The sequence below is a fragment of the Heteronotia binoei genome, chromosome 2 (genome assembly GCF_032191835.1).
Source record: "Heteronotia binoei isolate CCM8104 ecotype False Entrance Well chromosome 2, APGP_CSIRO_Hbin_v1, whole genome shotgun sequence".
Taxonomy (NCBI): domain Eukaryota; kingdom Metazoa; phylum Chordata; class Lepidosauria; order Squamata; family Gekkonidae; genus Heteronotia; species Heteronotia binoei.
Genome location: NC_083224.1, coordinates 43,901,873 through 43,973,961, shown reverse-complemented (window position 1 = coordinate 43,973,961; position 72,089 = coordinate 43,901,873). Strand labels below are relative to the sequence as shown.

Below are 72,089 nucleotides of genomic sequence, written 5' to 3'. Positions count from 1 at the left end.
GGGGTTTGGAAACTGTCAGCAAATAGCTAAACCTTTTCTTTGGTTAGAAAAAGAACTGTGAATCTCTTAAGCTACTTCAAGATGTTGGTGCAAAAACATATCCCTACCATGGGAACAGCAGCTGAAGCAAGTGATATGGGAAGGGGCAGAAATAATGTCCATTTGCTCCATTCCATGCCACTTTCTTAGCTTCTAGAGTTTCCAACTTCCAGGTGGCACCTGGAGATCTTCCACTATAACAATTAATCTCCAGATGACCAAAATCAGTAGGAGAAAATGGCTATTTGGAAGGTGGACACTATGGCATTATACCTTGCCAAGGTCCCTCCCCTCCTCAAACTGCCCTCTCCAGGTTCCAGCCCCCAAATCTCCAGGCATTTCCCAAATCCCCAGATCCCAGCGGGGGTTCTCCCGCTTTCCCAGGTTTCTTCCAGCTCCCAGTCAGCTGGCCATGGGAGTCGCCATGGGAGTCGCCGCCCCCACAGCTACCATGTGACTTTCCACCTCCGGAGGCTTCATACTCCACTTGGAAAGGCTTCCTCTTGGGATGGTGTGTCTGTGTCTTTAAGGCTGAATGTGGGCAGAACAACATGGCTGCTCCCAGTGGTTGTGAAAGCAGCTCAGACCCTCCGTTGGTTGCACAACCTTTTCAGAGGTCGTTTGCATAGGAAAGATAAACTTGAACCTTTGGTTGCTCTGTGTTACTTTGAAGAAGCTGGAAGTTCAGCAACTCATGAGTAGAGATGCCAATCCCCTGGTGGGAGCAGGCCCTTCCCTGCTTCAGAGTAATAAGAAAAGGGGGGGGAGGGAAATATCTGCTGGGCACTTCATTATTCCCTATGGAGATCGATTCCTATAGGGTATAATGGAGAATTGATCTGGGGGCATCTGGGGCTCTGGAGGGGCTGTTTTATGAGGTAGAGGCATCAAAAATTCAGCATAGCATTTGATGACTCTCCTTAAAATGCTCACCAAGTTTCAGGGGGTCCAATTCTATGAGCCCCAAAAGAAGGTGCCCCTATTCTTCATTATTTCTAATGTAGGGAAGGCATTTAAAAGGTGTGCATTTAAATGTGATGGTCAGAACTCCCTTTGGAGTTCAATTGTGCTTGTCACAACTTTGCTTACAGCTCCACCCCCAAAGTCTCCTGGCTCCACCCCAAAGTCTCCTGGCTCCACCCCAAAAGTCCCCAGATATTTCTTGAATTGGACTTGGCAACCCTATTCCCAAACCAGAGCTGGCAACCCTATCTGTCCCCACCCCACACCCATTCCTGTTGCATCTGTGCATTGCGCTGGATTCTGACAGCCAACAACTCCTTTTAGGCCTGAAAGGTCTGTATCATAACAAAATGAAAAGCCTTTTAAGGGTTCATAGTGGGGGAGGAATGCAAAGCTTAGATCTGTCATTTTGAAGGGGAAACTTATATCTGCCCAAATGGTGGCTCCAGTGGAGAAATGAGGTTTATATTTTCTCTGGAATAAAAAAGGGGAAAGACAAGAGCCAGATGGCATAATGTCCTCTGGATGATCCCCTTTACTGTGAAGACTTCCTATTTTCCATGCAGTGAAAAATCCCAAATCATCTCAGGAGGAAAACCAGATTTTAAACTGCCTTGATGTCCCTTTGGCTCATATAGCCCATATTGCCTCCTCAGATTAGCAGTAGTTCTTCAAAGTTTCAGACATGGTCAGAGGTTTGCTGAGGCTCCGTCCCAATCCCTTATAACTGGGGAGCCAGGGACTGAACCTGAGAGTTTATTCATGAGTTCTACCATGGAGCAACAACTTCTGTCTATAACAACAGAGATAAAACTGCAAGAGGCAAAAAGAAAGTGCTCAAGAAGACTCAAACATTCACACATTTCTGAAAAGGTGTACTCTGTATGATTCTAAGAGTTTCGTTCATTGCAGGACAAATATTTGCAGCCACCAAATCACAGGGGAAGGGACATAACTCCTGCGGACTGTTTGCAAACCTTGTCATCGCATGACCTTAGAGTGCAAATACACTGAGCAATGGACATGTCATTTCTGTGTCTGGCACAGTCCTTAGCAAACTGTTGGCATCAAATCAATCTTGAATAGTAGTCGTAAGAGGTAAAAAAGTTAACGAGTTGTTTAGACTTTCTAGATGTCAGAGAAATTTCCAATTACATAAAGTGTGAGATGAGAAGTTGAGAACCACAGCAGGGAAAGTTTAAACTCAGAACCAATCTATTTTCATTTTCATTTTCTTTAAAGATCAGATAAAACTTGTGTTCCAGTTAGACTGTCAAAAGCGCAAACCCTATCTATGTAAATTACAGCTATTTTATTTTAAGGCTTCCGGTTATGTGTTTTAATAGTATATTAGGGCTTCCTCTCATTTTGCATTATATAGATTACTTCTGTGGGTTTCTAGAAAGGTGGTTAACAAAAAATAAAATAGCTCCAAAGAAGTTGCATTTTAAAAATTTGTACCCATTTGCAAATGCACATGTTACTGAAGTATACATGTGGTATTCTAGTGGCAAATGTTTGCTTCGAAGAGAGAGAAGCTATGGTAGGGGTTGCCAACCACCTGAAGAAAAAAGAAGTCCTGTTCCTTTAACAGAGGCTTAATTGACTGTTATTGACCAGGCGATGTTATTTATCTCCATGCCATGAAAAGATTTAGCTGCCCATATTAAGCCTCTGTTAAAGGGGCAGGATGTTTTTCTCTAGACCAGCTGTCCCTAACCTTTTTGGCACCGGGGACCGCTTTTGTGGAAGACAATTTTTCCATGGACTGGGAGCTGGGGGGCCGTGATGGTTTCAAGATGCACTTTATTTTGGTGTAGTAGCTGAGTGTGCGGAATCTTATCTGGGAGAACCGGGTTGATTCCCCACTCCTTCACTTGCAGCTGCCTTGAGTCAGCCATAGCTCTCACAGCTATGGCCTTGAGTCAGCCATAGCTCTCACAGCTATGGCCTTGAGTCAGCCATAGCTCTCACAGAGTTGTCCTTGAAAGGGCAGCTTCTGGGAGAGCTCTCTCAGCCCCACCCGCCCCACCCGCCTCACAGGGTGTCTGTTGTGGGGGAGGAAGATAAAGGAGATTGTGAGCCACTGAGATTCTGAGTGGAGGGCAGGATATAAACCCAGTGTCGTCATCTTCTCCTTCTTCTCCTCCTCCTTCTCCATCATCATCATCATCATCATCATCATCATCATCATCATCATCATCATCATCACATTGTAATATATAATGAAATAATTATACAACTCACGGACTGGTTGCTAACAGCCCATGGACTTGGGGACTCCTGCTCTAGAGCTGTTGGCAATCCTAGGCTGCTGGTGGACTGGATTAACTGCTTCTTCCTGTTAAGGTTCTCCTTCCAAATCCTGCTGTCTTTGCCCTGTCTGCAGAGGTTAGGTGGATGGTAGCCAGAGATGGGTTTTTCCCCCCCAGGGGAGGCACATTGCTTTTGGAACACTCTTCCACCGGAGGTCTCACTTGGTGGCGACTCTACTGTGCTTTGGGCACCAGACCAAAACAGACCTTCTCCAGGGTTTTGTCAGAAGGGTTCCTTCTTTTTAAGCTGTTGTTATGTTCTTCTTCTAGCCAGAGAAGCTGCTTAATGTTTTATGCTGGTTTTGTACCCTAGCAATAGTTCTATGTGCATTTTTTTAAAAAAGATTTTATTGTATTGTTTTTGGTTAATGAACCACCTCAACCAAGTCTCTAGTGTGATGGCACATATATTTTCTAAATTAATTAATCAATAAAGTAAAGGTAAAGGTAATCCCCTGTGCAAGCACCAGTCATTTCCAACTCTGGGGAGACATTGCTTTCACAACATTTTCATGGCAGACTTTTTATGGGCCGTAGCAGGCTGGGCATTGGAGTACCCAAGGCTAATGATCCTTGGCAACTTCGATGTCCATGCTGATGATGCGACCTCCAGTCAGGTGCTGGACCTAGTGTCATCCATAGTGACACTGGGACTCTTCCAATTTGACTCAGCATGACATTTGCAGAAACAACATCACTATTACTAAGATGGAGTCAGTGAGCCATTTTAGGACTGATTTCCAACACAGAACACAGCGATCAAGCTATTATTGGGGCTTCCTATGTGGGAGCACATAAAGCCGGGGCTGCGGGAACTGCACTGGCTGCCAATAGTGTACCGGATTCATTACAAAGTGCTATTACCTTTAAAGCCCTATATGGTCGAGGACCTGCCTACCTTAGGGAGCGTCTCTCCCCAAATATTCCCCAGAGGGTTCTTCGATCTGGTTCTCAAAACCTATTGGTAATCCCCGGGCTGAAGGAGGCCAAACTGAAAGTCACCAGGGAAAGGGCCTTTTCGATCGCTGCCCCCCACTGGTGGAACCAACTGCCAGAGGAAGTGCGGGCCTTGTGGAATCTTGGCCGGTTCCACAGGGCCTGCAAAACCATCCTCTTCCAGCTGGCTTTTAATTAACATGGAGCCTACATCGTAGATGGAATGCCGTCGCACTGAAAAATGAAATAAGATACAATACCTAGATCGTAGCACCAAATGAAATGAAATGCTGATTTTAATTACCGGTACTGAATGTATAATTTTATAGAATGTACTATTTAATAGATGTATTGTTTTACTATTGTGGTGTTTTTATGTTGTGAGCCACCCTGAGCCTGCTTCGGCGGGGAGGGTGGGATATAAATAAAATAAAATAAATAAATAAATACGGGGTGGTTTGCCATTGCCTTTCCCAGTCATTTATACTTTACCCCCAGCAAGCTGGGTACTCATTTTACTGACCTCAGAAGGATGGAAGGCTGTGTCAACCTTGAGCCAGTTCCTTGAATTCAGCTTCCGCCAGGATCGAACTCAGGTCATGAACAGAGCTTGGACTGCAGTACTACAGCTTACCACTCTGCACCATGGGGCTCTTAATTAATCAATAACTCTGGCCTATCTCCCATTAAGGTTGCTGACCTCTTGGAGGGGCTTAGAGATATCCTGGAATTTACAAATGATCCCCAGACCCCAGATGACAGAGATCAGTTCCTTTGGAGAATATGGCTGGTTTGAGGGTGGACTATGACATTATGGCCCCTCCTCTTCACAAATCCTGCCCTCTCCAGGCTCTGCTTTAGGGCTGCTAGTTCTAGGTTGAGAAATACCTGGAGATAGCCTTGTGTCCCAACTCCCACAACAAAAACCTCTCAACTAGTCTTGGAACATAGGGTGGGCATGGGGCATAGCGTTGCCAGGTTCTGTCTTGGAAAGTCCTGTAGATTTGGAAGCAGAGTAGGGTTACCAGCCTCCAGCTGGAGATATCCTGGGATTACAACTGATCTCCAAGTGACAAAGATCAGTTCACTTGATGAAAATGGTCACTCCGGAAGGTAGACTCGACTCTATGGCATTACATTCCACTGAATCCCTCCTCTCCCCTCCCCTTTTAAAACCATGCCTTCCTCAGTCTCTACCAGAGGTCATTTTGTAGAAAAATAGGTGGTGGAGCTCATCCAGGGATTGTTATGCAGCTGTACCTACTATTCAGTGGGCAAGGTAGGTAGGTGGGGAGGAGGAGGGGGAAACCCTCAGAATGGTTCAGGAGCTGTGCTCCTATGAGCTCCTGCTGAATTCAAGGCCTGGTCTCTACCCACCTGGAAGTGACATCATCATGCTGGGCACATTGTGCAGGGGATGCTCTAGCGTTCAGGTAAAACCTCTATGGTACCATAGAGTTTTTACCAAAATCCTAGAGCGTCCCTGGCATGACATCCCTGGCATCACTTCTGGGTAGGGTTGCCAATCCCCAGGTGGGGGCAGGGGATCCCCAGGTTTGGAGGCCCTTCCCCCATTTCAGGGTCATCAGAAAGCGGGGGGAGGGGAGGGAAATGTCTTCTGGGAACTCTATTATTCCCTATGGAGATTTATTCCCATAGGAAATCATGGAGAATTGATCCGCGGGTATCTGGGGCTCTGGGGGGGCTGTTTTTTGGGTTAGAGGCACCAAATTTTCAGTATGGCATCTAGTTCCTCTCCCCAAAATACCCCCCAAGTTTCAAAAAGATTGGACCAGGGGTTCCAATTCTATGAGCCCCAAAAGAAGGTGCCCCTCTCCTTCATTATTTCCTATGGAAGGAAGGAATTGAAAAGGTGTGCCGTCCCTTTAAACGTGACAGCCAGAACTCCCTTTGGAGTTCAATTATGCTTGTCACAGCCTTGATCTTGGCTCCATCCCTAATGTCCCCTGGCTCCACCCCCAAAGTCCCCAGATATTTCTTGAATTTGACTTGGCAACCCTACTTCTGGGTGACATCATTGCTCTGTGTGCACAAAGCGTATGCAAGAATAATCCCCCACCGAAGCCAAGGTAGGACTTAGCAACCCTACTCCAGGAGGTAGAGCAAGATAGGTAGTTGTGTTAGCCTGTCTGTAAAAACAGCAAGAGTCCAGTAGCATCTTAAAGTATCTGAAGAAGTGAGCAGTGACTCATGAAAGCTTATACTAGGGTTGCCAAGTCCAATTAAAGAAAAATCTGGGGACTTTGGGGGCGGAGCCAGGAGACTTTGGGGGTGGAGCCAGGAGACATTGGGGGTGGAGCCAAGAACAAGGATGTGACAAGCATAATTGAATTCCAAGGGAGTTCTGGCCATCACATTTAAAAGGACAGCACACTTTTTAAAATGCCTTCCATCCATAGGAAATAATGAAGGATAGGGGCACCATCTTTTGGGGCTCATAGAATTGGACCATCTGGTCCAATCATTTTGAAACTTGGGGGGTATGGAAATCGTTCTCCATAGGGAATAATAGAGTGCCCAGTAGACATTTCCCTCCCCCCCACGCTTTCTAAAGGGGGGGAGGGCCTCCAAACCAGGGAATCCCCTGCCCCCTCCCTCTGACACACACACAAATACTTACCAGATCTTCTTCCGGAGAACTCTTGCTGTGAAAACGAAAGCAAAAGAAAGGGAGGGGCCGTTCTCCCAAGCCCTTCCTGCTTCCTGCCCAGCCTTAAAGGGGCATACATTTTACAAACGGCTCAGGAGCTCTATAATAACATGAAGCCTACAGGTATGTTCTCCCACCCCCCCGCTTCACGATCTTTGAAGAGCGGGAGATGAGGCTGCGAACCCAGGGGTCTCCCGCCAGAGCGGGAGGGTTGGGAAGCCTAGCTCATACCCTGCCACAAATTTCATTAGTTTTTAAGATGATACCGGACTCTTGCTCTTTTCTATTTATCCAAGATATTTGCATAGTTATCTTCTTCTACCAGAGGCAACTGAAAACTTATTTCTTCCAAAAGGCCTTGAAGGAAAACTGAGATTTTATTCCCTGGTTTTATGATTTGGCAATTGATAATTGGGTAGTTTTATTGATTTTCATAGTTTGTTAGATTTCATGGTGGTTTCCATTATATTTCATGTTTTATTTGTGGCCCACATTGGGCTTGGAATAGTGACATATGTCAAATAAAGAAAAATAAATTATGATCTCAGCACAAAAACAGTAGTTTAGTTATGAACATGAAACGTGAGGTTTTAAAGAATCCTCTAATTTCATTAGTCAACAACTCTGGCATTAATTAGTCATCGTGAATAGTCCATGTGAGGACAAGAGCGTACAAGACAAAACTAAGAGTTTTTAGGGAGCCATCTGCTTTGTGTTTGCTGTTTTTCTTCTTAGTCCTTCTTCCTTGAACCTCCCATTGTGAGCAGCCCTTTTCATTTCCTTACAAACTCTTTGTCAACGTATGAACACCAGCTCTCCCTTTTAGCAATAATCAGCTGTTATTTGTTTACAGGAAACAAATTGCAAAGTACACACAAACACTGACAACCTCCTAAGCAGACACATTCACAGAATGAAAAACGGAGTCCTGTGGAAGTTAAGAGGAAAGGATATAGCATTGGAAAAGGTACAGAACAGGGCAACACAAATGTTTAAGGGGTGGAACACCTTTCGTATGAAGAAAGGTTAAAGAAGTTAGGGATCTTTAGCAACAGTTAAAAGGAAGTACTTCACTCAAAGATTAATTAACACATGGAATTCACTGCCACAGGAAGTGGTGGTGGCTGCCTACAAGCATAAACAGCTTCAAGAGGGGAATGGATAAAAATATGGAGCAGAGGTCCATCAGAAGCCATTAGCCACAAGATATGGAACACTATTTCTGGGGCAGTGATGCTCTGAATTCTTAGTTCTTGGGGGGCAACACTGGGAGGTCTTCTGGAGTTCTGGCCCCACTGGTGGACCTCCTGATGGCACCTGGTTTTGGCCACTGTGTGACACAGAGTTGTGGACTGGATAGGCTATTGGCCGGATCCAACATGGCTCCTCTTCTGTTCTTATGATACAGAACGTCAGGTCCTTTGTGTGCAATCACTGGGTACATTCACACGCTAAACAATGCACTTTGCAATAGGATTTTTACTGTGTAAGAATAGCAAACAATCACCATGTGAAAGCAGCCATTGTGAGCATTTGCTGTTCATCTGAAGAATAGCAACGTGCATCTTCCCTTGAGGCTCTGCTTCTGAGGATATTGTGTTTTCCATGGACCATATTCTGTACCAGTTTATTTTTCTTTTCCATTTGCCACTAAGCAATTTTAAATTTAATGCACTTTCATAGTGCGCTGCCTCATTACTGGTCTAATAGGTCCTCTATACCTATTAGACCAATTGTGCTGCTACATGATGGCTTTTTCCTCATCCCACTGCATGTTCTAGTCCCCCACAGAAGCCATACACCATGTACCATGCTGCCAGGGGCAAATGGTTGCCAGCCTCCAGGTGAGGCATGAAGTTTCCCCAGAACTACAATTGGCCTCCAGACTACAGAGATACATTCCTTGGAGTAAATGGCAACTTAGGATTCAGAGGGTCGACTCTATAGCATCACATCCCTGGTCTCTTGTGCTCCTTCCCCCTCTCTAAGTTCTGTCCTCTCCTAGCACCCTTCCTCAATACCCCCTCTAAACTGTGGAGTCTTGAGAACAAAAATTCATGAGCTACTGGTATTACAGTTGTGAGCTACTGTAAAAATTAATTTGCTGTGGGGCCATTTTTCCTGCGCTAAGACAAAAATGTGCAAGTTAGAGGCTAAAAAACTGTGAGTTAGCTCACACTAACTCAATTTAGAGGAACACTGCTCCCAGAACTCTGGGAATTACTAATCTCCAAGTGAGATTAGTAAAAGGGAACACAGGCTGTGGCAAATCAAATGCAAGACTGTGATCAGGCAGGCAAAAAGGGACTATGAGGAGCATATTGCAAAAAACATAAAGACCAACAATAAAACTTTCTTCAAATATATTAGAAGTAGGAAACCAGCCAGGGAGGCAGTGGGGCCCTTGGATGACCATGGGGTAAAAGGATTACTGAAGGAGGATAGGGAAATGGCTGAGAAGCTAAATGAATTTTTTGCCTCAGTCTTCACTGTGGAAGATGAGAACTTTTTGCCCGCCCCAGAACCACTAATTTTGGAAGGGGTATTGAAAGACCTGAGTCAGATTGAGGTGACAAAAGAGGAGGTCCTACAACTGATAGACAAATTAAAAACTAATAAGTCACCGGGTCCGGATGGCATACATCCGAGAGTTCTGAAAGAACTCAAAGTTGAACTTGTGGATCTTCTAACAAAAATCTGTAATCTTTCATTGAAATCTGCCTCCGTTCCTGAGGACTGGAAGGTAGCAAATGTCACCCCCATCTTTAAAAAAGGTTCCAGAGGAGACCCGGGAAATTACAGGCCAGTCAGTCTGACTTCAATACCGGGAAAGTTGGTAGAAACCATTATCAAGGACAGAATGAGTAGGCACATTGATGAACACGGGTTATTGAGGAAGACTCAGCATGGGTTCTGCAAGGGAAGATCTTGCCTCACTAACCTGTTACATTTCTTTGAGGGGGTGAACAAACATGTGGACAAAGGAGACCCAATAGATGTTGTTTACCTTGACTTCCAGAAAGCTTTTGATAAAGTTCCTCATCAAAGGCTCCTTAGAAAGCTTGAGAGTCATGGAGTAAAAGGACAGGTCCTCTTGTGGATCAAAAACTGGCTGAGTAATAGGAAGCAGAGAGTGAGTATAAATGGGCAGTCTTCGCAGTGGAGGACGGTAAGCAGTGGGGTGCCGCAGGACTCGGTACTGGGTCCCATGCTCTTTAACTTGTTCATAAATGATTTAGAGTTGGGAGTGAGCAGTGAAGTGGCCAAGTTTGCCTGATGACACTAAATTGTTCAGGGTGGTGAGAACCAGAGAGGATTGTGAGGAACTCCAAAGGGATCTGTTGAGGCTGGGTGAGTGGGCGTCAACGTGGCAGATGCGGTTCAATGTGGCCAAGTGCAAAGTAATGCACATTAGGGCTAAGAATCCCAGCTACAAATACAAGTTGATGGGGTGTGAACTGGCAGAGACTGACCAAGAGAGAGATCTTGGGGTCGTGGTAGATAACTCACTGAAAATGTGAAGACAGTGTGCGTTTGCAATAAAAAAGGCCAACGCCATGCTGGGAATTATTAGGAAGGGAATTGAAAACAAATCAGCCAGTATCATAATGCCCCTGTATAAATCGATGGTGCGGTCTCATTTGGAGCACTGTGTGCAGTTCTGGTCTCCGCACCTCAAAAAGGATATTATAGCATTGGAGAAAGTCCAGAGAAGGGCAACTAGAATGATTAAAGGGCTGGAGCACTTTCCCTATGAAGAAAGGTTGAAACGCTTGGGACTCTTTAGCTTGGAGAAACGTCGACTGCGGGGTAACATGATAGAGGTTTACAAGATAATGCATGGGATGGAGAAAGTAGAGAAAGAAGTACTTTTCTCCCTTTCTCACAATACGAGAACTCGTGGGCATTCGATGAAATTGCTGAGCAGACAGGTTAAAACGGATAAAAGGAAGTACTTCTTCACCCAAAGGGTGATTAACATGTGGAATTCACTGCCACAGGAGGTGGTGGCGGCCACAAGTATAGCCACCTTCAAGAAGGGTTTAGATAAAAATATGGAGCACAGGTCCATCAGTGGCTATTAGCCACAGTGTATGTGTGTATATAAAATTTTTTGCCACTGTGTGACACAGAGTGTTGGACTTGATGGGCCGTTGGCCTGATCCAACATAGCTTCTCTTATGTTCTTATGTTCTAATTCAGATTTGGCAACCCTTCTGACACATAATAGTTGCATGTTTTGCAAAAGAAAGACTAAAGCTTCAACATTTCCCACCGGTTTAAAAAAAGCCACACATAGGCAAGAGATGTGGGGTAGAACTGTTTCTAGTGCTACATATTCCATTAAAATTTTTCCATTTCAAAATATTCTTTGTGTGAGGGAATATATATATATATATATATATATATATATATATATATATATATATATATATATATATATATATATATATATATATATATATATATATATTTGCTGATTTGTAAATTGGGGATTTACAAATTATATATAAATTACAAACTATATATAATGATCCATATACAAATCAGTGTATAAATTCACATGATAAGCTATTCAGGTCAAGCTAAAGCTAAAATTATTTGTTATACATCTCTTAAATGGGGAAGGCATATTGTAGTCACCAATCTGATTTAGAACTCAGAAGTGAAACATATCATAAAATGTCCCATTTGTGTCCATGGATGAGAGTTACATTCTGTTGAAATAGATGAGTGGACAATCACATCCACAGTGCTAAAATATATGTGTCATGTCAACAGTTTCCTATGCCTTCATTTTTACTTAAACAGTGTAATGGAAATTCATGTGATAACTGGCTTGGATCCTATAAATGAGTTCTGTGTACAGTAGTCTCTGCTGCAAAGCATGCTTCCTTTTGGCTGAAACTTCCATTTGCACAAGTGAGCCCTTGTGCAAATGGAAGAGCTAGTGGAAGAGGAAGCCCACTCTGCCACAGATGCCATCTAACATGCAAGGAAGTCATTCAAAGGATCCAAGCCCTTGTCTTTTAAAATTTTACAGGTATTATTTCAATAAAAATAATTTCCACACAAAGCCTTGAATTTGTTTGAATATAACATTTAAACCACATGATCCCCCCATCAAATATTTATAGGGTTGGCAACCTCCAAGTGGGGCCTAGAGATCTCCCACTATTACAACTGATCTCCAGATGACTTGAGATCAGTTTCCCTGGAGAAAATGGCTGCTTTGAAGGGTAGACTCTATGACACTGTATCCTGCTGAGGTCTTTCCCCCCCACCATCCCCAGCTTCCACCCCTCATGTCTCCAGGCATTTTCCCACCCAAAGCTGGCAACTCTAAGAGTGCTTTCACACACTAAATAACACTTTAAATGCACTTTGCAACTGGATTTTACTGTGTGAAATGGCAAAATCCACTTACATATGGTCACACAGGTGGATTGAAACATTATTTAGCATGTGTGAAAGCACCCCCATATATCTGGGACATAACACTGAGATACTTTTAAAATGTGTTTACTAAATATAAGTCAAAATACACACGCTAAATCAGATCACACTCTATATAGGACAGGGAATAATTTTTGGGAGAGCTATCCAGAAAAGTTTCAATTGTAATTTCACTTCAAACAAACATGGAGCCAGATAAGAGCTAAAAGATCAATGACTAGATCAGAGCGATATATATGAGCAAGCCCTATTTGAAGGATCTAATCTCTCCTTTGCCTGAAAGCAACCCTGGGGGATTTGAGCATGCAAAGATTTGCTCATCCGAGTGTAAAGGAGGTTAGAGTGGGATATTTTTTTCCACGAGGTATGCAGGTGAAATGACATCAATCCAGAGCTCTCTAATGTCTTATCTCGCAGTGCTGTGCTATCTGAAACATTTTCTCTGAGAAGGCCTGCTGACTCCTCAAGGGATAACATAAAGCAACATCTCTTCTGTGTCTACTCTGTGAAGCAGAATTGTAATGGTCTGTAAAACAGGAGTCCTTTCTTCTTTCTGTCTAGAATTTGGCAGGGCAGATGCTTTGGGTGAGGGCTACAGTACCTGAAAATATCATTTCCATTGAATATGAAAGCAGGGGAAAGGAAGAAGTAATAACTGGGTTAACTAAACCAAACGTGTCATTATGATATTTTTAAAAATTGAGCAAAATCATGAGAACATAAAATGACACAAAATGTCTGTATGCATCAATAATTCTTCCTTACCAGATTGTATACTCAGAATTGCAAACACATTGCTTCATTTCAAATGTGGTGTTGGAGGAGAGTTTTATGGATACTGGGACCACCAAAAAAAAAAAAAGACAAGTGTGTTCTAGATCAAATCAAGGTTGCACTTAGGGTTGCCAGCACCCCAGTATAGGCAGGAGTTCCCCCACTTTTGTGGACTCCTCCCTGCCAAGGCCAACTAGCCAGTGCGGAGAAATCCTGCCTGCAAATGCCCTGAAATGCAGCGTGATGATGTCACCCAGACATCATTGCACCGCAGTGACACACTAATTTGGGGGCAAAACTCTTATCGTAAAATCCGGCTCAAATCATAGTTTTGCCCAAAAACTAGAGTGCCACTGTGTGATATTGGCAGCACAATGATGTCACTTTTGAGTGATGTCATTGCACCACACATGCTTCACGCATGCAGGAGAAACTCCCAGAAAGTACCCTCAATCCCCCCTGCCAACAGAAAAGTAGGACCTGGCAACCTTACCTGAACTCTCCCTAAAAGCTAAAATGACTAAACTGAGGCTATCATACTTTGGTCACATCATGAGAAGACAAGACTTGATGGAAAAGATAATAATGCTAGGAAAAGTTGAACACAGCAGGAAAAGAGGATGACCCCACATGAGATGGATTGACCTAATAAAAGGAAGCTGTGGCCTTCAGCTTGCAAGAGCTGAGCAAGGCTGTTCATGACAGAACACTTTGGAGGTCAGTAATTCATGGGGTCACCATAAGTTAGAAGCCACTTGACATACGCAATTGCAACCACAGAGCAGAATCTCCATTGTATGTATAAGCATGCGCTGAAAGAAACCTTTGGACTACGAATATAGCATGGTGGTTAGATGACATTAAAAAGTAATTAATCAAAAATAAATGATCTTTATTTATTTTATTTATTTATTTACATTAGACTTTTATCCCGTCCTCTCCGCAAGCAGACTCAGGGCGGCTTACAACAGTCATTTACACGATTTAAAACAATAAGTCAACAAAATCTATAAAACATTAATACAATTAAAATTTAAAAACTATTCCACGGTGCTGTACCATTACTATGTTGGTGGTTCTGCTTTTCAGACAGTTGGTCGCAGGGAACTCTAGCTGATGTCAGCTGGCAGCTGTCTCTCAGTTTAAGCATCGAAGGCCTGTTGAAACAATTAGGTCTTACAGGCCCTGTGGAATGTAGGAAGGTCCTGCAGGGCCTCTGGAAGAGCATTCCATAACTCTGGTGCTGCCACCGAGAAGGCCCTGGCTCGTGTCAAACGCAACCTGGCCTCCTTTGGTCCAGGGGTGGACAGCAGATTTTTTGTCCCTGAACGCAGTGTTCTCTGGGGGATATATGGGGGAAGGCAGTCTTGGGTATATAACCTGGCTCTCAAATCCCTCCTAAATCAGGGACTGAGCCACACTAATATAGTGGTTAGAGTTTTGGACTAGGATCCATAGCCAGTTTGGTGTAGTAGTTAAGTGCGCGGACTCTTATCTGGGAGAACCGGGTTTGATTCCCCACTCCTCCACTTGCAGCTGCCGGAATTGCCTTGGGTCAGCCATAGCTATCACAGAGTTTGTCCTTGAAAGTGCAGCTGCTGTGAGAGTCCTCTCAGCCTCACCAGCCTCACAGGGTGTCTGTTGTGGGGGAGTAAGATAAAGGCAATTGTGAGCCGCTCTGAGACTCTGTGGGTGCTTTCAGACAAGAGATTTGGCCCGACTTAGGAATACCTCCTGTTTGATTTAAAGCTGCATATTCACAAAAGCACATCTGCCCTCCGAGTCCAGCCTGTTCCCAGCCCGTCCCCAGATGCCTCCTTTCCACATTTAAAAGCTACCTGGATTCTCCCAGTAGCATCCCCCTGAATCTACTGTAGGTCGCATAATTGGCTAATGTCTGAATGTCCTGGCATGACTCATGAGCGGAAGAGCTGTGTGATCGCGCCAAGCTGTTTCCGGCACAGTCAGGTTCCCCCCCACCCACCCCTCTTCATGGTGCGCTTGTGCGCTTTTCCGCATGTGCGCACACACAGGGATCCCTCACAGAAAAAACACCCTTTCTGCAGCGGAGACGGGCTAGCAGTGTGAAGAGGGAAGAACAGACTGTTGCCGGGATCCTGCCACTTCAACGGCGGCTGTCTGATAACTCTTAAACAGATCTGCCTGAGTCGGGTTTTTTCGCTGCGGGATGCTATTACATCAATTTCCCAGTGTGATAGCACCCTGAGATTCAGAGTTAAGGGCAGGATATAAATCCAATATCAGGTAGGTTTGAATTCCCACTATCATGAAAGTTTAGAGGGGCACCAAAGAAAAGGTACAAGGACTCCTTGAAGAAATCCCTTGGCACCTGTCGCATCAGCCATCACCAGTGGTCTGACCTAGCCTCAGATCGCAAAGCATGGAGGCACACCATCCACCAGGCTGTCTCTTCCTTTGAGAATGCACGCATAGCTGGTCTTGAGGACAAAAGGAGATTGAGGAAGAATCGCACTGCTACAGCACCAACCCCAAATCAGACTTTTCCCTGCAGCCACTGTGGCCGGATCTGCCTGTCCCGCATTGGTCTTGTCAGCCACCAGCGAGCCTGCAGCAGATGTGGACTACGGCACCCTTCTTAAATCTTCGTTCGCGAAGTCAAGCCGAGAGAGAGATCATGAAAGTTTACTGGGTAACCTTGGCTCTCACACAGCCTAACCTACTTCACAGGGTTGTTGTGGAGATAACGAAATGATTAAAGAAGTTAGGGCTCTTTAGCTTGGAGAAACAATGACTGAGAGGTGACATGATAGAGGTTTACAAAATTATGCATGGCTTAGAGAAGGTAGAGAAAGAAGTACTTTTCTCTCTTTCTCACAGTACAAGAACATACAGGCACTCAATGAAATTAGTGAGCAGTAGGTTTAGAACAGATAAAAGGAAATACTTCTTCATCCAAAGAGTAATTAACATGTGGAATTCACTGCCACAGGAAGTGGTGGCAGCTGCAAGCATAAACAGCTTCAAGAGGGGATTAGATAAACATATGGAGCAGAGGTCCATCAGTAGCTATTAGCTGCCAAGTATAGATGGAACACTATATCTGAGGCAGTGATGTTCTGTGTTCTTGTGGGGAGCAACAGAGGGAGGGCTTCTGGAGTTCTAGCCCCACTGGTGGCCCTCCTGATGGCACCTGGGTTTTGGCCATTGTGTGAAACAGAGTGTTGGACTGGATTGGCCATTGGTCTGATCCAACTTGCCTTCTCTTATGTTCTTAATATTGGAACAGTTCTGCACTTAATTGGGCAACATTTTTACATTAAAGCACTGTATAATTAATAATTATAACAATCTTTTAATATTATTGTAAAGATGTTGTAAGCACAGGTTAGCCTTTGGGATGAGCCAGGGCAAACTATGGACATAATTTTATCTTCGGTTTGGCAAAATAGAGTGAGATGCCCTAGTGCAGTGGTTCCCAAACATTTTGGGGGCACTGCCCCCTTGGTTCCATAAACGCATCCCCAGTGCCCCCTACCCTATCCTATATAGCTAAGAAGTGCACTTTGTAATCAGCAGGTTCAGTAACAGAGAAGACAGGAAAATAAATACCATGCTCGATACTATTATGTCAAGGGCTTACTGGAAAAAAAGCTTTGAGCAATGACAAAGAGACAAAAACTCATACAGTGACAATAGTTTCTCAAAATACGGTATATTGGTCTGACTAGAGCACTGGTAGTATTTACTAAAACTTTCAGTATTTTCCACCAGAATTCAGCACTATGAAGAGTGGTTTGCTATCCTGTAGGGCAGGGGTCCTCAAACTTTTTAAATAGGGGGCCAGTTCACTGTCCCTCAGACTGTTGGAGGGCCGGACTGCCGTTACTGTACAAGACCGCGGGCCGTCAGTTCTCCGTCTTCTGCATCTCTCTCCCTTCCCCACACCACACATCCCGGCCTGGGAATTCACCTCACCTCGGTATCACCTCACACTCTGTCTCCACCGCCTCAGCCCAGCGCCGGAAGTGTGCGTTGCTAACGTGAGTTTAGGTCGAACGTCACTTCTGGTCTGATTTTGCCATAACCCGGCGGGCCGCATAAACGTCCTCAGCGGGCCACATGTGGCCCGCGGGCCGTAGTTTGAGGACCCCTGCTGTAGGGTCTAGCCCTAGAGCTGAGCAATGTGGTTGAAGGAGCCCAAAATTACAACCAGGGTTTGGTTTTCTTTAGTTAGGAAGGCAGTTCTGGCTGGCTTGGTATCAAGGGGTGTGGCCTAACATGCAAATAAATTCTTGCTGGGCTTTGAAACAATGGTGACATCAGAGGTGTGTGGCCTAATATGCAAATAAGTTCCTGTTGGGCTTTTTCTACAAAAAAGCCCTGATTACAACTGATCTCCAGCCTACAGAGATTAGTTCCCCTGCAGAATGAGACAGCAGAGAGCTTCTATGAATGGTTCACCACAGATTCTATGGGAAATCCCTCTCCATATTTCCCTCTACACAGACCTTGCCCCCAAATCTCCAGGAATTTCCCAGGCTTGAGTTGGCAGCTTCAATCTACTTGTTTTTTATTGTATTGTTAAATATCTTACGTATCTATTATAAATGATGTTTGAATATGTTAAATGTTTTGATGCTCACTGCCTTGGGGACCCGACTTGGGTGATAAAAAGTCGACACAGAATTTCCTCCCCTCCTGTAAATAAAGAAAACTATAAGGAGTACTTTACAGATTACTGGTTGTGGGAAATTTTGTTAGAAAGCCCTCTGGGTAAAGCGGGCGGGGAAATGTTCACATTTCTGTGAAAATGGCCCGATACATTTGTTCTGCATTTTGCTTCTACCGGACGAAAGCCGGCCCACTCCCTCTGGGATTTGCCCCCAGTAGACGGCCAAGGCACACGAACCGTCAACAGGCCAGCCGTGACGTCCTCCAAAGAAACTTTCGAAGAGGAACATCCCTCTTTCCAGCATGCAAGCAACGGCCTGGGGCATCTCTCGAGGCCTGAGAGGCGGAGGCAGTCGCAAGACGACTAAGGGGCGGGAGTTTCCTCCGCCTACTATGCTAAGGTTTAGGGTTGAGCTCCTCCTTTCCGAGGGCCGGGCTGCTTATAAGAAAGCCGAGCGCCGACGGAGGGGAACGCTTGCTTATATCGCCGAGGAGTGGGTCGCTTGGCTTCTTTCTCCCAGCCGCCGCCGGAGACACCCCTGAACGCCATGCTGCTGAGTCGCCCTGCCGGCCTGTGCGCCGCTCTCCTGCTCCTCTTCCTGGCTGCTGTGGCTGCAGAGTCGGTGAGTAGTGAGTGAGCAGCGCGGGGTGTCCTGCTCGGAGAAGGGAGCAGCGTGATTCTTAGGGCCGCCTCTGGCTGCGGAGGACTGTTGAGCTGTAGCTTCCCAGGAGGAGCGAGCATGCGGGGGGGGGGTATCATTTGAGGAGTTGGGAGATCGTGTGAGTCTCCCTGTTTTAAAAGTGCGGTGGGACGCGCTGTTTTGGGAAAGAGGGCTTGACTAGTGGACTGACTCTTCTTTTTTATGTGGTATTGGGGGAGAATGTTTCCTCTTTAAGAAACTGGGAAGGGGCTGCCTGGATGTGTGTGTCTCTCCTCCTCCCCCAGATTTATAGGCTGAGCGAGGTATGCATGATTTTAGGGATAGATTAGACTAGCCCCTCCTAATTCGAATTAAACTCTTTTCTGTAGCTCGCTCGTTGCTTGTGTGCCTTTATTCCATGAAGGGGCTTCTTCTTTCGGACCCCGCAGGGACTGCTGTGGGGTATTTCTCTTATTCACTGGGGCCTAACGGAGACCTGACGCTCACTCCTCTTCCCCACCCTCGCTTCGGTCTGGGATGGTATTTGTTATTCCCTTTGCTGTTTCGTTGGCCCCCCTGCTCCTTCTCCCTCCTCTTCCTAAAAATCTCCAAATACCAGCACATTTGGCAAATAACGTGCCCTGCTGCCTTATTTAGCACTTCCTCAGGCTCATAGCTGTGGAATGAGTAACTGCTGACCCAAAGCCTGGCTCTGGCGCAATTCCCTAACGTCATAGAGAACCCATTAAGTGAAATCCCCAGGGCTCTGGCAAGTTACAAATTTGGGGTTTTCCAGTAAATTTGAATTCGATTGCTAGCTCGCTAATGATAAATTTCCCTCCTCTGTGGTTCCTTCCCTTTCTTTCCCCACCCCTCCTCGCCCAATGCACCTTTAGCCGTTTGTACAGGTAGTTATTTCTCTGGTAAACACCCTTGCCTCTCGACCTTTGGCCAAATTTCCTCTCACTGTAAGGATTGTTGATCGAAAGCAGGCTTGCTAAGACTCTGGGAAGGCAGTGAGAGAGCTTTGTCTCAACTGATTTAATGGTACTGTGTATATGTAAGCAGCAGGAGCTGGGCTTCCAGAGGGATGGGGAGGTTGCAAAGCAAGACAGAAAGGAATAGAGGCACAATCCAGGATGAATTGTGACTCCAGTGCCCCATACCTAGAAAGGATATGGGGTTGTTGAATAAAGACTTTTGTGTGGCTTCCTTGCAAATTGGTACAGTAGGTGATAAAGGATAGTAATGGAATGGAAGTTCTGGAAATCTTTTTAGTGCAAAAACATTTACTTGCTTGTTGTTGGATATCTTTTGCCTGATTTCCCTAAGTGTATGGGTTTTAGCTGGCGAAATACATACTCTGCTGAATCAGTTGATGGTTCTGTCCTTGACAAGAGGGGACCATGTAGGTAACTTTTATTCCATAAACTGGTGAACCATGGAAGTCCGAGTCAAAAATTCTGTTAGAGAGGGACACCCAAATTACTAGCTCCATCCTCTCCTTAGTAAGGGCCCTTCAAAAGATCAAGGAGTTTCCAAAATCAGGCCAGATCAGCAGCTTTTAACTCAAAGGTTTCTTTAGCTCTCTTATCAGTAAAGTGCTATTGACATACTGCTGGAATCTTATCTTAACATTTGGCCATGGTAATTAGAAGAATCTCTTATTTTGGGCAGGAGCATTCTAAATTAGCTAGTCTGAAGAGGGTGTACTGTGTAAATGCACAACCTTAGAAGTGTCTCTATTCAGTGGTTGCTGCTGAGCACATCTGTCAGCAACTGCAACTTGGAACTTTGAAATTGTCACTTCAAAGCGAACATAGCTATGTGATATATTTGTAAAGCAGTGCCTACAGTATAATCTCTTGAACTCAGATCCCTTGCTAGATCTGCCCGCAGTGGCATTGGACTACAGATGTGGTATAGTGTTTAAGAATGCCAGTCTGGGATCTGGGAGACTTGGGTTTGAATGCCTGCTTTGCCATTGAAGTTTCCTGGCTGACTTTGGACCTGTCACACATACATGCAGCCTAACCTGCCTTGCAGGGTTGCTGTGGTGGTAAAGTGGAAGAGAGGGAAACAGTATAAGCTCCTTTGGGTTTCCACTGGGGAGAAAGGTGGGGTATAAATGAAGTAAACAAGTAGTAGTGGATATTTCCTACTGCTGTTAGTTTTCTTTGTATATGAAAAGTATTTTGTGTAAAATTATATCCAAGTCTTGCATGTCATGAGAAGTAAAGGTGCCTGAGTGAAACATGCCAGTTTGGCTTTCCATCTTAATGTTCATGAAGTGTTAAAACAGTAGTAGAATTTCCAAATATATAAATATCAGATTGGCTGAGTTTAGTGTTTTTGAAAAGTAGTGCTGTATTATTAATGATCAAACCGGTTTGGCCCGTCTTACTGCCGTAAATCCCTAAGGCTTGTTCTTTCTACTCTTGCCCAGTTTTCTTTTCTGTCTCTCCCAATCAAATCAGATTTGTTAACCTGAATATGTAACTTTTATTTTCAGCCTGTATTGTATGATTTGAGCAGGCATAGACAGCTGAATGTAGCTCAGGTGGGCTCTCATTTGGCAAATGTGGTATAATTGTCTGCTCTACAGAGGCTGGGTAAGAAATGGGCCTTGACCTTTGCTGAAGTCTTCTCCAGCTTCATGACACTGATCACGAATTTGACTCTATACTGTAGAATGCTAGTTAGATTATGCATCTAATTCTGCCCTCAGACAATGTATAGGCAAGGGGGTCTTGATGGTTCCTAATGTGCCATGTGTGTGCTAGCAATTCTGCCAATCCCATCTATTAATGTTTGTAAAAGCTTCTAGTTCTCATGGGTAGGATGCTTACCATCTGCAAGATGGAAGACAGTATACAGTTGGGATCAAGATAGCAAATAATGTCTTAATTCCATTTTTTAAACTTGCTATAGGCTTGGTTACCAAGAGGTGCAGAAACCCTGAGGCAGCTTTCTGCACATGAGGGGAATACATTCAGAATCAATACACTGTCAGTGATTATACTGGTAATGACATGGCATCTGCTGGATTTGTGCTGAGGATGGAAAATGCCACATAGATTCCAAGCTCCTAACTGGAATCCTAAGGGTACTTTCCTGGGAGCAAGTCCCATTGAATAGATCTGAGTTAGCCCCACTGAAGATTGCTCCCTGAATGTGTAAATTAGCTTCAGCTCTTGAGTCACAGTGATGGAGAAGTTTACCTGCTCATCAACTAAGGAGCAATGTACTGGTTGGGCTGAAGTAGTGGGCAACAGGAAGGCACATAACTTGCAAGTCAAATAACGTAGCTCAGGGGTAGCCAACGGTAGCTCTCCAGGTGTTTTTTGCCTACAACTCCCATCAGCCCCAGCCAGCATAACCAATGGCATGGGCAGATGGAAGTTGTAGACAAAAAACATCTGAAGAGCTACCGTTGGCCACCCCTGACATAGCTTTTCTTCCTTGATCACACTCAGTCAGGGATGCTAGCAGGGTCATACCCTACTAGCCTCATTGCTACATGGTGATGAGCAGAATGTATTGACTGCAGCTGTTCATGTGTTTCCCAATTCAAACTCCAGGTGAATATAACAATATTAGGGAGAATTCCTTGTATTTAAAACATGTCCTAAACATTTTAACTGTCATATTTTGTCATTGCTGTTGCCCCACCCCTAATTACTGACTTGTCCTGTTGCTGTAGAGCAGGGGTGGCCAAACTTGCTTACCATAAGAGCTACATAGAATAAATATCAAATGTTTGAGATCCACAAGACAAGGAAGGCAGGGGTGGGGGAAAAGCAACTTTAAATGCATTCTCCAAGCTGCCAGATGGCTTGGAGAAGTGATTTAAAGAGATAAATGCTTTCTCCAAGTCAGCCGACAGGGTGGTGGGGGCTTTAAGAGCCACACAATGTGTATGAAAGAGCCACATGTGGCTCCCGAGTCACAGTTTGGCCACCCCTGCTGTAGAGTGATGATATTGGTTTTACCTATCTCTGCATGCATTGTGGTGCTGTTTTGTTACTACTTCCTGGTTCTTTGTTTATAGAAATGGGTGATTGAATAGGAGCTTAAACAAGTCTACTATGCATCGATCACATACATTTTCGGTACGTAAATCTCAAATAAGTGGATTTCATTTTAAGAATGCCTCCAGTGAACATTCATCTGCTCCTCTGCAGAACAGAAAAATCCTCTCACAGATTACTGTACTTTAAAATATCATCATCATTATTATTTACCACCCTGCCCTACCCCACAAGTGGGCTCAGGGTGGCATACAACATATATATGCCCTACACAATTCCCTTATCAGACAACCTATGAATAATCATAATGTTAGAGGTCAGGGTATGGTTTCAGTTCACTTTTAAAAAATCCCTGTGCATTTGGGTATGTATGAGAGACCCTCAAAAATACTTGAAGTATTTAACTATTGCAATGGATGCAAATATTTGATATTATGATTTTTTTTAAATGAAGAAATTGGGCTTGACAAACTGTCCACGAAGAAAGATGCTAGCCACCAAATTCCATGGGTTTTGGTTTCACATTCCTTGTGTCATCTGCCAAGAATCACTGATTTGGATAGCCACCCAATCACATGGTAAACTTGGAAAGCTGTCCTTACCAATTTGATAAAGATCCTAACCCTTCTCAAAAAAAATCATGAGAGAAATAATACCTTGTTTGTGGCAATTGAGATGACCAAGCAAACCACAGGATTCTTAACCTTATTAACCATCTGGTAAGCTGTTGGTTTGATGTGGCATATTGTAGGAAGGCTGTGCCCCATCAGACCCTCTTTGCAAACTTTCTTCCCACATAAGCGGTTCATAACAGTGGTAGTATGTGTATGGTGGTGACGGACTTCTCAAGGTCTATAGAGGAAATGCTGAATGAGCTGGCAGCTGTCTAGCAACTGCTGGATTTCTGAGGTTGCTTAGCTGCTGAAGGCCTTCCTTTCAAGGCACTGCCAAGACTTTCATGGCTAAGAGCCCAGAGTTTGAATCTTGCTGGTTTTCAGTGAGTTTCTTATAATGCTTTTAGCGTCAAGCTGGTTTGAGGGTGCTTGTGAAAGGAGAGCAATTCAGATCACTTTTTATGAGCATTCAACAGGTTTTCAGCCTGCTAACATTAGTAGTGAGCAAGGACAAAGCAAGTTACATTGTCGTCTTGCTGAGACCCCAATAAATTCATACCTTAAATCCTAGCAGTTCAAACCAGGAGCTAGATGGCTTCATCATATCTGCTAACAGAAGGCCCTTAGTATATCAGACTCTGTGCTGAAGAACAAGGGTCTTCTGTCCAACTGTAGTCCATGAACACTTGCTTGTCCCCCCCCCCCTTTTTTTAGAAAAAGTGTAAATTGCTTGAGAAATGATAGAATGTTATCCAGCTTGTTCGGCCTGATACACCTGGTTGTCTCTACATCAAACTGCGTAGAGAAGGATTAAACATGTGGAAACAGTATGACACACTACCGTGGTTTATGGGTACTGTTGGCAAGTTGCTACATGAGAAGGAAGGTGAATTAGTGGAAACTTGCTCCTGGGGGTGGATGCTAACCCCAAACGCTGTACTTATGTCACATAGGTAACGGGGGAAAGACTGCATTGCAACATAATCGGGAATGAGCTTTGAAGAACAGGCACTGTGTTTCTCTTTGGCCCCCTTTTGCATAGTACTGTAGGAGGGCTAGTTTAATGGTGTGACTCTTGTTCTGCCAACAATAGCAAGGAATTGAGATGAGAGGAATTTAAGAGAGTTGGGAACATTTTGTGCATACCTGGTGGTGGAGAAAAGTGCTGTCAAGTTGCAGCCATCTTATGGCGACCCAGTAGGGTTTTCAAGGCAAGAGATGTTTAGAGGTGGTTTGCCATTGTCTGCGTCTGCATCATGATCCTGGTATTCCTTGGTGGTTCCGTATCCAAATACTAACCAGGGCTGACCCTGCTTAGCATCTGGGAGATTGGGCTAGTCTGGACTATCCAGGTCAAGGCATATGCACCTAGATTGTTCATGTGTTCTGAATACTCATGTCTCCTTCCTTTTCTACATGCATTATTACAAACTCGCAAGAAGAAGGCTTGTCTGAATGAGCTTGACCTGAATGACCAGTTGCTTTTGATGCCATTTGGCCTCCCATGACTGCAAGCTAGAAGCAGTTTGCAGCAAAATTTGATTCTGTTAAGTAACAGTTGTGACAATATTTATTTAATAGATACATAAAGTCAGACTTGAAGGCATTAGTTTCAGGTGGGTAGCCATGTTGAGTTTGAATCCAGTGGCACCAGTTGTAAGCTGTTATGTGCACACACACACACTTCTTCAAATACAATGAAATTGAAATTACCAGTTCATACATGTAGGTAGAGAGCAGTAGAATAATTCAGTTCTAGGCCTTGTAATCCTAGCAAAATACAACTCAGTGATTGTTTTGAAGTTAAGGAAAGTGTACTCCAAAGACTTGTAGCATGAGCTAAGCTAATTCTATTGACAGATGTGTTTACATGGCCATTGGCAGGTGAACACGTCACTGGAGAAGGTTGCCCAGTCTGGCCAGTCTCCTGCAAGTGGTTTAATAAAGGTACTGAAGTCTTGTACTGTAATGGAATGCCTGTGCTGTTTTTGTAGAAAGGTGAGGAAAGAATGAGAGTAAGTGCTGGATTTACAGCTATTATTCCTCTCTTTCGTCTTCGGTAGCGTGTGCTGTTCTGCTTCCCAGGGTGCTTCTGTTCATAGTTTTGGAAGCAAAGCCAAGAATAGCTCTGGGATCTTCCTACGTTACTTCATTAAACATGACCCCTCTTCTATACTGATCTTAATGTGTGTGGACGTCACAGAAGTAAGGGACACAGTACTCCCTATGGGAATGACCAGTACTGCCCTTGTGGCCTCACTGAACTGAAGACCGCAGAGCTTCTTGCCCAGGGGCCTGAATACTGCTCCAGGCAGGCAGTGAAATTGCACTGAGTTAGGGGCAGAGAAGTTAGGAGATACATTGTGATCCCTTCTGACACAGTTTGGTGTGTGCTGGCCCAGTTAATACAGGGGAAGTTTTGCTTCTTCCCAGTGCTCACCTGTTTGCTGTCTAATATGAAGATCAAGTGGGCCGATCTCTTGCTCTCCTTCTCGTATGGCTTTCTCCCCCTCTTTCATTGTTTTCCTTATTCTGCCATCCTTCTTGACTGGAGCTGGGGGGAGGGGTAGTTGTTGCAGCCTTTTGGGATTGGGTTTGTTATGAAAAGTCTAAAACCTTTTTTAGCAAAAAAAAGTTTAATAACTAAAAATGACTATTTGCTGATATTTTGTTATAAAAGCAAAGAAGTTTAAGGTGTATAGAAAATCATTATTGTGTGTCTGCTTAGGTAAGGTTTGTATGAGCTTGCCCTTGGCAGAACTTGGATATCAAGCTCATGCAAGTTCAAATGTACAGTGACCAGGTGGTGTGTAGGATTAGCTATGGGGGCTGGCTGAATGTTGTAATGAGGTATGTGTTTGCCCTTCCCCACAGAAGAGATCTGTAAACATAGAACTGTCTACGTGCAAATGTGCAGTTGGTAAAATAGCTCTTAGGAAAGCTGTGAAGTGCTAACTGTTCAAATAGATTTTTTTCTGGGAATAATTAGTAATGGTAAACAGGTCTTTTGCTTGACTCAGGCTTCTGAGAATTTCACGATGCTTGGAAAACTCTTTGATTCAGTAGCTACACCATATGTGAATGAATGTTCTTTTCATAGATACAAGCGGAGCTGCTGATTCAGTGTACTTTGGTGTTGCAATTATAGCATGTGAATAATAGATTTAGTACTTGAAAGAGGTAAAGGAGTAGACCGGGGTGGCCAAACTTGCTTAATGTAAGAGCCACATAGAATAAATGTCACAAGATATGAACATCAGATGTTTGAGGGCAGCAAGGCATGAAAGAAGAAAGGCAAATAGATGGGGAAGGGGGAGGTGGAAAGAAAGCAACTTTAACTTTCTTTACGCTGCTGGCTGGTTTGACTTGGAGAATGCATTTAAAGAGAGAAACGCCTTCTCCAAGCCAACCGATGGGATGGTGGGGGCTTTGAGAGCCATATGTGTGAAAGAGCCAGCCACATGTGGCTCCCAAGCGGCAGTTTGGCCACCCCTGGAGTAGACTATCAAGCACAGGTCCCCACACACCCTGATATGTTGACTTTGGGTTCTGTATTGCTACTCTCTGCTGTATTCTGCCATTGCATCTAGGGGCTGCTTACTTACTGTGCCTTTTCATCCTTGCCCCTTCTTCAAACCTGGCTGCTATAATACAGTGAAAAGTTGTTGGTTTTCACACTCCTTTTGGAGGAAAACCAAGGTTTGAGGCAGATGCAGTTGCCTGATTTTGAAGTTGGGTTTAGCTGGATGGCGGGGAAATTCTCAGAGATGAGATTTGAAGGAGTTGGTGCCACTTATGTGCAGGAAAGAAGTGGCATGAACACATGAAGTTGAATTATGCTGAGTCAGGCCATCAGTCGCTCAAGGCCACTTTGACCATCAGTGGCTGTCTAGGATCTCAGGCAGTGAGAGCTTTTCACATCACCTGCTACCATACCCTTTTGACTGCAGGGCTCTTAAGGCACAACTAGATGTTACAGCATCCATGGGTATAGCCTGTGGACACCACTGCCATTTTAGATCCAAACTCGAGCCTTTTAAAAACATCACAAGGCCTCAGTCCTGACTGGGCCCACAGCATGAGACCAGGCACACTAATTCTCCCGCCTCCCTGGTGGCTGTTTCAACAGTTGCAAAGGCAAGCCATGGAGCGGGCGGAGGGGGGGGGGGAGAGGAGGAACCTGCGAATGCTGTAATGTCAGGTTGTACCCAGAGCCTGGGACTTTCTGCATGCTATGCAGATGATGCTCTACCACCGAGCCACAGCCCCTCTGCATATAAGGAGTCAAGTACAGATGGACTGAAAGCAAGAGATATTTGAGCAAAAGATGGCTGCTCACGCTGGAAGGCCACAAATTCCACTTCAGAAAAAACTACCCCACATCTAACTAGCACATCTGAAAAAAGCTCCCCATGTTATGGCAGTTAGTAGTAGTTGGCAGTTGCTGGAATAACTTTCCTGGGTACAGTTTAGCAGGGCAGAGGGAGGAGAAGAGAGAGAAACTTCAGACAATGTAGCTAACCTCTTGGCAGCTGTTCCCAGTCTGAGATTAAGCCTTTATAATGTAATGGCTCACTAGTGCACCTATAATTGCAGGCAATTAAAAAAACAGTTCAGAGGAAGTGGAGGATATACAGTTCAACATCATTACCAATAGGTCCTGTTAAAAGTTGGGCCTTCTTTGCGCTGGGAATCATATCACAGTTTTAATCTTAAATCCGAAGTAGGTAGCCAAGTGTATCTGGAAAACCCTTTTGTCTTTAGGTGGGACACAACATCAGCCTTTGTTGCAGTGTGACTATTTAAAATCCTAGGCTGAGGTTGTCACTTCCTTAATTGAACATTTTGTAATAGATGAGATCACTTGTGGATGTTTCTAATTTTCTGCCTACGTAGGATTGGCTGCTAATGCTGTGCTATGCAGATGAATAGGTTTTCAGGAAACATTTCTAACAGTTGGACTGATGAAGTGTGGTAACATTGGTGACCTTGAGACTAGAACATGATTTGCTAATTCCCTCCAGCGCACTTGCTGGGGTACATGAGAGTCTCTGCTATCTATTGGTGCCTCCCATTCAGCCTTGCCATACGAGACAACGGAGGGTTGAAGTTGCAAAGCTTCCCATTCTGAACATAATGAAAACATTCCAAAGTTGTAATGCATTAGTTATCTTTATACGTGCATGGTCATCACTTTTGTTAAGAGATCTTGTTTGGACTGCTAATCAGTTGTATACTTCCTTGGGTGGATCTTTTACTAACTAAACAAAGGGGTAGATTTCAAGAAAGCACTGCTGTAGTAAAAATACTGTGACTTTATGGAATCAAAAGCAAATGGAGCTTGGGTAAAGTACCCCTTAAGTTTTAAAAAGAAACCCTCCAAAAACACAGTTCTCTACAGAAACCTTGAATCTTCCTGGTAAAATGAGTCACACTTCACACTTTTATGGCCATTGTAACAGTTAAGCCTTTTGTGAGGACAACAGATAAGCCGGCAAAGTTACCGTTCTTGGTTATTGTCTTAACTAAGTGAAGCCCTTACATAAGCTTTCTGCAGCCCACTACTTCAACAAAGTCTGTATTGGACCAATATTTTACATTGGCTGCTGCCACTTAACCCCCTGTTGTCCCCTTATTTAACATTAATGAATCCCTGTGTGATTTTTGCCCTTTCAGCTTCAGGGCCACACAGCTCTGTGGCAGATGCAACATTTGCCATGATGTTGGGATAAAGCACCTGTTGGTTGATGGTCTTTAGACCTTGTGGGCAAAAAAAGCCATATCTGTGCAATCTGTGTTATTCTGAAGACATAATTGCCTGGAGTTGCCTGGGTGTGTCATAATCGGGTCTAGATGAGGAAGGCTCTGCTAAATCTCTGGGCCTCCCGATTAGATTAATACGTGTTGTGTTGAATAGACACCTATAGAAGATTATGTAGGAGCTCAGCTGTACAAACAAGCCTGTATTGCCTGCAGATCAGATCTGCTGCGAAGCTGCCAAATTGCTGCCTAAAATCTCTCTAGCAAGTCTGATCTCCTTGCCTATCTAGAGTCTGATAACTGTTGGGGTGCCAGACACTTGAACAATTAAACCTTAACTTTGGCACTGGAATGTTATTCGACTGTTGAGAGCAGTGAATGTGAAGCAATAGGCAAGACATGGGGATTTGTGCCTGTTGGGGAGAATTTTAGATGACTGTCACAAGCAGCTATGTATCTTCTGCTATTGAAAAAAAAAACACGTGGTTCTACCACTTCTTGACAAATGACCCCCTACCCACCTTTTAACAGTGGTTCTAACCAATGTTCCCTCTAAGCTGCAAACCTTCCCATAGGGAGCAAAAATTCTACTTTGTGAGCTACTGGTATTAAAGTTGTGAGCTACTGCATAAATTATTGTGCTCGAGGGTCATCCTTCCTGAGTTAAGACAAAAATGTATGAGCTAGAGGCTAAAAATCTGTGAGCTAGCTCACACTAACTCAGCTTAGAGGGAACACTGTGGTTCTGACCCTAGCTGAGATCTAGTGTCTTGTTGCATTCCCAGTATGAGAAAAGTTTGTTGCAGCTTGCCCAGCACCCGTGCTGAAGTACTTGAAGTGCCTGCTGCTTGGCCTGTTGGCATCTAGTTGGTGGTCATAAACTCATATAATTTGGAGTGGGGAAAAATCTTTCCCTTGGCCCAATCATGGCTTTAGCAGCCTGGCACACAAGGATAGAGCAAGTTCAGATACTCTTGCCCAACAGCTGCCTTGCTTGGGCCACTGCACTGTTTTCATTTTATCAAGAGCACGACTGTTTCAGAATTTAGTTGGTGTTCTTCCATAGTAACGTCTAGCTTTCTGCACAGTAAGCCCTTTTATCTGATACTTAAATGCATTTGAAATAAATGCATGACTGTAATTTTACCAGAGGGTCTGCTGACAGGAGGAATCCCTAAACTTCCTTGGAACTGGCCAGTCATAAGATTGAATCAAGTGATACTTCTCTTTTCCTTCTCAGCTGTTCTTGTAAGCCATGACCTTGTATCTGTCCTGCCATTCCCCCCCTCCCCAGCACAGGGTTTTAAAGGAAGTTTGAGTCAGAATTCTAACTTTGCTTTGCTTGGTGCAGACTTTCCAAATGGGATGCAAGTCACAAGTGGCAGTCTTCTGAGCTTAGGCTTCTGAGAAGCACTTCAGTTTACCTTGGCAATCCGTGTGGTCCTGAGGGTGCCTCCGCCAAGTGGTTACGTGACACGGGGAGGAGAAATGGAAGGGAGTGCCTGCTCTGACCTGTAAGGATTGCCTTTACAGCTCTGTCAATAGGGTCCTGTCTAAACAGCATGTTTTGTTTACTTAAGACACGTTAGGTAAACCGAGTGAGCTTAGTGCACTTGTGAGGCTGAACTGAAGTTTAATACTGGCTAATATGTTTTGAAGTCCTGTACAGTTGAGGCTAGCCTGATCTCATTGGATCTTGGATGCTAAGCAGGGTCCCCCCTGGTTAGTATTTGGATGGGAGACCACTAAGGAATACCAGAGTTACTGAGCAGAGGCAGGCAAGCCACCTCTGAACAATTCTTGCCTTGAAAACCTTATGGGGTTGCTGCAATTTGACAGCGATGAATGAAAGTGGGTAGCGAATGCTGCTTAGCTAAGTTTGTACACAGCCAATTTAGAGGCTTTACCTTATAGCTAAAGACAAAATAAACTGCCCCAAAGGAGTAGCTGAAACAGCTGTTACATACTATCAGAATAAATGCCTGTATTTTAAAACTTTGCTAATGAAGGCAAGGGTACCCATCATTAGTCCACATCTTAAGCTGTGCTGCTGTTATTGGTATGCTAAGAAGATACTATTATGGTCAGGAGCCTGTAACTACTAGCACTGTGATTATGTACCTTGGAGCATTATATAACTGTCCAATTCTTGTGTGTGTATAAGACACCAGGATCTTGACTTTGATTGTTTTAAGTCAGGCTTCTAGTCCTTGTGGCAGTAGAGAGAGCAAATAAGATGCTTGAATCTCAGACATGGAAAGCTGATTTCTGCCTCCTTTTTTCATCCTACACATGTAATTTGCCTCAGTCATCAACCTGCATGTCTTTTCTTCCTCCTGTTTGTGTATGTGTGTGTGGGGAGAAAGTTAGTTATTGTGTTCTTGTAAAAAAAAAAAATGTGTTACAAATTATTTCCCCCTATATGCCCTCACAGCTGCTGCCAAGATAGCTAACAAAGTAAAATATGCATGATAAAATCACATTTTTAAAACCATTAAAATCAACCCCTCAAAAACACAAAGTAAAACAAGCAAAGAGAGCTAAAATACATACAGACACATTAAAAACAGCAGTAAAAGCATTGACCAGTTCTGATTGTACAAATAAATTAAAACTGTAGGTTCACTCTTCTATGATCTGCAGCATCCTGGTGTAATTGTTGTTGGTTTCAGCTGTGTTCTATATTATCACTTGGGGTAGACACTAGTAATGTGTCGTAGGTGAGTGGAGCAGGACTTTTACAAGTCTGAGCTTCGAAGTCTTGCATACTTTTGCCCCTTCATTACTAGCAGCAAATGTATGAAATGAAACACAACATAGACTGCAAGATCCTGTTTTGGTAGAGAAGGTCATTTTTGCAATGTGGGAAGATATTAGCCAATAAACACCTTTGATTGGGTGCATTTTTAAGTCTTCATTCTAGTCTTTTTCCTTAACAGCCTGGTCGTGATATGGGGTACAACCCTAGTCTAGATAAATCTTGTGTTTGGCTTGTTAAAAGCTGTAGTTTTTTTATATTAAATATTCCGAGTTATAAATTCTTTCTAAAAAACGAGCTGTATGAATCCTTTCCATTATATGAGAAGTCTCTGGCTGTAGCTCCTGGAATAGTCTTGTCCTGTGCAAGACGTGAGCAAGATAAGAGAATATGATGGACAAAGTTCTGATAATAGCTAAAGAGCCATGAGATGCTAAGATTAATTGAGTACAGTTGTTAATCCGAGGAATGCAGATGGCTGAGGCTGAATCTCTTTAATCTTCCCCAAATCACACCGCTTTGCTGTGTCTGATGGAAGATGATTTAAGGAATGTTTGACTTTATCAGTAGATGGGCTGTGTTGCATCTAACATGCTGTAAGTTAAAATAATATTCTTCATGCAAAGAAGGCAAGTGAGGGCTGGGATGGAGGGAAACCACTTGTTTTCCTCATGATGGAGTTCATGATGAATGGGAAGGCAATGGTTGTCAGCAGTGCCATTCAAAGTTTCTACTTTTGGGAAAACCTTTCCTTACCTGTGAACCCTGTATGTTACAGACAATTCTGGGTCATATTCTAGGTGTGCAAATTTTGTTAATGCAAAGTCTTTGCTGTTGGTCTGCATGAACTGACAGTGAAATCTACAACATCCCCAGTGTGCTGCTTCTGGCCACACTTGCAGTTGGAAGTCAGTACTTGTGGGCCAGATGTCTTTTGGAGACAGTTGTCTGCAGTTCCTGAAAATCTTATTGAGGAACCTTTTTAGCTAAGGAATTCAGAGTTTCTCAGGACACGTACAGGAACAAAAGGGGTGAAAACATGTACATATTAAGAACTGAATAACTCATAGAGTTCATTCATGAACACATTCACGGCAGCAATCATAAGGAAACACATTACTTCATAGAAGTGCTTTATTATTACAACATCTAACTTGTTCAACCAAGATGAAATCATTACTAACTTAGCGCTGGCAGCCATGAATGCTCTTCTGCCCCTGATTCTCAAATGGAATGAGTAAACTTGATATTGATGATAATGCTTGCGGCTAAACTGTTGTACATAACCTGGTCAAGCGTATTGGTGACCCAAGTTGCATGTGTAACTTAACACACCTGCCTTGCTTGTCCTGCAGTAACCACATTAAGAGATGTCAGCTGACTCTTGTCTGTAGTTTCCTTGCCATCTGTGCTGTTGCAATTTGGCCAAAGGGCTAACTGTTGGATCTGCTGTTTTCAGTAATGATTCCTAGAGTCCCAGCTAATTATACATTATTGAAGCAGGATTGTACATTGCAGTGTTCCATCTTAAATATTTAAGGATTTGAAACTGATGGGATTCACGAGAAGTCTGTGTGTAGCACTGAATTTGTGATCGAAGAGCTAACGTTCATATTGACAAAGCAAAAGGCATGGTGCGTATAATCAGTGTTGACTCCTAGTGGGATTGCTTACACCACCGTAATGTCATTAGCATCACCTACTTTACTGCTTGGTTGTGTAACAGTTTTTTTTGTGGGGCTTAATTATCTCCAGTGCTATAACATAATGTGAAAATTCACTTGTCGCATTACCGCGTTGAAAGGGAAAATGGTTCTCTAGCCTACAAGAAATAGTACTGTTTTCCTGCCCCATGTTAACTTGTGTGTGAAAATGTGAATCTGTTTTTAACTGATCATACTTGAGAGCAGGGCTTTTTTGGCAGAAGGAACTCCTTTGCATATTAGGCCTCACACCCTGATGTAGCTAGTCCTTCAAGAGCTTACATTAGGCCCTGTACTATGAGCCCTGTAAGCTCTTGGAGGATTAGCTACATCAGGGGCGTGCCACAGTGTGTGTGTATATATAAAAATTTTTTGCCACTGTGTGACACAGTGTTGGACTGGATGGGCCATTGGCCTGATCCAACATGGCTTCTCTTATGTTCTTATGTTCAAAGAAGTTCCTGCTTCAAAAAAAGCCCTGCTTGAGAGCAATCCTGAGCAGGTCTGCTCCGAATCCTACAAGGGACTGTGCAGTGTGGCTTATCCTCAGGGAAATGTTCTTAGGGGACTGCTGTATTGCTCTTTGGTTACTATTACTGTAATGTGTTTGGTCAGGGAAATATCCTTAAGCATCCATATCTGTGAGAGTATCACTTCATCGGGATCTTTAAGGCATTATAGTAGCAGAGATTAAGTACTGAGTGTCTGTCTGTATATAACTGGAGTATAGTACTGGTATGCTTCATTTTGTGATTTTTGGGCTGCTGAGTTTTGGGACAAACTTAATCCCCCCCCCCTTTTGTTAAATTAGAATAAATGTAGTATGCAGTGTGTATGGGGGGTGTCCTTGGTATCACTACCTTTACAGCAGTGGTTGTGAATTTAATGTTGTGCGGTCTTGTATCTTAGGGAGTAAACAGAAAGATGTATGTACAAGAAAATCAACTTGAGATACGTAAAGCTGATTGCGTTGTCTGTTGGTGAACAGTGGGCATGCACAGATTGGAAAGTTAAAAAGGAAGAAAAAACTATGAGGGAGATGGGGGAAGGATGGAGTAATGGCTAGGATGGGAAAAGATGAGAAATATATAAGATTGTTGGTAGGGCTACTACAGTGAAGCAAGTAACATACTCATTGTAGCAGTTAGGTTCGCCAGCCCATCAAATCATAATAGGATAGGATGCAATACTTGAATGTAGATGGCACAAACTAACAGAAGTATGGGCTAATAGAATCATGCAAAGGTTGTAAACACAAGTTCACGCTTGGAAGCTAGTCAAAGGAAGGGTACACTTGTCAGACCTTTTATGGGACAGTTCTAGTCCATCTGGGAGGAGGCAGGGGTGTGTTGACTTGAAGCCAGTGGGTGCCACTCCTCCTTTTCTGTATGAGTCAGAAGAGAGTCAAGAACCAGCATGCTAAAGAATTGAGACAAAGAATCATAAAGGCCATTAAAATCAATATCCTTTACTAAGTGGCTCTTAAAGCTGCCTGGCCCCACACAGGCGATTGGCCGAATATTTTCTATACCCTTTTGGAGCTGCTTGCACATTAATCTGACTAGTGTTGAATAAAACCAAAACCCAGGCAAAACTGGAATGATTATTCTGCCTGTTTCTCACACTTGGCACAAAAAAGCACCCCTCCTGAATATAGATTTTGGTCCAATATGTGTTAATATGGAAACATATTTGCCATATGTTTGAGAAGACCAATTATAGGCTGCAAGTAAGTTTCTAATATACATTGTACACCCTTCCCAAGGGATTAAGTGCCCTTTACACTTGTTCTTGAATATGTCACTTGAGTTGTTTTGACTGTTTACTTCCTGTATATTATCCTGACAAGGGCAAGTTCTGGTAAGCTCTGAATCTTCAGTCCTATTGATCTGCATGCTGGTGAATGAATAGCAATGAGCAAAATCTACTGCCCTTGAAGAAGCCTGTAAGGAACTTATGCTACGGAACTTGGGTCTGCAGTAGTGACTTGTAGTAGTGACCCAGAAGGTCGGACCTATCAATAAACCTATGGTGCTTTTCACATTACCACTCTAAACTGGATGTTGTTCATTGTCAACCTGATTTTGAATGAAGTAATATGGGGATGGGGGTTTCAGACAGTGAATTTCCTTCCATTAATGAGCCATCTCTGAAGAGTTGTGGTCATTTCAAACATTGCTGCTCCCCCCCCACCCTTTTGCTGCTTGATCTTCCTTGGATTTTTCTTAATGTCATAGAACATTTTTTTTGTGTGGCAAAAAAGGATGTGGGAGAGAGCAGCATTGTGGGAAGCACTATGCTCCCTGCTCACTTGCTCCCTGAGCAGACTCCTGCCTTCCTACCCTCACACCAGTTGCTCACAGGTTGGTTGGGACCCCTGGATGGGCCAGTTTTGGCCGTGGGTCATATATTTGATACCCCTGTTTTAGTGCAAATTAATTGACATGGTGCTCAATAGTACAGTGCTGCAACACTACATCAGGTTAGCAGTGTGAAGAGTTATGTGTATATGTGTACTTATGCATACTTGGTGGCCCACAGCCGAGAATGAAATTTGTAGACTAGAAATGTTGTTTCTTTCACTCCCTTTTCTTCCTAGTGATGTGTTTTTAAATCTCTCTTGACACCCGTTCTGCGTAAAAAGCTGCTTAACACTCAGAAAACATGCTGCAAATGGATTAAACGTCAAAGTGACAGGCATCTGTAGTTAAAGGATTCTGCCAGAGGGAGCATATTAATAGCAAAGCTTGTGTATGTTGCCATAATTTCATGGTCAAAAATCTGTCCATTATGAGAAGCATTCCAGCCTGTTCTGGTTCATATATAGTGATGGAATAATGAAGGGGGGGGGAATCAAAACTTAAGAAGTCAGCATTCCAGAGATGGGAGACTTTAGAGATAAGCTAGGTCATGGCCAGGGGGCCATGCAGCTCAGTCCTTCTACCACGTAAATACCCCCCCCCCCAAAAAAAAAAATCTTCTTAAATTCTTCCAGATCCCTATCAGGGATTTAGAATGCGTTAAATATTGGTTCACTAGAAAATCAGAATTCAAGCTCGATAAAAGTAGTAGAAATCTCTCTTTTGGGGGGCAAGGGAGAGGAATCTAGCTGAATAATTTGTCAAATTGATGCCAAAGCCTGGAGAGATGAAAATGGTCCCCTATGTGCCATTGCCATCTAACTAATTTTTCCCGCAGCAAAATGTGTGAGAGGGCTTTCCTCAAGAACTGCGTCTATAGGAATATGGCAGATTAAACAGATTAATAAAGTTTCAGTGTATGTGCACACCAGTTTGCAAACAGTACCATAATGGGGCCATATTTAATAGGATAGCGAGAGGTGAGTCACCTCCAGTCGGTTCTTGATGTGGGGGAAGAAGGAAAGGCGGCAGGAATTAGATGTCTGTTTTAGCATGGGATGGAATTGCCTATTTACAGCCCTCTTTGTAAGAAATGCCTGCTCACGGAGCAGTATGGGTGTCCTCTCCCCATCCCAGTGTTAATGTACATTGGTGCAGACTTGTATGAAATACACTTACCACTGACTTGATCTGCAGTTCTCCATGAGCCAGATCTGGTGCCTCTGAAAGAGCTATGTATGAATCACTGCAGGCCAGCTTAACCTAGCGTATGTGGGAAACACAGTCTGGAAGCTAACCTGCCTTAAAGAGCAGGCTGTGCCTTGAGTGAGCAAGAAATAAGGCTGCTGTGCGAGGCTGGACTTGCTCCTCCCTCAGGGCATGGCAGGGCTTTCTTTCCTTGGGAGCTGTGGTTGAGGCCCCAGCTAGGGGAGAGATTTAGAATGAACTCCTGCTCTGTGAATGATACAGAGTGGATCCTGTTTCCTATCAGGGTTGATCTGGATTTCCTTGAGTCCTTTCAAACTGTCTTGTTTCCCATCAGTGACTTCTGCGGCGAACATTTTTGTTCAGAAATGGAGCTGCCTTTCTCCTTGTTCTCTGCCCTGCTCGTTAAAGTCTTCATCTATTAAAACTTTCTTATAAAGGATACATTCTTAATAGCTAACAATCTACAGATGGGGGAACCGGAAGACTGAGAGTGACTCGAGCAGGCTTTGAATCTAGGAGAACCAGATTCCTAGAGCAAACAAATGGGTTGTTTGTTAATTTTAATGGCTAACTATATTATCTCCCCCCCACCCCAGTCAAAACCTTTTGTTGGTACAACATTCAGTCATAAAAGTACTTCTGTGTTCTGATACTCCAGCAATAGCTAATCAAAACACCCAAGAAATTAGTCTCCATGACTGACTCTTGTCTTGTTCATCCTCTGCTGCCCATTCCTTTTCAGCCATTTACTGTCCCTCCTGCTTGGTCTCTCAAGCCTCTTGTCAGGAAACATGGGCACAAAGGAAAGTCGTATCTGTGATTCATTGCAGTGAATACAGTCTGAGCTGGCATATAGGTGTGTCTCAGCAGTCAACACCTGTTTATTTCTGTCTGCCCTACAAAGAGAACAAAAGTCTACTGCAGAATGTAGACTCACAGCTCATTCTCTTTTCTTTCTTCTTTCCCCACCATCCAATGCCTGTATTCTTTACGTTTTACCCTGCTTGCAGAATTTTTGTTCAAGGGTTCTGTGTCGGGTCTCTAGAACTTGCTGCATGGCCTTGTTGACAAAACCTTCTTTCAAGACTGTAAGGAGGAGCGGCCACACCAAGAAGCCTTTGGGGAGCATGGGCAGAAATGGGGGGATCCAAGCAATTTTGGTCTATTGCTATTGCCTGATCTACTTTGCGCCTTCTGAAATGGGCGCTGAACTTGTATTTGCATCTGATCTTCTAGAGCTACATAACAAGACTTCTTGGTATCAAATGGCAGAAGTCTTTTCCCCCTGTAACTAGTGCCACTGATTCAGGCAACCCGCTCTGGAACCCAGCTCTTCTAGCACAAAGCTGCCTTATGCAACATTATTTTTTTGTTTTTAGCAAGCTCTAAATAGTTGGCTGCTGCTGTTTAGTCAGCATGTTAAGATAGCTTGCGGTAGGACAGTGCTAGTTTCTCAACCACATGCTCCCAGTTCGAATTGAGGTCTCAAACTACCAAGCAACTTAGTGATTCTGGAACAGTAAACTACTGGCAGTACTGATATGCCAAGATGTACTGAACTGAAATAGGGAACTGCCTGGGTCTCAGAGTTAAACTCTGATTCTTTGGAGGCTTGAGGCAAATGGGTTTTGATGAAATCAATCTGACATCTGACCCACAGCAAAGTCACTTTGGCTTTTATGTACTATAGACCAGCTTATCTGTTGCCGCTGGTGGTGTATTAATGCCCATATCTGTCGTTGTATTGGGCTCCAGGATTGAGGGGAGTTTTTATTTCCAAAAACAGCTGCTGAGTTTGCTTTTTAAATTGTATGTTCTTGATGGAGCACTTAATTCGAGTGAGTTAGTGTTTATTAAAAAAAACCCAACCCTTTGATCCTCTGTCAGCAGAATTTTCAGATGGGGAAGCAAACAAACCTATCAGTTCCAGCCTTTGTGTAATGATGGTATTTGAATTCAAAAGCCTTAGTGAAGCAAACAATGCCACTTTAAACATGGCTGGCTTGAAGCATCAGCAGGGTGGGGAAGACCAGCTAGAAGTTTGTTCAGCTCGTGGGTGATATGGGCAAGATGGAAGTCTACCTGATATAGAAAGACACAGCCTCTATTCCCCACCCCCTTTGGTTCCTGTTCACTCACCTTCTCTCCCTGCCTGTTATAGTATGGAGGTCTCCTGCAAGGCAGCCAAGAAAGCATCTGTGTTCCCTCCAGCTGTCTCTTGGCTCCTAGGGGGACAGGTGCTACCTTCCGATGATAATCTGGCAACTGAATCTTAATTCAAGGTATTTGCATGCCACTAGAGTAGAACAATATGCTCTACCAATTATTTGCTTGGCCACCCCCAGCATCTATCTATGAGATAACTGCAGCTCCCCTGACTCTATTCTGCTGCAGGCAGGCATGAAGAACAGGTACGGTGAACTCTGGGTCATGTGTGGCTACAAAGGCTGCAGCCCTGAATCTCTTGGTTCCTTTTTTTTTAGACTTAATTGCCTGCACTCTGGTCACTCAGATCTGCTAATCTTTGACTCTGCTTTTTCCTTTCTAAGGTGAGAGAAACAGAGACGATGGACCCACAGCTCTATCCAGAGGAATTTGCATCTGGTGACTTGCCAGATGATGAAGATTCAAGACCTGACTTCACAATTGATGAAGAAGGTGGTGATGAATTATCAGGTTCAGGAGATAATGACGGTATGTTAAGGAAGGAGGTGCTTCATTTTTCACTTACTAATTCAAGCCAAGTAGCCTTTTTTTGTGTGTGTTATTCTGTAGTGTTCTTGCCTAGTAGTAGACCACAGCTGATAAACCTAAACTGAATGCATCTCTCATCCATATTGTTTTGTTTTTCCCATTAAGTGTCTTGCTGAATACTGCTTGGTCAGATTTAACTTTAGGACAGGAGTCCTCAACCTTTTTGAGCATGTGGGCATCTTTGGAATTCTGACACATCATGTTGGGCATGGCTGCAAAATGGCTACCACAAAGTGGCTATCACAGAAGGTGGAACCAGCCACAAAATGGCCACTGCAGCTTGCCTAAAGTTACATAGTGAAGATCCTTGTGCTGTGTTGGCAACTGCTGCCAAAGCACCATTTAAAAAAAAATTGTGCAGCCAATCTGAAACCTTGCTGAGTAAGAGCCCCACCAGGCTCTTTTTTGGGGGGAGGGGGGTATTTTTGTATTTGTGTGCCTGCGCCTGGAAGTCATGTCAGCCTCTGGTGACTGACCCCTACTAGGGGCCTGGAGAATATTTAGAGAGGTGGGTGATTAAAGCCTGCCCCTGTCCTCTTGACTCCTGGTATTCCAAGGAGGTCTCCCATCCAAGTACTTGCTGGAGTAAACCCTGCTTAGCTTCCGAGATCTGATGAGACCAGCCTAGCTTGGGCTATGCAGTTGAGGGCCTGGCCTGCATACTTTCTAAAGACACCTTTGGCAGGCTTCAGGAAAGGTGTTGGTGGGTGCTACAGTGCACCACATTGGGGACAGCTGGCTTAGGTAATCACAGCAAGAGTTCTAGTTTTGTGTTGGGAGGGTAGTGGACAGAATAGCTCTTTAGCTAGGGGAATGTGGGTGCGAGTTGTGGTATGGAGTGGTGGCAAGTGCAGCTTTCTGATGCTCCTACCTTAAAAGTGAACCAAGCACTCCTCTTCTGCATAATCCCACTGCTGGGGGATAAAAAGATCTGAAACAACCAGTCCTAGGAAAAAAAATGTTCAAATTAGCTGGAAGAACTCGACGTAGACCAGATAACTTAAGCACAAGGTGCCAAGGATGTAAAGACAGATCCCCTGTCCCCAACTGAGAGATAATGTATTTAAGGGAGACGTTCTCTGATGTTCATTGGGCTGCTCTCAGATTACTGTATCTCAACCAAAGCTCTGTCCTTCTCTTTATTACCCCCAGTCAACATATATGCCATTAAAAAAAAAAAAAAATCCTAGCATAGGCTTTCAGGAACTTGTTGCCCTCTTGCACGTTGTGTTCTCAAGTGGGGGGGAAAACAAGCTCTAAAACTAGCACAAGACAAGTTGAGGCAGATCTGGTGTTTTTTTTCATGAGCCAATTATCCCCAAGGTATGGGTGTTTGAAAAGAGGGCAGCTCCTCTTAAAAGCAAGTAAAACTGCACACTGTGTAGACTTGTAGTGCAACTCCTCGTCACCAACTGCTGGGAGCCACCTCCAGTAGGTTGGAGTGGGGGAAGGAGCTTATGGGGTAAGGAACATGCATTTTGTGGCTATGTGCAACTTGACATAGGCTGGGAAAACAAACCCTATGATTGTAGCAAATAAAGCTAATAGAGGGTGTAAATTGCTGCGGTTTATATTCATTCTGCTAAAATTCTTCTCTCCCCCTTTCCCCCTTGCTGGCTACACAGATACGGAAGATGTCTTGTCTTCAGTCCCTGCCCATTCTGATGTAAGTACTTAAAATGCATTCTGCATGATGTATTCCCTTCAGTAAAGCAGCAACTGTGAAGTAACATAACACACTGTAGAACCAAGGAGGTCAGATGTCACGTTTCTGAAAGTCAATTAATTTTTTTAAAGAGCCTTGGTGGGTGCTACCATTCATAAAATAGATGACTTGATAGGTGGAGCCAGTCACAGAATGGCATCTTGTACAAAAATTGTAGCATCTCAGAACAGGTCTGCATTGCTAGGGTACAGAAAACTTTCCCCTAGTGTTGTTTTTCCCCAAAGCACCCCTCCTCCTGCCAAATTGTTTTCTTGCCCTGCAGGGGGAAAATATATAGTTGCCTGTGTGTTTTCTCTGAAAGAGGCAAATAGCAGCCTTGACACAGGGAAACAAGCATATATGCCTATGTACCTGATGGAGGAGAGGCTGATGAGAAAGAGAAAAGGTGCTGTCATTTTCCTATCCAGACCAAAGGGGTGTGTGTGTGTGCATCTCCTCCAAGAGCCAGGTTGATGTAGTGGTTCAGAGTAGTGGACTCTGATCTGTGAGAACTGGGTTTGATTCCCTACTCCTCCACATGCAGCCAGCTGGGTGACTTTGGTCAATCACAGTTCTCTCAGAGCTGTTCTCTCAAGAGGAGTTCTCCAGAGCTCTCTCAGCCCCACCTACCTCACAGGGCATCTGTTGTGAGGAGACGAAGGGAAGGTGATTGTGAGCTGCTCTGAGACTCCTTTGAGTAGTGAAGGGTGGGGTGTAAAACCAGCTCTTCTGTTGTACAGAAGTGAAAGAGGAGAGAAGCTATTGTGGTAGCTTTTAAAGGAAAGGATAAGAAAGTGACTACAGCAGCTCAGGAGGAGAATGACTGGTCTTCTGCCTACCCCTGCTGTAGCAAACATGTCTGTCTGTATATGTGCATTGAGACAACCTAGTATATTTTATAACTTATAGTCTGAAGAGACCAGAAATTAAACCTACCAAAATGTGTAATCAGACCTCTATAATAACTTGGAAAATTGGAATTGAGAAGTGGTGGCTAAATTTATATGCAATATTTTTGGCATGATATATGCTGAAGACCTCTGAGTTACCTTTTGGGGTTCTTTTAGTTGTATTTCCACAACAACAGAAATGGCATGTACCATGCTAGTTGGCAGTATTTCCACTGCTGAAGTTGGGAGGAGAAATCCCTTTTGACTCCTGTAAAGGCTATATTGAGGCCAATACTCCCTCTAAGCTGTGAAGTCTTATGAGCAAAAATTCAACTTTGTGAGCTACTGGCATTGAAGCTGTGAGCTACTGCATAAATCAATTTTCTCTGGTGCCATTTTTCCTGAGCTAAGACAAAAATGGGTGAGCCAGAGGCTAAAAAACTGTGAGCTAGCTCACACTAACTCAGCTTAGAGGGAACACTGGTTGAGGCTCAAAGGACCTCTGAGGACAAAAGTCATGTGCGGTGGGTGCTCCAGCATGGAGTGGAGCTGGACATGGTAGAAAATCTGTTATTCCAACCCCATGTGTATATAGTGGATGTGGTGTAGATGCTGTCATGCTGTATAATAAACCGGTGCACTCATTCCAGCATAGAGTTGCCCTTTGGCCAAGTCAGCTTCTGCAGGTCAGCTTGGCCACAGTTGCCTCTGGATGCTGCTAGCAATAATCATTTCCAAGCAAGGGAAATATGCACTGATTTCTAAATGGGCCCAACAGCTTTGCCTTCTTTCTATTTGGGCATGTTGCCATCTGCTGCATGCTAAAAAGGCCAGTTCTCCTTTTCCCTTTTATACAGGAGTCTGTGAACAATTACATCCCTGATACCAAAAAGGACAGCCAGGACAAGGACAGCAGTAAACCATTTATGGAAGGAAATGAAATTATAGTTCCCAAGAAAGACGTGCCTCTTGAAGAAGACGTGTCCAATAAGATATCGATGGCCAGCACAGCCACTGGCAGCGTCTTTGAGAGAACAGAAGTCCTTGCAGGTAAATGCTCTAAACCTTTCATATTGCCTTAAAACTACATTGGCACAAAAATGGGAAGGTAAATGCCTCTTTCAGGAGAAATGTTCATCAGGAATGCAAAGGACACTGGTGTTGAGTCAAAAACGAATGTTCCATGGATAATAGGGAGAGCTCATATTTGAGGAAGTGCCGGAGGGAAAGGAGGGTCCTGATAAACTACCTTTAAAACAGTGGACACCAGCAGCTGGCACATTTTAACCATGTTAAAACTTGGGCCCAAGTTATCACATTCGCATGAATCTTATAGGGAAAGCAGGATAGGAATGGAAGCCAAGGAACTCCATGTCCTGTGTTAAAAAAAAATAAAGAACATGTCCAGCTGTTTTAGTCTAAATCTTACTTATTACTGTTTAGTTTTTTCCTTTGCCATGCATATTATGTTCCTGGGAGGTGTTATGCTCTTTGGACAGTAATCTGGTGGTGGTCCCCAGCCCTAAAGTTACTCGGCTGTCCTCGACTAGGGCCTTTTCAGCCCTGGCCCCAACCTTGTGGAACTCTCTGCCAAATTCCATCAGGGCCCTGTGGGACCTTATGCAGTGCAGAGATGTTCCACCAGGCCTTTAGTTGAGGAAAGTGATGGTTTCCATCTTGGCTGGCAGCCTCCTCTGTTCTTCATGCTTGCTTTGCCCCTCTCCCTGCAGAGTGGCTGGCAGTCTGCATTTCTGTTTTGTTCTTTGTATTATTTGGCAAATGTTTTTAATGCTTCTGTACCTCACCCAGAGCCCTGCAGTAGCAGGGACTGGGCCATTTATAAATTGAATAAATAATAATAATATGAAGTTGGGGACAAGTTATTTTAGAGGATCTGTGCAGAAGTTCTTTTTTGTGTGTGGGGGAAACCTACATTTTAGTCAGGTTTCCCTATTGGCTTACATGAGAGCACTCTGAATATGCTCTAAATTTTAGCTGATAGAGAGAGGCACTGGCTCCATACTGGGATGGTTCTCTAATCATGGCCTTGCAGCTCCTTGACCCTGGTGATTTTGTTTACGGCCAGCGACCTACAAATCCTGTTGGGCTGAGCGGGAGGGGGCAGAATGTTTGACACTTCCCTTTCTCACTGGGGAAAAGATTGCCTTCAGAGTGCACTCATGACCCACGGCTGAAATCTGTTGCTTTTGGCTGCTTGGTTTCATAGTACTTATGAGAAATATGTAGGGAAACGATAACCAAACATGTAATACTTTGCTTGATCTAATGGGTTAATAGTGAAATTCTCTGAAATGTGAACTCTAGCTCAGGAGAGCTGGCAGTAACTGGCATGGGAAAATCCCCTTCTGTTTCCACAGCGTCATTGTGTATATAATGTAAGAACTGATGTAATTTAGATTAGGAAATATTTGGAGTCACCAAATAGTGCTATATTTGGGGAAGTTGCAAATATTTCTGAATTTTATAGCTCTAGATATTTAGAGGCCCATTGACTCCTATGAAAAACAGATTAGGTTGCTTGCAAGAGGAAGGAAGTGAAGCCAGTTCCTCAGAAAGCCTTGTCTGATTGCTTGAGAAAAGAGACTGCTTGCAACTGCTGCTCCAGCCTGCCTGTTCTGCCCAGGGTATTTGCCCTATCTTCAGTATCAGCTGTCCTTTGCTACACTGTCCCATGCCCAGTGCTGTCCTGGAGGCATTTGTACTGTTCAAGGTTTATACCCAGATTGCAGCTATTTCCTCATATCTGGCACTGCTTCCTGGCAGCAGTGGCTGTTGCTGTGTGCACTTGCTACATCTTCTCAGTTCCTTGGCATGGGCACTGGAAAACTGTCAGTAGGCTGAGGGAAATGTAAAAAATGGTCTTCACAAAAGTGGGAAATGGTCATTTCTATTGATTTTAATGAAGTTTGGAAAATTCCTGATTTTCTACATTCTGAATCTGAAAGATCTGAATTCCAAATCTGGATTTAGGTGCTGGTGCTCATCCCTAGCAGGAATGCTAATTCATTCTGATTTCTAGTGGGAATCATTAAGAGCTTTTAAAAATAAGCATTTTTAAAAAAAAAAAAACAGCCCTTGCTTTCCTTGGGACTGAGAGGTTGTCCATTTTAGCTGGAAGTAATCAGGGAAAAATATCTCTGCCTGCCTTAATCGGTAGAAACTGTGTTAGGTCATGTCCTGTGATGCAAAATCTGATAAATAGAACTAAAGCTCGATGGAAATTGCTTCTAGTTCTGGCAGTTGTCAGCAAGTCAGCAGCAGGGAGGCTCAATACTATTCACATGTTAAGATTTGGAAGTTGTGGTATGAATTTTGCTAAATGTATGGATGAAAAGGCTGTACTTTCCAGTGGATTAACTCTATTTCTCCTCCCTCCCCCAGCTCTTATTGCAGGTGGGGCAGTCGGGTTGTTGTTTGCTGTCTTCCTGGTCCTCCTCCTAGTCTATCGCATGAAGAAAAAGGATGAGGGTAGTTACGACCTTGGCAAGAAACCAATCTACAAGAAAGCGCCTACAAATGAATTCTACGCCTAAGGCTTGCCAATGCCACATACCCACTTGGGAGACAGAGACAGACTTTGTAAAAAGCTTTTGGACCGCAGACAAGAAGCTCTGAACAAATGCCTATCCTTGGATCTCATGTCAAAGTGATTTTTTTTTAAAAAAATCTGTTTTGTGGCCCTTTCCATCCCACTAACTAATGAGGACACAAAGCAAAAAAGAGCAGTATATAAAAGAGAACCCCATTGGGGTGGGGGTGGGGCAGCGGTACATGTATGTTCTTAAAATGCAAAGCAAATTTGCCAAATTTTTATATTTGGTTGGCTGGAGCAAGTTAGTAGGAAGCAGTATGCATCTGGCCGCTGTGATCCAACTTGCCTTGCTTTGTAAAAGGTATAAATTCAGTTCAGCTGGTTGTTTTAAAAAAGACTGTCTTGATGCAGGCCAGTTGTGCAAGGCATTTCTGAAAAGATTTTATTTATGCAATCTCCTACACTACAGAGTAACTTTGTCCTGATAGAGAGCTGTTGAATATCTCTATCTAACATCAGGGTTGGAAGAAACAGCTACATGGGAAGAAGCAAACTCTTCTTTGAGGGGGAGCAAAGCTTGGTAGCTACAACAGAAATTTCTTTGGCTGGCTGGGGAGGGGAGGCAAATTTTAACCCACTCTCCAGCTGAAGAACTTTTTTTAATGGAGGGGAAGAAAAACACCTTTAAAATAATAGCTTGCCTATACAAGGTCCTATACAAGTTTGTAGAAAATATTCTCAAATAAAATGCTTTTTTTGTAATTTTTGTAAGACTTGATTTTTGATCCCTTATTTCTTCAGGCTGGAAATATCTCTAGAGGTACATGGCATATCTTATATTGCTCATTGCCAGAACTGAAGCAGCAACTGCAGGTTGTTACAGGTTTCTAAGCTCCAATCATTTGTTACCCTAGGCAGTTGAGAAGAAAATATTTATATTTTTTCCAGAATAAAAGCAAAGCTGTGTGTGTGTTGATTTTTTTTTTATAGAACTATTTATAGTTTCTAAGATGGCTGCTCTGTTTTGGTAACTTCTTTTTTATATGTAAAACACTAATATAATGAAACTCCTAATGATTGTGAAAACTATTTAAGCTTTATTCTGTGTATTGTACTCCGAAGGCAATAACCTCTGCTAGAATTAATGTTTATATGCAAAATCAGATTTTCTTTGTACATGACTAGAATAATTGGAGGGGGGGGGGTCATTTTTTTAGCTTTGTAATATATTATCAGTGCTATAGAACTATATTTTTTCAGTAAAAGTGCACAATTTTTATAAAAGTAAATACCAGAATGGGTTTTGTGCATCCTTCTTGCATGGGTAATGGTTATTCTGTCTCTGATCTAATGTCTTCACATTCTGAATGCAGTAATTGCATCACATATGTTAATTGATGCTAATTAATGGCAGCTGAGCAATTCACTAGAGGGGGCTTGGGGTGGGGTCTAAAGCTTGCACTTGTGTCTATTGCCTGGGCAGAATGAATTCCCTTGTTGGAAGTTTGGTTACATCTGGGCCACATATTGCCTCTCACCTATAGATGTATCTGAGCTGGCTCAAGAGGTGATGGCAAGAAAACTTTGGAGGCACCCAGTATGAATGCTTACAGCTCTCAGCATTAATGTTTAAAAAAAGACAATACTGTATTAAGCTTCTAGTTTTACTTTTAGAATTAGTTGAGGCCATTGGCTTTCACAATTCAAAACTGCAGGTTTAGCTACTACTCTTTTATGGAAGAAAGGCTATGGTGGTGTTCTCCCCCCACCCAACTGCTGCTGACTATACTTGTGCACAGCGAAGGGAATATTGATTCCTCCTTGGTTACGGCTGCTACAGGTTCACATTGTCGCCATAGCTTCAACTTATTTGCTTGCTTCTTTCTGGCAGAGCAGTAAGGAAGCCTTCAGATGGCATGCCTGTGCTATGCAGGGGTCAGCTTGCTGCTACTGCACCGGGGAGGATTTAATGTCCTGGAGAGATACACAAGGAGGATGTAGCTCAGTGCTTTTTGCATTGTATCCATTGTATCATGGCACCTGCTGTGTCATCTCAGTGACTCACAGAATCAAGTTGTCTGTATGTGTGTGATGATGAAGTTATGATTGGGTGTCCCAGGAAATATTAGTCACTTATGAAGTTCATTTTGAGGGTCCAGCTTGACACTGTTGAATCCTCTTATTCCTCACCAACTTTTTCAAAAAGGGAATTTCCAAACAACAGGTAGTGTGAATTGACCAAGCCTTGCATTGTGCAAGATCATCTTTAAACTACACAGATCTTGACATAATCTTGAATTTCTCTTATGGAATCCTGGCTTTGAGCTGTAACTTTTAAAACTTGTCTTTGCGGCTTCTTGGCTCTTGTGTTTTTAATTATAGCAGTCTATAGAAACTATCCCAGAAGTGTTCTCTTCTTAGTGACGTTGTTCCCTGACTTGATCTGTTTTTGTAAACCTGCTTGGATGAAAGAGGTGAGGAATAAAAGTTGTGTGAAGGATCCTGCTTTGGCATAAGCATAAGTCTTAAAAACTTTGCTGCTGGAACAATCCAGCTGTTTGGTGGGGGAAATAATATACTGAACACTTTTCTATAGCCGTTACCTGGAAAACATGAATCCTGTATCTGCTTCTGGTTGCTTGGATGAGATTTCTTGTATATTTGCTCTTTGTTTTCATGGTCACTGATTTGATAAAATAAACAGGTACTTTCTAAAACTGGTTTCTGTCTTGATTAACTGAACACTGCCAATTACTGATGGGGGATTATCTATCAGTACAAGAGATCCTAAAAGCTCTATCATTGTAGTACCAGCAACCTCTTCATAAGTACACAGAATGTCTGTCTGAAATGAGGAAGCTTGAGACGAAGATGTCCTTAAGAAAAATAAGGCTGTGACCTTTTGAAAAATTTACTAGCAGGGAATCTGCAGGGAACTCCTATCTCATTTTATCTCCCACTATTTCCTCTTCCCCTTTATTGAAAGGCCTCAAACTTTCTGTTTTCCTGCTTCCTTTTCTCCCCACCAAACTACCTTTATTTCCCCCACCCACATCTGTCTTCAACCTTTCCTCCTGTTCTCTGGCAGCCTCTCCCCAGAAAAGTAGCCTAGTTGTGTAGTGCTAGTTCAGCAGGTTCAGGCTGGGCTCAGTTGCATAGTGGGGAACCTGCAAGGGCTTGCAGGGGCATCTCAGTCCTCTCCTCCCCTACACTTATTTCCTCTTTCTCTCCTCACAGCAGCCACCATATCTCCAGTTTTCTCTGCTCCTTCCTACCTACTAGCCTACGTATGTTTTCTCTGCCTCCATCTTTAGTTATTTACTTCATATATATTTCCCATCTCTCTCCCTGGTGAGTCTCCAGAATGGCTTACATCAAGCTCCTGGCTTCCATTATATTTTTACAACAACCCTGTGAGATAGGTTAGCCTGAGAATGTGTAACTGGCCCCAAGTCACCATCGAGCTTCCATGGCAGAGTGGGGATTCCAACCTAGGTTTCCTAGTTACTAGTCAGACACTAACCACTGCATAACACCGTCTCTCTTAGTGTACTAGCTTAATGGTGGTGGTGTGCTTGTGGACCCAGTTCAAGGGGCTGTTCTTGTTTAGAGCCAGGGACCCCCCATACCTTAGAGACAGAAATCCATTCTGATGTTTCATTTCAGCATTACAGCAGTGTGCATAATAGCACACTATAGGTTAGCCTCCTGATGCACACATTTGCCATTTTGTGTGACTGGGCCAATGCACGTATTTCCGCAGCTTTGGCATGCACACTGAGAGTAACAGCAGGACGGCAGGCAAGGTCACTCAGCCGTGGAGAGGATTTCCTTTTAGCACAGGCAGTTTCAAAGACTGACCTTTCTTCACATCATGTGCCTCTGTCACATGATTGCACTTCTTTGGGTCCTTTGTCTGGAAAGGCTGCTTAAATTGTTTAAATTGAGTCTGGTTCCTTGGCTTTGTCCAACATAGGGCTGTCAACTAGATGTCACATTTATGCGGTGCCAGTTGATCTATGTCTTTGTATGCTCAGGCTGGTTAAAAACATACTTTGTGCTTCTTCCTGAGGAGCAGAGTGAAACCAAAGTGGCTGTGGAAATAAGGTGACAGCAGCTAGTCCAATTCACTCCAAAGCAACACCTCTCTTTCTGGTGTCCAATCTACTACTATGATTGTGTGGTGACTACTATTGTAACTTTTTAGTTCTCGATAAAACTTAATAGTTGTCAAGTACTGCACAGTCTTCATTAATGATGACCTCTGGTTGCTGAATCATAGATAGCTTTATTCACTGAATGAAGATGTTACAAGGCAAGACTATGTCTTGGTAGAACTAAAGGTGCAGACAGATATATTAGCTGATCCAGACTGTTAGTCATTTGAGCAAAAAACGCCTTTCTTCTACCAATGAAACATACCCCCTTTAGCTCAAGTTCCAGTTAAAACCAGCTGCAACCAAAAGTGATAGTTTCAGAGTAGTTCACCTTGACACCAAGGTGTACCACATACCTCAGGGTGAGAAAAGGCTACTTATAAGTTTCACAAACATAGCACATTTGATTAGCTAGCAGGCTATTCTAGCAGCATAAGCACAGTGTTACAATAGTCTGGATCAATATGGAAGTGCTCATGGCAAGGAGAATCCTTGACAATAGTTGCTATTTAGTCTGTTTCAGTATGGTGAGAACTGAGACCATCTCACATATCTGTGAATATTGGGCTAGGAAACATAAGGGCAAATTGGGTTTAAAGGACAGTCCATGTGTAGGGGCAATGTACCTCTTCCGTATGTTGGAGGTTTTGTGAAGGGAGAAGGTTGTTATTCCGTAGCCTGGTAATTTAACAAAAAATGATGAACTAACCTTGAGACAGTAGGAATCTTAAACTGTCATATGAACAGTCACCTCATACCAGTATATGATGTGAGTAGGGCGTTCAGACACCTCTGCATTCAAAGATAAGTGTTTGGTGTCCTGCTTCCATCAAAAACACTCAAGTCTCCAGTTTTAGTCTCATGAATCTTTTTTTTTTTAAATAACAATCATTTGAGATGGAAAGTAGATTTTTTCCCCAGAAGTCTCCCCTCCTTGTGAATAGCATTGGCTCTGATTTGTACCTCAGGAGGTCTGAGAAAGCCAAGACCTTGTTTTACAGTTTGGAGTATTCTGTTTTTCTGACTAACGCGGCTTCCCATTCAGGCTCAGCTCTGCTTTTGAGCCAAAGAAATTGTCTGAAAGCTCCAAAGCATGGAAAGGAACAGAGAAACAGAAGCACAAAGGCACAAAGAAAGCTGTGGGTATCTTGGCCTGTTAGGGGGCATTTCAGCAAGCTGAGACCACCTCTGGTTGTCTTGCCACAATCCAGTGAGCAAAGCTTCTGCACTGCTGCTTTCCAAACTGTATCCTATAAACTAGCTGCATGTTTACAACAGATTGCGCCTCTGCAACTCCAATGCCTGGTTTCCCCACAACTGATCTGTGAGACGGAAGATAATGTCATTCTCACCCGCTGGCATTTGAACTGGCATGGACCAGCTCCTTTTGGAAGAAAATGCATGGCATCTTCCCACTCTGCAGAAAATAACTTCATACCCTTGCAGATTCCAGCCTAGCAGTCAAAATGCTAGAGGCAGCCGTCTTAAAAGTGCATTGCAGTTCACAAGAAAGTCCCAGCATCTTTTAGAGCATTATCACTGCAGCCTTGCAAACAGGTAGTAATTGGGAAGCTATTAGTATTCCAGCAACATAATCACCAAATTGTACTAAGTCACCAGAGTTTTGGCTTGTTTATAGAAGACTCAAATTTCATCAGAGCTATGATGTGGCCTTGTCCAAGGTGTGGAAGTCAACTTTAGTTTATCTACCTTGATGGCTGGGGGAGGAGGGATAATTCAGATAATTCCCTTTACTTATCAGAAAATAAGTGTACAGAACATATAAAGTAGCTTTATGTGGAAGTGTTAAAGCTGCAGTACTGCAGTCCTAAGCTCTGCTCATGATCTGAGTTCGATCGCTGGTGGTAGCTGGGTTTTCAGGTAGCCGGCTCCAGGTTAACTCAGCCTTCCATCCTTCTGAGGTCAGTAAAATGAGTACCCAGTTTGCTGGAGGGGAAGTGTAGATGACTGGGGAAGGCAATGGCAAACCACCCTGTAAAAAGTCTGCCATGAAAACGTGAAAGCAACATCACCCCAGAGTCAGAAACGACTGGTGCTTGCACAGGGGACCTTTCCTATCTATGTCAGCGCTGTCTGTCTACGTTGACTGGCAATAGCTTTCCAAGGTTTCAGGTGGAGGTCTTTGACTTCACCTGGGACCTTCTGTATTCAAAGCTGAAGTTCAACCACTAAGTTATGGCACCTCCCCTTGATATGGGATAATGTGCTAGGCTTATGAAGATGGTCAAGAGTTAGTGTGGCAAACTAGTTAGGGAGCCAAAGTTGAAAATATACAAGAAATCTGCTACAGTATCTGCTGCAATGTATTTAAACGCTTAAGGATGGTGGGTGAGAATCTTTAGGGAGGTGGGTTCAACTCTATTCTCTCTATGCTGTTCTTTTAATATTAGTCTGAAGTGGTATACATGCACACACACAGGGTACTAACACCTCAGTGTGGGGCCTGGAGTTACAGCTGATCTGCAGAGATCAGTTCTCATGGAGAAAATGGCAGCTTTGGAGGCAGGATGCTATGGAATTTATGTCCTTGCTGAGCACTGTCTTCTTCCCAAACGTCACCCCCAGTCACCAGAATTTTTCCAAGCTAGTATTAACAACTCTCACATGCACTTGCTATTGCCCTGTGTGGCTGTGTGCGCAGGAACAAAAATGTTGTTTTCCTGGTAGACACACAACTTTCAGAAGGGGTATGTGGCTGAGGTTGGGCAAATAGTATGGAGAAAGCATTATCTCCCAAGTCCTAATCACAGCTGCCTAAAAAGGGGGGTGTATCCTGCTCATGGATCATCTGAGTACTTCAGGGGTTTGCTGGCACCTAGTTGTCAATGGTATGGGAGGTGATTGGCATATTTCCCTTGGATTCTTCCATGTCACCCCCCAGCTGGGTTTACATCCAACCCCTGCAGCCTGGACAAGGCCAACAGTAGTGCAGGCCCAAGATGCATTGAGTGTTGTGACGGAGAGCACAGAAGTATACCACAGTGACACATGAGCAAATGAGAGCAGTACCTTGTTGAACCAACAAACCAATAGCAGCTGTGTACAGGGAAAGATTAAATCTGATAGGTGGAGGTCTAGTTGGTTAGGTTTTGACTGAGTGAGGTTGTAAGCTGTGAGGGAGAAGGGTTAGTTTAACAGGAATGTGAACTGAAACTCTTTGGGGCTATCAGATATTTGGTTAAGGTTTCCTTGACTTAGGAACTGAGTATACTGAGGTGTTATACCTAACGTCTGATGAATTTATTTATTTATATCCCACCCTCCCCCAACAGGCTTAGGGTAGCTAACAGCAGTTTAAAAACATTAGCAGTTTACAAACATATTAAAATTAGATCTATAAAAACATTTCCATATATATTAAAAATCCGAGATGGCAAGCTTCTATTTTCCATTATATTAATTCAGTGAGATTGTTGATGCTAAAAGTAATAGCCACCTCCCCTTAACCATTAAAGGCGAATTTGAAAAGTTCAGTCTTACAGGCCCTGTGGAACTGTGGCAGGTCCCACAGGGCCCTGATATTTTTGGGGAGGGCATTCCACAAAGTGGGGGCTGTTACCGAGAACGGTCTGGCTCTAGTGCTGGTCAATCGAGCTTCTTTTGGTCCAGGGATGTTAAGGAGATTTTGAGACCCTGAACTAGGGTTGCCAATCCCCAGGTGGGGGCAGGGGATCCCCCGGTTTGGAGGCCCTCCCCCCGCTTCAGGGTCGTCAGAAAGCAGGGGGAGGGGAGGGAAATGTCTGCTGGGAACTCTGTTATTCCCTATGGAGATTTATTCCCATAGAAAATCATGGAGAATTGATCTGTGGGTATTTGGGGCTTTGGAGGGCTGTTTTTTGGGGTAGAGGCACCAAATTTTCAGTATAACATCTAGTGCCTCTCCCCAAAATACCCACCAAGTTTCAAAAAGATTGGACCAGGGGGTCCAATTCTATGAGCCCCAAAAGTAGGTGCCCCTATCCTTCATTATTTCCTATGAAAGGAAGGAATTGAAAAGGTGTGCCATCCCTTTAAATGTGATGGCCAGAACTCCCTTTGGAGTTCAATTATGCTTGTCACAGCCTTGATCTTGGCTCCACCCCCAAAGTCTCCTGGCTCCACCCCCAAAGTCCCCAGATATTTCTTGAATTGGACTTGGCAACCCTACCCTGAACATAGTGCTCTCTGGGGTATGTATGGGGAAAGGCGGTCCCGAAGGTAGACAGGTCCCAGGCCATATAGGGCTTTAAAGGTTATAACCAGCACCTTGAAGCGAATCTGGAACGCCACAGGCAACCAATGTAACGCTTTCAGCACAGGTTGAATGTGCTCCCATACAGGTAGCTCCATTAACAACTTGGCTGCTGCATTTTGCACCAGTTGCAGCCTCCGAAGTTGAGTCAAGGGCTGCCTCATGTAGAGGGCATTAGAGTAGTCTGTTCTTGAGGTGACCGTTGCATGGATCACTGTTGCCAAGTCGTCGCGCTGCAGATATGGAACCAACTGCCTTATCCGCCTAAGATGCTAGAATGCGGATTTGGCAATGGCTGCTACCTAGGCCTCCATTGTCAGCAAAGACTCCAGAAGCACCCCCAAGCTCTTGACCTTCGACACTGGCGCTAATAGTATCCCATCAAAGGCTGGCAAGGGGATTTCCCTACCCAGCTCACTGCAACTCAGGCACAGGACCTCTGTCTTTGCTGGGTTCAATTTCAGTCGACTCTTCCTGAGCCATTTCACTACGGCTTGCAATGCCAGGTCCAGATCTTCCAGGGTGCAGCTAGACTGGCCCCCCCAACAATAGATAGAGCTGGGTGTCATCCGCATAATGGTGACAACCCAGCCCGTATCTCCGGACAATCTGGGCAAGGTTGTTAAACAACATTGTGGAGAGGACTGCCCCCTGAGGGACCCCACATACAAGAGGATGCCTCTGGGACGACTGCTCCCTATAGCCACCCGGAGAAAGGAGGTAAGCCATTGAAGGGCAGACCCCTGAATTCCCATGTTGGTGAGGAGGTGGGACAGAAGCTGGTGGTTGACTGTGTCAAACTCAGCCAACAGATCTAACAACAACAGCACTGCCGAGCCGCCCTGATCCAGATGTCTCAAGAGATCATCCATGAGGGCGACTAGTACCGTCTCCGTCCCATGGCCTGGCCGGAAGCCGGACTGAAATGGGTCTAAGACGGAAGTGTCATCCAAGAATCCCTGTAACTGTACTGCCACTGCCCTCTCAATGACTTTACCCAGAAAGGGCAAGTTTGACACCGGCCAGTAGTTTGCCAATATGGCCGGGTCCAACGATGGTTTTTTGAGGAGACGGCGTACCACTGCCTCCTTAAGGGGCGTGGGAAAGGTTCCTTCAATCAGGGACCTGTTGATAACCACCTCCAATGGGGCTCACAATTCTGTCCGGCAAGCACGTATTAACCAGGACGGACACGGGTCCAGATCGCAGGCAGTGGGACGTACAGTACAAAGGACCTTGTCGACTTCCTCCAAGCTGAGTGGAGTGAAATGGTCCAGGATCAAATCAGAAGACATACTTGGACTTGGAGCCTTGAGTTCACTCACTGTGTCAAGATTGGCGGGGAGATCATGGCGGAGCAGCAGGACCTTATCTGCAAAAAAATCTGCAAAAGCCTCACAGCCAATTTCCAATTCCTTATCGTTTGGTCTGCTCTGTGGCAAGTTTGTAAGTATCCGAATTATTCTAAATAATTGGGCTGGGTGAGAATTCGCAGGTGCAATCTGTGTTCCTAAGTAAGCCCTCTTTGCAGTCTTAACTGCCATCTCATAGGACTTCATAAACAGCCTATAAGATGTTCTTGTTGCTTCGTTGCAGGCACACCGCCATCGCCTCTCTAGCCGTCTTAGTTGCCATTTCATCAGCTGCAACTCTGGGGTATACCATGGTGCAAGCCATGAACAGCAATGAAGAGGGTGCCAGGGAGCGATCTCGTCAATGACTGCGGAGACTTGTTGATGCCGCATCTGGTATGCAGCTTAGTTGCAATGGATTGCTGTATATTTATATGTCATAAACCTGCCTAAGAGAAGGTTTTCCTCTGGCATGTACTGTTTAAAACTTAACATTCCACAGCTCCTGGCTAACTGTTAATATTTACTTCTGTTTTGTGCTTCATTCTGAATAATCATTCTTATTTACTTTAAAAATGAAACCAGTTTTCCACTGTCAGTTTATCATATTATCCCTCCATTATAGGACTGCTGGGTCACCTCTGGTCATCAACAGGGAATGGGGGTGGGGTGGGGGTAGTGTTGCCAGCTTCAGGTTTGGAAACTTCTGGAGATTTGGGGATGGAACCTGAGGAGAACAGGGACCTCAGAGGGGTACAGTGTCACAGAGTCCACTCTCAAAGCATCCATTTTCTGCAGTGGAACTGATCTCTGTAGTCTGGAGATGAGCTATAATTCCAGGGGATCCCTAGGGCTTCCTGGAGGCTAACACCATTACAAGACAGTTATCAAACCAGGCTTGGGTGGGTTTATGCCAGGCTTAGAGTCTGTTCCCTCAGACTTTTTTCAATCTGACTGCATTGAGCTGGCAGGAAATTGTGACAGAAAAAAATCCTGAAAGGTAGTGACTAGCCCACTAGTAAAGCCACCTTGCTTCAGGCAACAACATACTTTGAACAGACACTGGTCCCATTCTCTAAGTCTTCTTATCTACAAGATGGGATTGTAAAGAGAGCTCACAAAATGCATGTGACATGTCTGAACCCTTTAAGGTGCAGGATGAGTGCTAATCTCTATGGTTCTACTGCAAAATAAGCCACAATGACATTTAGGACTACAGTCCTAAATGTATATTCTGACAGGGTTAAGTCCCAGATTCCAGCTGAACTTACTTCCAAGCATGAGTCTTTACAAAAAGTGCTGAATATCCACAAAACTCAGCAGGATTTTCCACATAGCTCAACACCCACTTGAGGCTCTGTTGACATAAGTATAAAGCAGAGGACTCTGGGTTTGTCACAGCTGCACATTTCTTTAACTCTGGATCAGAAATGGTAAACTGCCAAGAAAATCCATTAACTCCCCTTTCTTTACAATAGTTCACATTTCCTAGTGCTGCTTTGGTTCTCCTTTGCAGTCTCTGGGCAGGCTTCCTCTCTGTGGCTCAGTGGCAAAACATCTGCTTAGCATGCAGAAGGTCCCAGGTTCAATCTGTGGCATCTCCAGCGTAAAAAGATCAGGTAATAGGCGATGTGAAAGTGCTTTTACCTGGGGCCCCAGAAACCTGCCACCAGTTTGAGTAGACAGTACTATCCTTGATGGGCTAGTGCTCTGATTCAGTTTCCTGTATTCTTGTGTTCCCTGTCCCAACTTTGAATATCAAAGTCTGTATGCTGCTGTGCCTATCACTGAGGATGATAAATGTGGAATGAAAACTCTGTTTTATCATTGGCTGCATTTACAAAGTGGTGATTCTCTGTTTTCTGTTCATTACCACTGCAAATACAAAAGCATTCACCTTGACAATGGAGCATCCTCACAGGACTTTTCTATGCATTTTTCTTCATCAGCTGCCATTTTCCCTGCATCTTTCCCCACACCCTGCCACTGGATGACTGTTTGCTATAGCACTTTAGCAATTATTGTGGGTTTTTTTAAAGCCCCCTGGTGGCAAATTAAGGGAAATCATGGCATTGAAGAGCTGACTGAAGGGGAAAAGTGCTGATGTGGGTTGGGTGAGACCTTAAAAAATGCAAACTTTCCCATTCAGATGGAATGTTAACTCACTTGGACTATGTTCTTTCTGAAAACATAATAGCAAAGCAGGTTTGGAAGAATGTACTGAGGGCAGGGAAGACCTGGGAAGATTAGAGGATGATAATCACATAGATTCTCTGTGAAACAGACCTCCAGTTTGGAAACAAAGGAGAATAAAATGTCCATGCAGAAATAGCATTGCTCTGATGTGGATAGCCCAGGCCAGGGGTGGACAAACTTGCTTAACATAAGAGCCACATAGAATAAATGTCAGATGTTTGAGAGTCACAAGACATGAACAAATATCACACACACTTTTTTGTTAAAACTCTTAATACTTTATTTGCACAGAAAGATAAAATATATATGTATGCACTTCACAACACTGTGGTGAGGGAGAAGAGCTTGAAGGCCTGCCTATTTCCCACTTCACACACAGAGAAAATGTTCACCTACCCAGGGGTGGAATTCTAGCAGGAGCTCCTTTGCATATTAGGCCACACCCACCTGATGCAGCCAATCCTCCAAGAGCTTACAAGGCTCTTTTTTGTAAGCTCTTGGAGGATTGGCTCCTTCAGGGGTGTGTGGCCTAAAAGGAGCTCCTGCTAGAATTCCACCCCGGCACCTACCTATGGGTCAGGCTCAGAGGTTGACTGAGGTCCCAATGCTAAGCATGCTTACTTGAGAGTAAGTCTGCATTGTTAGACCTTTATTTCATATCTTTTTTTCCCTCCTGATGATTTTTTTGTCAAATGTACTTTCCCCCTAATGTCACCAATACATCAATAGATATACATGATGTACATATAAATTATACATTAAAAATCTGTGGAAAGGAAGACTATTAAATATCAAGGCAAACAATGAAAATGGGTGGACCAAAGCAGTTTCCCAGAGGGAAGGTAGCATATAGTCAAATCTTGTCAGATCATAGAAACTAAGCAGCATCATTACTCTTGGATGGGAGACCACCAAGGAAGACAATGGCAAACCACCTCTGATTCTCCCTTGCCTTGAAAGCCCCTTGCTGAAGTTGCCATAAGTTGGTTATGACTTGCCAACACTTACGTATGTATGTAAGGCAATTTTCAAAACAATATATAGAAAGAAAAAGAACAGGAGCATATTCATCTGTCCTGTTCCCATGCAGCCTCCTCTCCTCCACTGAAAGCTGTTTCATGAGGGAGTGATTTGGCATTGAGAAATTATGTGGGAGGTGTATAGCATTACAGCACATGAATCAGCATGATCAAGCAGATGTATTGATCTCACTTCATCCAGAACTCCAGCGTTATGCAAGCAGCCCATGATCATCTAGAATGGTAAATTATGGAACCCTGTAGATCATTTATATATATATATATATATATATATAAAAGGTAGTGCCCTGTGCAAGCACTAGTCGTTTCCGACTCGGGGGTGAAGTTGCTTTCCCAATGTTTTCATGGCAGATTTTTTTACAGGGTGGTTTGGCATTACCTTATGGCCTGTGAGACCGTAATCAGTCCAGGGGTATGTCTGAGTAATGGGTGTTATCTGCCCTGAACAGGTGAAACCAAACTTAAACACCATATTTTTGAGGCCTGTTTCACCTGAGGAGATCTCTAACTGGAGTTCCCTGTGGTTTTTGTATTCTGTTACTGGGCATGGAGGGCTCTGGGTTGGACTGGAACTGTGGCAGAAAGGAAGCATGGATTTTCAGATTTCCCAATGTGCAGTTTTGCTTATCTAAAATAGCATCAGGGACCCATAGCCAGACTGGAGCTTCCAGTGCCTGGTATGGTTTGGCTCTTAGGTAACCAATCTTCAGCGCTCAGAACCTGAAGGGCACTCAGAACTATCCATCTAAGGAAAATGGTGTGTGTTCCATTTAGCATATAATAGGTCTATTTTTACTGAAATCTCATGAGTACAAGAGAAGAGAGGTGAAAGAGTGAAGACTGAGTATGGATTTACATATGGACACCATTTTAAAACTTTGTATTTGTATATGTTAGGGTTGCCAGCTTCCAGGTGGGGCCTGGAGATCTCTCACTTTTACAACTGATCTCCAGCTGGCAGAGATCAGCTCCTCTGGAGAAAATGTCTGCTTTGAAGGGTGGACTCTAGGGCACTGTACTCTGCTGAGGCCTCTCCCTTCCCCAAACCCCACCCTCCCCCAGATCCGCCCCAAAAGTTTCCAGATATTTTCCAACACAGACCTGGCAACCCTAGTATATATGCAAAAGAAAAGGAAGGGTGAGGTGAGGCTTCCGATAATATGCCTGCTCTGGGACCCAGCAATCCTAACTATGACATTGTTTCCAATTAGTTTATAGCAGTCAAGGTAGACAGCAAGCAACAACCTTAAATGGTAAGAGGAAGACCGAAGTGTAACTTTACAAGGCTACTCATCCCTCTTCCTGCCTTGCTGTCATTAGAATCTTTTGGTCTGCATTCCCCTCCTTTTTCAGTTGTGCCCCTGGAGAAACAGTAAGATTGCAACACTGAAACATGACCCATCACAAGGTGGAGGAGTGGTTTCCGGTCAGACTGTTATAAACGTTGGTGTTTATCTCCTGTACAGCTTGCTTTCACCAAAGAAAGGAAAATTCCTTCTTTGTAACAGGGCCAACACCCCCTCTCTCTAGTCTCAGTACAGAGCAAACATTTAACAACCTCCCCCAAGGCTAGGAGGGCAATCCCAGAAAAGACCAGATGGCAGCCCTGTTCTTACCCCCCCCCCCCAATCATGTCAACAGAAGTGAGCCATCCTTGAAGACACCCCAAACCCCCCACCTCAACCTCGCCTCTTCTAGGTCAGAGTTCAATAATCTCTGCTTTATTTGTTTATATATTTAGTTTCAAAGTCTTTCCCAGGACTGGGGACTTTGAAAAAATTTAAAAAGGCTAATAAAAATATAGACTATTTAAAATGAAATCCCCAGCATTATAGGATCATCCCAATCCCCTATAAATCAAATATGATCTTGCAATGTTTTTAGAAACTACACCATGAAACTTATATAGGATGAAAGTTCAGAGATCCAAAGGGCCTCTCTATGACCCATTTCATAAGTTCCTGATACAATGTGATAAGCCATCAAAACTCACTGTTTTCATGTTGTGCTGGCAAGTTATTTGGAACTTTTTTTTATTTTACCCCAAGGAGTACAGTGCAATATCCATAAGAACATAAGAGAAGCCATGCTGGATCAGGCCAATGGCCCATCCAGTCCAACACTCTGTGTTGCACAGTGGCCCAAAAAAACCCCAGGCGCCATCAGGAGATCTATCACTGGGGCCAGGATACTAGAACCCCTCCCACTGTGTCCCCCCAAGCACCAAGAATACAGAGCATCACTGCCCCAGACAGAGAGTTCCAACAATACACTGTGGCTAATAGCCACCAATGGACCTCTGCTCCATATGTTTATCCAATCCCCTCTTGAAGCTGTCTATGCTTGCAGCCACCACCACCTCCTGTGGCAGTGAATTCCATGTGTTAATCACCCTTTGGGTGAAGAAGTACTTCCTTTTATCAGTTCCATGCTTCTCCCCTCCTCTGTTTATCCACCCAAGAACTCTGTGAGGTAGGTTACATGGAGAGAAGAATACTGGCCCAAACTCTCCATTGAGTTTCATGCCATGCAAGGATTTGAATGTGGGTTTCTCAGGATCTAGCCAAAGACTCTATGCCAGAGGCCTTCAACCTTCTTGAACCTCTGGAAGTTTTTAGAAGCATGAGATCATGCACTACAAAATAGGTGCTTGAGGAATTTGCAAGCTGAGCACTGTCCTACAATGAATGCAGCTGTTTCTGAATAGATGCTCCCACTGCAGTTAGAAATGGATGCCTCTTGATCTCTTTGCAAGCATCTCCTGCTCCTGGAAGATGGAGGCAAACCAAGACTCGTTCTTTGTAGGAAGAAGGAAACGGGTACCAAAAAACACACTGATGGGTACGATGGCACCCAAGTGCACATATTAATGATCAGTGCTGATAACGTGTGGAAGTTCTGATTACGCGGGCAGCCCAAACCACATGCTTATGCAACATTAACTGTTTAACTGTTGTTAGCTGACCTGAGCCTGTCAGGGGAGGGTGGGATACAAATATAATAATAAAAATAAATAAATAAATAAAATAAACATATGGATAATCATGGGACCATCATGAGTACATGAAACCTCCTTATACTGAATCAGAACATTGTCAGTATTATTTGGCAGTGGCTTTCACATCATCTTCTACTGGTTCCTTTTAAGAGGTGATGCCAGGGATCGAACATGGGACTTTCTGCATGCAAAGCATATGTTTTACCACTGAGCCACAGTTTCTCCCAAACCAGAATCCCAGGGCTTTTTTTTTTCTGCCGGAGCTCACAGGAGCAGAGCTCCACCTGGGCTGGCCGGGGCTCTGGCTGGCTTGACCCGCCATGGGGCAACCACATGCTCCCAGGCCAGGTGGTGTGGCCTAATATGCAAATGAGCTCCTACTGGGCTTTTTCTACAAAAAAAGCACTGCAGAATTCTGTCACCATTCCAACAGTCTAGGCAAGGCAGTCTCATCAATGTATAGAGCAACACTGGACTTTTGCTCTCTCTTCACCTGCCAACTGAGAAGTATCCACAAGAGGCTCTTATTAGGTCCTTTAAAGACCTTTCCTACCTGTTCCACATGTGAACATTTGGTAAGCTTTCTCTCTGTTGTTGTTCTTCTGCAGAGCTGTTTGTCCCCATTTTGTGTTATTGTCGTAGACTGGCGACAGAAGGCTATGTATTTAGCAGCTTAGTTTTTTTCCCTTCTGCCCTAGCCTGAGGGTTCAGAGCAGGTTAAGGTATATCCTGACCTCGTTTTACCTTCACAGCATTTCTGCAGCACAGTTTGGCTAAGACATAGCAACCTGCCAAGGGCCAGCGAGAGAACTTCAAAGATGAGCAGGGATTGGAAGGCAGGGCTGCCATTCTAAACACCAGAACAAGTCCCACATAATTCAGTACGGTTTATTTCTCAGTAAACAAGTTGAGGATTAGGGTATAGTTGGAAACCCATAGGGAAATCTAGCCTCTTAGTTGCTATAATTCAAAGTCAAGAGCAGATATTTGACAGAGGAGGCAAATCTGTGGAACCCGAATTCTTATTTTATTTTTATTTAATAAATTCTTTTCCTTCAAGGAACTCAGTGAGGCAAACATGGAGATTATCCCATTTTGGGTTCACAACACCCCAGTGAGGTACAATAGACCACGAGTGTGTGACTCTGAACATCATGGCTAGTGTACATTAGGAGTCAGGTCTTCCCAACCCAGCATTCTAGATTATGCTGCACTATCCTGTCTTGGATCTCTCACTACACGGAGCCCTGGGGTTTTCCTTGTCACCCCATCCTGGTGACCTGTCACCTGTTGATCTCTCCTAGGTTTCTTCCACATCTTTTGTTGTTGTTGTTGTTCAGTCGCACAGTCGAGTCCGACTCTTTGCGACCTCATGGAAAAAGTCACGCCAGGCCCTCCTGTCTTCCACCATCCTCCGAAGTCTGCTCAAATTTGTGTTTGTTACATCAGTAACACTGTCCAGCCATCTCATCTTTTGCCGCCCCCTTCTTCTTTTGCCTTCTGTCTTTCCTAGCATCAGGATCTTCTCCAGGGAGTTCTCCTTTCGCATTTGGTGGCCAAATCTTTGCCTCACCTCAAACTAAAGCAGATCTTTTTGGGGCTTCCACAAGACATCATCATGTGGTTGCTGACCTTGTGGGTTTTTACCAGCTCCACTCCTATTTCACAAACCTGCTCGGGTACCATCTTTCCTAAAAGATGGCACCCAAAGTGGGTTTGTGGAGGTGTGGTTTTGCATCTTCCCCCTACACACAATGAGCATCATACTTGGGTCTATTTCCCTGGGACCATAGCAACTCCCACCACCCACACTCTGATGGCAGACTTTTTGCTGGCTGTTGTTACCAACAGTAGATACATCACTATAGCATCTTTCCCCTGTAATGCTGCTAACTTTTATTTTCTAAAGAGGAGGTAAAAAAGCACAAGGGAAAATGGTGGGTGCTGGGGGATCCCTCAAGTGCAAGGACTCCAGTGCAGAAGTGCCATTGGCACAGTGACAATAAGAGCAGAAAGGGGAATCATCTGTGTGGAAACAACCCTACTGATTCTGCCTTTAAGGCATAAAGCCCGGAGAGGGGGAACTATGGCAGTTCTACTATGTTGTAATCACTGTAAAAATTGTCTCTTCACAGACTTTGTAGCTCTATTCCTCAGGGTTTGCCAGAAATTCTGCGCTGCCGTATTGTGCAGTGTGTAGTGTTCTCTCTGGAAATGAGCCAGGGTGTAAAAAGCCAAGACTGCAGGATTGGCAAAGCTCTCCAGGTGCTGAGCTGATTCCCAAGGCTGCTCCTTTATGTTAAAACAAGGGTGATGTAATTCTTGTTCTGCTTATCTGTTCCATGCAGCCAGGCTGTTCCCTTTCCCTGGAGCAAATGAGCCCTTTTAAAAGCCCCTACAAATTGGATCTGAGAAGGAATCAATTTTGCCTTTGGATGATGGTATTAAATCCGCAGGAGGGAGCAAGCCCTGGGGCTGGCAGAGGAGTCAGCTTGCTCAGGTGTGCAGTAGGTATGCTCTCCAGAGGAAGGAGTCAGAGCTCAGGCCTGAGTCCAAGTGGGATCTTTTTCCCCCCCATTTGCAAAGGAGTTCCAAGTGAAACAAAAACAGCTGCAGTTTGAGGATGAAAAGAAAACATGGTGGAGACTAATGAGCAAAGACAAAGGGGTGCCATAAAACAGGGTCTTTCTGTTTCAAAACAAGCCAAAACATCAGCAAACCAAATCAAAATAGTTCACATATACATATATGTTTTCTTTGTATGATTTATACAGTGCAAAGAACACTGGGAGCAAAGACCTCAAACTTCTTGTATAATCACTCTGCTTCCAGTCCATACTAAGGCTGAGCATAATGTTGCAAATTTTTTTTAGGAGTGCAGAAAATGTTCCTAATGAGTATTGTGTCCAGACTGCAGAATTCAAATGAATCAGATCTAGTGTATGTCCCAGTGGGATAAATGGCACACTCCCTATAGCCCATTTTAATTCAGGAAATGGCAGAGGCGAATCAGCCTCTTGTAGTTCAAATCTGAATTAGGTCTTGTACGCTGCTCAGAATGCAGCAGGGCAATTTTTTTTAAGGGTCTTCAGGCTGACAGCATGACATTACTTTTTTTGGGGGGGGGCAGGACCCAGAAGTGATATTACTCCTCTCTAGGAATGGCAGGAAAATCTATGGTTTTACCATAGAGTTTCCACTGATTCCTAGAGAAGAATAATGTCGTATCAAGGGTTTCCCCAAAAGGATGGCATGTCATCACTGACAATTCCCCCCCACTATGCCTACAGGCCAGGCCAATGAATTTAAAAAACAAAAAATGTACATGGAACTCTGTGTCTTGGCTTTTATTAGGAAAAAAAGGTTTCTAGTCCTTAGTGCTGTAAAGGTATTCTTGAAAAGGTATGAGCAACGGCTATCAAAGACAGTGAGATAGTTGAATAAGATTGTCAGTGGTTAGAAGCTAAGCAATAGTAGCCTGCAAATTTTGCATTTCTCTATGACCTGGAAAATGAGAATCTATCTACTACATTTTTTATTTTAGCTTTCCTCTGAGGAGCTCACAGCAGGAGTGCACAGGTTTCCCCCTTGCCATTTTATTCTCTCAACAAGCTGTAAGGTAGTTTAGGCTAAGAAAGAGTGTCTGGCTCAAGGTCACTCAGTGTGCTGCCGGGCTGGGTCAGAATTTGAACTTGGGCCTTCAAGATCCTACTTTGATGCTCTTCAACTATTATACCACCTTGGCCCACTAAATAAATTAGTGTTTTGAAAAGCAGAATAAATATCTAAAAGACAGACATTATGGAAATCTTCTCAATTTGCAATAATATACACAAACTGCAGAAATCTGTCTGTCTGTGTGCAGAATCTGATCTCTGAGCATTCTGTGGGAATGAGAGTCTATTTGGTAGCTTTGGGTGCTGGCAGGGATTCGGGAGTCCCCAGTTCTCCTTAAGGAGTTGCCTTGGCTGGTTCAGATCACTGATTACTTTGGTTTGTCACCAACTCCTCCCATTATTTGTCATGTCTCTTCAGGGAGCCTAACCCTGTTCATGGCTCTGATTATCCCTTCCTTAGACTGATGCTGACCAAAACAAAGCTTTAATATTGGACAGGGTCTGCAAGCACTGCCCTAGTAATATGTAAACAGGGTTTACAATGGAGTGGACAGCCATTCTCAGGATCGGGGAATGTACATCCCAGCACCGCAGAGATGAAATAGCAACCAGCAATATTAGGAGGGCGGGGGAGAAAGAAAATCCAGGGGAAAAAACTGCAAAGTGATGAGCAAGGCTGTTGCCAAGCTTGTTTAACTGGAGCTTGAAAACAACTCCCTGGGATTGGGGAACAATGTAGCGTTTGCTGCCTGCGCAGTGGGAGAGGTGTCCTAGTATGCACCTACACACTACTGAATAGAAAAGAAGAGCATCTCTCAAGGCCAAATCAGCCCTTCATCCTCTCAAGGCCAAATCCTTCTTGTGGTGGTCACAAGGATGCCACTGCCTGGTGGGATGGTCTTGGTTTAAAAATGCATCGGGCTGGCAGCATAGCAGCAAGGCTCCCCCTCATGGCTGTTCCAGCACCTGAAAAGGTGCACAGGGGGATAAGAGGACCATCCAATCGGGCCCTTACAGCATTCTTAAATCACTTCAAAATGGCATTGTTGTCCTCATGGTGGCCGTGGGAGTACTGTCATGTCTAGTTTGGCCCTTAGTGAAGTATGAGTACGTGAAATAACATGCAGGAGTCCTAGGCATGACAGCCTACAGGTGTGACCTGAGGATCCCTGGAATTACAGCTCATCTCCAGATTACAGAGATAGTTTCTCCTGGAGAAAATGAAAAGTTTGGAGAGTGGACTTTGGCATTGTACCCCACTGAGGTTTCTGTCCTCCCCAGCCTCCAGCCCCAAATCCCCAGGAGTTTCTTGAGCTGTGGACCCTATTCCATCCCACCCCCTGCCAGTGGCAACCCTAACTGGAGTTTGGAGATTTAAAAGAGTGCTTTCACACATGCTAAATAATGCAGTTTCAGTCCACTTCAGCAACTGTTTGCAAGTGATTTTGCCATTTCACACAGTAAAAATCCAGTTGCAGAGTGCACTGAAAGTGGTTCAAAAGTGTGCTATTTAGTGTGTGTGAAAGCACCTAAGGCATTATAATTTAAATTCATTTGAATGGATCAGTTGGCGAATCAGGGCATAACTATTCTACAAATTGGAGTACAAACTTCATACCAATGGTTTCTTTTTTACCTGTTTTATCCTCATGACCATAACCCTGTGAGAAAAATTAGGCCAAAAGAGAACAGCCGGCCTGTAACCAGCCCACAAGCTTCCTTGGCAGAGCAGGGATTCAAACCTGGGTCTCCCAGCTCCCAGGCTGACACTCAGTTTGGTGTAGTGGTTAAGTGTGTGGACTTATCTGGGAGAAACGGGTTTGATTCCCCACTCCTCCACTTGCACCTGGTGGGATGGTCTTGGGTCAGCCATAGCTCTGGCAGAGATTATCCTTGAAAGGGCAGCTGCTGTGAGAGCCCTCTCCAGCCCCACCCACCTCACAGGGTGTCTGTTGTGGGGGAGGAAGGTAAAGGAGATTGTGAGCTGCTCTGCGACTCTTCGGAGTGGAGGGCAGGATATAAATTCAATATCTTCTTCTTCTAACCACTCCACCAAATTGGCTGTGCAGTGTTCTGCTGCAATTGTTCTTGTGTTCAGTGTGTCTCTTCACTTACTAACTGGATTCAGGTGGTCAGTCATGTTGGTCTGAGGCAGCAGAACAAAGTTGGAGTCCAGTGGCACCTTTAAGACCAACGAAATTTTATTCAAGGTATAAATTTTTGGGTGCATGCACACTTCTTCAGATACAGACTACTAACTGTTTATTAAGAGGTCTCTTTTGTTCCTGCCCAATCAGTACAGAAAATTAGGCTAAGCATCTATATACTAAGGCTTTGCACTCCAATGCCTTTTTTTAAAAAAAGCTGAGGACTTAGTTGGCTTGCAGGGAAGAGAAAGGAAGTGTCACTTCATACCTTGCATTTTTTCCTGATGTACACCAAAAGAGTAACATGAAGAAGATGAATATGTGCTTGCCAGCCACACCAGTGCATTTGCCAGGAAGCTGTGATTGGCTGCAGCAGGGCCAGATTAACAAATAGGCTGAGTAGGCACTGGCCTATGGGCCACCATGCCTTTAGGGACCCCAGGAAAGCTTCCCCCCCATTTTCCCCCCTGCTTGCAGCCCTCCCAACCTGCATGTGCAGCCAGCAACTGAACTGCTCTTTGCCCAACTTGCCTGGTGCGGCTGCTGCTGGCGTTGTTGCCAAGTTTGCCTCTCTCTACTTCTCCCCCATAGCTTTGTCAAAGGGGCTTTTGAGAAGGTGCCTGCAGGCTGCCATGGGGCCATGGGCAGTTGAGCAGGTACTTCAACTCTGTGATAATTTGCCAGGGAGCCCCCAAGATTTCGACTACCTAGGGGCCTCCACAGAGTTTAATCCGGCACTGGGCTGCAGTCCCCTGTTGGGGTCAGTCTTGGGCTCAGTTTGGACATCAAAAGTGCCAAAGTCTCAGCTGCTGCCTCCTCCTGTCTTTCTCAGGGCTTCCATTCTCCACTTTCTGTTCCCCCTTAATATTTGCTTTCATCTCTGAATTGAAAAACTAGAGTCTCTGCTTGCTCCTACATCCTTTTCAAAACCCACGCTTCACATCCTGGTTTGCATTCCCCATTGCCTGTCTGTTCTGACATCCCAAACAAATGATGGTTAGAGAAAACCAGGAAGTGGAAGGGCACTGAGAGGGAGAGGAGAGAGCCCTACAGCAATTTCCCAAGCTTCCAATGAACTTGGCTTGATCAAGCTCATGATGGTGCCTGAACTGGGCCTCTGTGTGGGGAAACAGCCCAGGGAGAAGACTGATTAGGATCTCCTCTCTTGAGTCAGTTTCACAACTCTGCAGCTGTGCTCCCATCTCATTTCAGGCAGACAGGAAAGAATTCTGGGAAGCAGAAGCAGAGATGGAAAGTATGGAGATGATGCACCAATAAAAGGGGAAGGAGGAGGAACTTCTCTGAACAGGGGAATGAGAAGATGTGTCTTGCTCAGCACCTTGCCCTTTGCCCCATGTAGGAGGAAGGCTCTGCTGAATCCCTATCCAAGGAAGAGGGCAATCTGTGTCAGATCCAAAGCTAGAGAAAAGAAGCCAGGGGCTATGGGAGGTGGTGGGGATATTCCTTGGGCAAAGATGTATGCCTGCAGATTGAGCTGTGCGCAGAAACCTGCACAACTCATGTCCTTACATGCAGCAAGTTTCTCAGACTTTTGAGGCATAGTTTTCCCCCTCCCTTGGAGTAAAATTGGAGGCATGCTTACTCCCCCCCCCCTTCTCTTCTTAGATAGCTCCCGTAATGGGAAAGCATCCTTTCTGCAATTTTAGGATAGCACAGTTGTGACTTGCAAGGGCTCAGGGATGGTTCTGAGTAATTGCAGTGTTTCTAGGATTCCTCCACAATGCTTAGCTGTGGTGCAGGCTTTGCCTGGGAATCCAGCTGCATCCTTACTGTTCCATGTGGGGAAGGGATTTTGTTGTTTCCCTAATGGTAGTGCAGCTGCAGATAAATCACAGCGTCCAGGGCTTCCACACTACAGGTTTCCCACAGTTCCAGTCCCTCAGCAGAAACTATTCCCCTCACAGGGGTTTTGCAAGTTTTTTTGTTTTTAAAAAAATTGGCATAGAATATAATATTCATAAAGCATTATATCAATATGCGTACCAGGTTCTCTGTATTCTAGGCTTTCATTTTAAAAAGCTTGCATTTAAAGTCTAGCCCTTTTGGTTGCAAAGGTATGCACTTTTTCTTGTAGCTTTGTAAGGGAAGGAGCTAGAGACTTATTTTAAATGAAAGTTAATTCAGATAAATTCAAAGAACCTGCTATATCTGTTGTTCCAATGGTATCTCAACATAACAATATTTTAGTGAGGATTTGTTAAAAAAAAAAATTAAAAGCTCCTCTGTGGTGAGGAGAAGAAATGGTTGCCATGAGGACAGGGTCAAGGAAAATGGCTGCCACGTGGGCCCGAAAATCTGAATTTTCCCACCCACGCAGCTTTACTGAAGCCAAGCTTTACTGTGATCTTCGCTGAAACTTTGGAACACAGCAGTTTCGAAAAAGATCAAGAGAAACCCAGGGAACCCCTCCAGAGGTACATGAATGCATCACAATGCTGTGGGGAAGCTGAGGGAAAAAACTGCTTCCCAAAAGCATTAAAATCAGGGCAGATAACCAGGGTGGAAGCCATCTAGGACTTGGTGCCTGTGGTATAAATGCTGACTGGATGACCTGGGGACAATTACACACTCTCAACCTAACCTACCTCTCAGGGTTCTTGTGAGGATGAAATGGAGGAGAGAAACGTTGTTAGCCATTTAGGGGCCCCATTGGGGTTAGAAGTGAGATATAAATAAAATAAGGTAATGAATTAAATAAATAGTGGTAGGAAATGTAGGCAAGTGGCAGCCAACTCATGGTGACCCCAGAGGGTGTTCGAGATAAGAGCCATTCAGAGGTGGTTTGCCTCTGCATCAGGCCCTTGGACTTCCTTGGAGATCTCCCATCCACATACTAGCTATGGCTGACCCTGCTTATCTTCCGATGAGAGGAGGCAAGCCTGGGCTATCCAGGTCAGGTGTCCACACAGGTGTCCATAAAGTTTGTTGAACTGGAGTCCACTTCATTAGATACATGTAATGCTCATATTTACATATCAGATTATGAAGGGGAAAAAAAACCTGTGATGATCCACTGCATTCATCTGGTGAAGCTGGCTCATAGCCATGGAAACTTATGGTGGAATAAAATTCATGTTAGTTTTCAAGGTGTCACATGACTCCTGTTGACTTTGGCCCCAACAGACTAGTGTGTGGACACCTGCTCTGGAACAATGACCACAATAAACAGAGCAGTGATCTCTGATCAGGGCAAAGCAACCTCTGGTGTGTGCATAGCTCCTCAGTCAGTGCTATCAGCCCACTCTTTAACCTGACAGTGTGTCTCTCCAGTTAAATTCTAGCTGGGTTGATTCAATGATCTCTTTTCATCAGTGCTATAAGCCTGGGATCTTTCCAGCGATGGGGATTAGGTGATACCTAATACTCTGTGGGTTTAACTCCTACTCAGTGAAGGAACTGGGCAGGCTGCCTTTGGGTGTGACGGAGTGATAAATCACAAGAGATGAACCTTTGTTTCTTTAATCCCTTTTTAATCCGAGGGTGTAATTTGCTCCTGGACTCCCTTTTCCTCCTGTCCAGCTACCTTGCAAATTTGCCTTCTTCTCCTGGGTCCTTTGTTTTCTTGGCCTGCTCCAGGCCTGACCTTCTCTTATTACTCCCCATTTCACTGTCACAGCTGCTACCGCTGCAGAAGTAACTGTGAGTCAAAGGGAGGTGGCTGCCTGAAATGCCAAGTGCTTTGCATGGCCTGCCTTCCTCCCAGCGTCATGCGTGAGGCTGGGCAATTATTTTGTCCCATTTGTCATCGACTGTAAGACTTTGCAGGCAGTCTTGTTTTGAAGGCCTCAATAGGGCAAGAAGATGGATCTGAAAGAGCAGAAAGAAAGGTTTGGGATCTTGGAGCTTTCAGGGCTGATGCAAGATTATTCACTGTGGCATGGTTAAGTCAGGCAGGGAAAGTCTGAATGTTCATAGAACATAATGTGTTATGACAGTTGTTGCATAATGGGCAGCTCCAGATGACTGTAGTAATGGAGCAGAGCTGATGTTAGTTCCAAGACTGCATCAGCAGAGGAAAGGCTGTGGCTCAGGGGCAGATCATCTGCTTTGTATGCAGAAGTCCCCAAGTTCAATTCTCAGCATCTCCAAATAAAAAGATGATTAGTAGCTGATCTCTGCCTAGGGATGCCAGCCTCTAGGTGGGACAGGGGGATCCTCCAGAATTACAGCTCATCTTCAGACTACAGAGATCAGTTCTCCTGGAGAAAATGGATGCTTTGGAAGGTGGACTCTATGGCCCTATAGCACACGGCTGTCCCTGTCCTCCTCCCCAGACTCCATCCCCAAATTTCCAGGAATTTCTTAAGCTGGATCTGTCAACCCTATCCCACCCCCCCGTCCCCTGACAGTAGCCAGGGAAACCTGGCAACCCTATCACTGCCTGAGACCCAAAGAAGTCAACACTGACAATCAATGGTTGGACTTGAGGTAGGACAGCTTCAAGTATTTGTACTGCAAATGCTGTTGGAAGCTCGTGCACATATCCAGCATCTGGAGGACCTTCCCAGTCACCACACACACAC

At 44.1% G+C, this 72,089-nt stretch overlaps 1 protein-coding gene across 1 annotated transcript; it reads left to right on the top strand.

The window, feature by feature from the left end:
* Positions 1–18,126: 18,126 nt before the first annotated feature.
* SDC4 (syndecan 4) lies at positions 18,127–48,503 on the top strand. Its single transcript, XM_060230900.1, has 5 exons — positions 18,127–18,431; positions 39,434–39,578; positions 41,264–41,304; positions 43,091–43,283; positions 45,636–48,503. Exons 1-5 carry the CDS (start codon positions 18,357–18,359, stop codon positions 45,785–45,787), a joined length of 606 nt encoding a protein of 201 aa, XP_060086883.1. The 5' UTR covers positions 18,127–18,356; the 3' UTR covers positions 45,788–48,503.
* The last annotated feature ends 23,586 nt before the right edge of the window (positions 48,504–72,089 follow it).

What these genes read in the sequence shown, in the direction of transcription:
- SDC4 (XM_060230900.1), top strand. Translation starts at nt 18,357, where the DNA reads ATGCTGCTGAGTCGCCCTGCCGGCCTGTGCGCCGCTCTCCTGCTCCTC. An exon ending in CTGCTGTGGCTGCAGAGTCG is followed by an intron (nt 18,432 to 39,433) that starts GTGAGTAGTGAG and finishes TTCCTTTCTAAG; the next exon opens with GTGAGAGAAACAGAGACGAT. An exon ending in AGGTTCAGGAGATAATGACG is followed by an intron (nt 39,579 to 41,263) that starts GTATGTTAAGGA and finishes CTGGCTACACAG; the next exon opens with ATACGGAAGATGTCTTGTCT.